The sequence below is a fragment of the Erinaceus europaeus genome, chromosome 1 (assembly GCF_950295315.1).
Source record: "Erinaceus europaeus chromosome 1, mEriEur2.1, whole genome shotgun sequence".
NCBI lineage: Eukaryota > Metazoa > Chordata > Mammalia > Eulipotyphla > Erinaceidae > Erinaceus > Erinaceus europaeus.
The window spans coordinates 177,031,004-177,103,092 of NC_080162.1; the positions used below are offsets into that span (position 1 = coordinate 177,031,004).

Sequence of the window (72,089 nt, forward strand, 5' to 3'; positions counted from 1 at the left end):
TCTTCCCTCTAAATGGTTGGGCAAAAACAAAGGTGCCTGCTCACAAAAGTTCCAGGTCCTAGTGGAACTGGAGTTCAGAATATTCTATTCATCCTTCCCTAACATTTTTCCCTCTGGAAGTATGGACCAAAATTCATTTTAGGGTGGCAAAGGAAAGAGTTACTTCTGTAATTGTTTCTCTACTGGACATGGAACTTGTCTGGTCAGTACTATGGCCCAACTGTCTCTCTTTTCCAAGTAAGGTATGACTCTCATTCCTATTCTCTCTTTAGCATGTCAATAAAACTAATTTTTTTCCTTTATTGGGGGATTAATGTTTTACATTTGACAGTAAGTACAATAGTTTGTACATGCATAACATTTCTCAGTTTTCTACATAACAATACAACCCTTACATAATAAAACAAAATTTTATACATCTTATACAATTCAGAAATGGTTTCAAATTCATCAAAAGATAGTCTCTATAATTGTTTTATTGTATAGTTTAAACTGAAATATCATTGGTCTAAATTACTAGTAAAAAAATTCAAGAATAGGGGGTAGGGCAGTAGCACAAAGGGTTAAGTGCACATGATGCAAAGCACAAGGCCAGTCGTTAAGGATCCCAGTTCAAGTCCCCAGCTCTGTATCTGTGGGGGGGGGTCACTTCACAGGTGGTGAGGCAGGTCTGCAGGTATCTATCTTTTTCTCCTTCTCTCTGTCTTCCCCAACCCTCTCCATTTCTCTCTGTCCTATCCAACAACAATGACATCAACAACAACAGTAATTTAAAAAGTAATAATAATAATAACCATAACAACGTTAAACAAGGGCAACAAAAGGGGAAAAAATAGCCTCCGGGAGCAGTGGATTCATAGTGCAGGCATCGAACCCCAGCAATAATTCTGGAGGCAATAAATAAATAAATAAAGCTTCTATAAAAATATTCATAATATTTTACAAAATTATACCCAGACTCCCAAATATCCCATAATTTTATCTTCCACTATTCCTTACAGTGCCATCAGTTCTAGACAATATATTTTTCTCATCTGTGTCTCATGCTGTTCCAATTTTTTTCTCCTCAGATCATACTCCTTTCCTTTAACAGCCACATCCCTATATCCTAATCACTTTTCAAGCCAGATCAACATGCCTTCCCAACATTATGGTTAATATTTATCTCACCAGAGAATAACTATTTGGGATCCTTCTCGGACTCTGGCTATAGACCTTACTTTTGCTTTACAACATGGGTTTTTAGGAAACACTTTTAAAAAATGTATTTATTGGGGGATTAATGATTTACACTTGATAGTAAAATACAATAGTTTGTACAAGCATAACATTTCCCAATTTTCCACATAACAGTACAACCCCCACTAGGTCCTCCTCTGAATTTCTTATACTGGTTAAGAGAGAGAATCATAGACTCTACTACCTGGGCTCAAATTCCATCAATTTGTCTTAGTAATCATACATATATAAGAAAAGGAGGGAGCATGTGTGTATGAGAGACAGAGTCATAGAGAGATATGAACCTGATACCTAGAACTACAGTACTACAATAAATGTAAGTCATCACCAATAATTCTAATTTTATTATTACCATTGTCTGCAGTAGAATATATTTTCACTGAGAAACCTGGGAAGTTGACTTATATTCCAAGTCTTTATTTTCTTAATTGTAATAAAACAGTATCTGCCTTAGAAATAGTTACCTCTTGCTGAATAAAAAGTTACCCAAAATTCAGTGTCTCTAGAAGTGTATTGTCTCTTAAGTTTTCTAGGTCAGGAATATGGATGGGTATGTCTCAGCAGACTTGTCTGGTTCAGTATCTCTCACAAGGCTGCAATCAAGATGTTCTTTGGGAGTGAAGTCATTCCAAGACTCAACTGAAATAGTGTTGGCACATCAAGTTCATGCTGTGGTTGTTGATAGGATTCAATTCCATACAAGGTGTTGGACTGAAGGCACTAGTTATATTCAGGCACTTGATCAGAGACTGCCCTCAGTTCCTGGAAAAGTTGACCTCTTTAGAGGACAGTGTAACACACTGCAGCTTGCTTCAACGAAACAAGCTGGTAGTTACCTGGGGTGTTGCACAGTGATTAGTATGTTTGAAATATATACATAAGGTCCCAAATTTGACCCCTACCCTCACATATACTAGAATGATGTTCTGGTTCTCTCTTCTGCACACTTCCTCTCTTTCTTTCACGCACGTGAATAAATAAGTAAAACTTTCCTTAAAAACAAGCTGGTAGAAGGGGAACAGTTCACAAGGAAGAAGCCACAGTTTTCTCTCCCATTTCTAATCTCAGAAATGTTGTACTATCACTACTGTCCTAGGCAGTTCATTGGAAGAATCATTAGGTTCAGCTTATACTCAGAGACAAGGATGTAAATAGCACATGGTGGGGATCAGTTAGAGTCATCAAAGTTTCTCAAGCTACTGCATGAGAAATAAAATGGGGTCAATGTGTCTGAAGTTCTCCACAGAGTGCTTAGTTCACAGCAGATAATCAACAAATATGAGTTCATTCTTTCCTCCTTGCTAGAATAAAAGTCCTTGAAAACAATGACATTGATCAGTGAGCCCCACAGTATCTTCGCTCTCTGCTAAGTATATTTGGCTCTTACCAGCCACTGGGGAATAAATGATAAATGATACCAACACAAACGTTCACAATTTAGTTAATACTGTCTCCTACTTCAGAAGATACAGTCTATGTATCTTTCAACAGTGATTCATTTACAAGAGTGTGGTAGACAGAACAATGGTTCCCTACAGATGGCCAAACCCAAACCTCAGAACCTGTGGATAAATTACAAGGCAAAATGAACTTTCACAGGTGTGATAAAGTTAAGGATTCTCAGATGGAAGATTTTCCTAGGCTATTCATGTGGATCTACTCTTATCATAGGAATCCATAAAAAACAGATTCTCCCCTGGTTTTCATGAAGAAGAAAATATGACTGCACAATGGTTAGAGAGATTTAGCACTCCTGGCTTTGAAGAAGTAAGCCACAAGCCAAAGAATGTGGACACATTCTGGAAGGAGGAGAAGACAAGAAAACAGACCCTATCCCATAGTCGCCAGATAATACAACCCTTCTGGCAACTTTATCTTAATCTGGTGAGATCAGTCTTGGATTTGTGACCTAGAACTATAAGACAGCAAAGTTATGTTGTTTAAGTCATAGTTTATGGATGTTTTATTATAGCTGAAATAGAAACCATGCAAAGAGAAAATATGCAAGCTGTTAATTAAAATAAGCAGGAATAATATACAAGCACATTAAAAGTTTAATGGATATATGTGATCACTCTAAAATTCAAGATATTACAAATCATAAAAATATTTTTAAAAAGTCGAATTAAATATCACAATTATAAACTACTACTTATTACAGAATTTTAAGGACATTAGCCAACATCATAAGCAATGAAGCAAGCTATTGTGGTCTTACTTAACAAACACATGGAATATTTACTATGTGTTATACACTGTCCAGAAACTTTGTAAACATTAACTCGTTTAGATTGAGTATATTAGGTCTGAAAGACAGTTACTGTTAACATCCCTGTTTTTACAAAGAACAGACATGGGTTCATTAGTATGCACAAGAATGCAGAGGTAGTAAGAGACCCTCTGTAATCAAACCCAGGCTCTAATTCTAGAGTGCTTAATTTTAATAGCCAGTTATAATTTTTTAAAGTCATAACCTTACATTTTTCCCAATATGGTGCTTTAAATGCTTTTCTTAGACTAGAGCAGATTTTTTTAATTGTATGTATTTTTTTTTTACTTATGCATTCAACAATTCTCTTTATATCTTGGGCACAGCAGAGAGTTAAACAATGGGTCTCCTTTTAGAGTTCAAAGTTTTGTGATTAAAAAATCATAAGTCGGAGGTGAACATGGTTTTCAAACACCTTTCCTGGGAAGATGTGAAACTGTACCCATCTGTCAACAACTATATTGAAAACCATTACCACCCCCAATAGCTATGCAAAAATGACAATATATTAATAAAGTAATTCATCTCTTACTTCTTTTCAGTAATTTCATAAACAAAAAAAGAGTAGTAGTTAAATAAACATAAATGATACTTGAAATACTGTAGTAGGAACACATTATGTAAAAAATAATTATAAGAATATTTGAAGGAACTGGCAGGGTTCGGTGGACAATGAAGGATTTGAAGAATAGTGTGGCGTTTTGAGCTTAAAAATAAAAGTCGGGAGTTGGGTGGTAGCGCAGCAGGTTAAGCACAGGTGGCGCAAAGCGCAAGGACCGGCATAAAGATCCCGGTTCGAACCCCCGACTCTGGACCTGCAGGGGGGTCGCTTCACAAGTGGTGAAGCAGGTCTGCAGGTGTCTTTCTCTCCCCCTCTGTCTCCCCACCTCTTTCCATTTCTCTCTGTCCTATCCAACAATGATAACATCAAGAACAACAACAATAACTACAACAATAAAACAACAAGGGCAACAGAAGGGAATAAACAAATATTTTTTTAAAATTAAAAAAAAAGTCATTCTAGAAAGCAGGTAGGAAACTAAGGCAGTAAGGTTGGAGGTCACAAATTTGTTAGGAGATGATAAAACTCAATGATGAACAGGAATTGAATTAAGATAATGACACAAAAATGATTAGAAGAGACAACAAGGTGAAGACTCATATTCAAAAACTTTATAAATGGCTAGGGAGTTTAGTAATACCTTTATCCTTTATGTAGATTCATGAGGCCCACTCAAGGGGTATTAGTAGCAATTAGAAATGGTGTCCACTTAAATAATGGTTGAGAAATAGCAAGGTAGAATCTTTGGACTTTGTTCACTGATACTCTTTTAAAGGGCTCTGACTGTTAGCCTGTAGTAACTAAACACTGGACCAAATGTCTGAAATGTATGACCATATGACATTAAAAGGAACACTGCTACAGCAGAGTCTAGACTAGAATCTGGAGAAGTCAGAAACATACGGGAAAAAACACTGTGAAATACTGAAAAGAAATTTTTAATTTTCAGAAATTATAGTCTCAGAAACCTAAAGAAAACATTAACTTGTATTATCACCAATAATTATAGCTAGCAATAGCTGATTAGGTGGTAGCACTGTTCTAAGTATTTCACATGTAGTGCTTTATTTAATCCTCTAGTGTTATTAATTTGGTTTATTATTGATACTTAGGAGAGCAATGAACTTGTTTATGTTCATCCAGTCACTGATAAGACAAAAATCTGAATCCACAAACTGTTGTGCCCAGCTTTGAATTTCGTTACTATATAGATAGTGCACACATTACAGTGTACATGAACCTGGGTTCAAGCCCCTGGTCCCCACCTCCCCCTTTCCTTTTAATTTTTCTGTTTCTATGCAATAATGAAATAAATATTTTTTAAAAGCATGTTTAGTGAATACAGATATTTAGATTATGTATACCATGTTGTAGTTTAGAGTTCACACAAACTCTGGAACCAAACTGCATATGTTCAAATTTTTCCAACTTCAGGACTCTGGGCTGGAGGGGAGCTTTCAAATCCTGGTGCAGAGTGGTGGAGGAGGACCTAGGATGGGGTTGAGTGTTTTGCAAGAAATTGCAAAATCCTACACATATATCAAAAAATGTATTTACTGTAAATCAGTAACCACCCCCCATTAGAAAAAAAGAAATACTTGTGAGATTCTAGGTAAGTTTCTTCCTCAGTCTATTCTTGGTTTCCAATGGAGATAACAATATTGCTTGCTTTTGAGGGCATTTGTGAGGAATAAATGGAGGGTGGGGTTGTAGTGGCACTGGGACCATATTATGCATCAAAAAAAACTGACTCCATGTTGGTATGTATGAGACCCCTTCTGTTTCATTTGGTTTAAATCCCCCCTGCTTAACACTATTCTATTTACATAACCACTTCATTCTATTTACATAACCACTGTTAACAAGTTCCACCCTCCCTCCAGGGCATTTGTGGTTCAGTGATAGGATTTTCGCCTGCTCTGCCCCCTCTTTGTCACACTCCGATTTTCACCAGTCACTTTTCTCTCCACCCTCTCTATGTCACATCCTGTTTCCACCTTACTTGGCAAGTATATATAAAGACAGCATTGTGAGTTTTACAGTACTGTACTTTGAGTTTAACTTAGCTTGTCTTAGATTGTGCTGCATCCTGCATGAATAAAGAGATACTGCCTACAGCTCAACCATGAGTCCCTGGTCGTCTGTTACCTGCCCGTGAAGCCAGCCTGGCGAAAACAACCTAACCCGTCAAAAACAACAACTCCATCTTTCCTTCCACTTCCTCCTTCATTATTATTTTTTTTACTATTATTGTTATTATTCTATCCTAAAGTACTGAGAGTACTTGTAAGAAATGCTAGATATACTCCATTGTCTCAGTTGAGATCCTGGCAGAGAGAATAAACTCTAAAAATGCCCATGCCCTAATCCCAAATCCTTGTGAATGTTACTTTACCATGGAAAATGAAACTTCTGGATGAAATTCAGGCTATGGACCTTGAGATGGAAAGATCATCATTAGATTAGACCCAATCTAATCAACTTAAGAAAAAGACTGAAATCAGAGATATAAAGCAACAAAGGAAAAGTTTTTAAAAAATAAATAAATCAGAAGAATGGCATGGCCCCAGCACACCACTGCTAGCTTCGAAGCTAGAGAAAGAGGACCAAGGCCCAAGAAGGTGAATGGCTTCCAGAAACTGAAAACATCTGTCGGCTAACAACAGGCAAGGAACCAGCAATTTTAATATAGTAATTATGGGATGAATTATCTGTCAACAAGAAAAAAAGCAAAACAATAAAACCAGATTCTTGCCATAAAGGAACACAGGTCTATGGATAATTTGCTTTTAGCCCAGTGAGTTAGGAATTGAATTTCTGAATACAAAACTGTAAAATATTACATTGATGTTACTTTGAGCTGCTACCTTTGTGGCAATTTGTTACAGCAGCAGTAGTAAACTAAAATACATGAGATCCTAAAAGACTCAACTATATTGATTTAAGAACTATGTAATATGCTAAATAAATTTAACTTCCATAAAGTCAGTAATTTTAAGCTATGTTAGGAGACATTGATCAATGTATCTTTTACATTTCTATTATTACATTCCTTGGAACCTAAAAGTCACTGAAAGACTATGAAAGCAGCATAAGTATCACTGATAGTTTACTTTTTTATGTCCCATAATTAATAGATAACTTCAGTAAAATTAACTGCTTTTATTTATTTGACACTTAAGCTATCACTGGGGCTCAGTGCCTGCTTGTACGAGAAATCCACTCCTGGTGGTTTTTTTGTTTTGTTTTGTTTTGTTTTTAACAAAGATATATATAGAAATTGAGAGGGCGTCAGGGAGAAAAGGGGAGGGGGTGAGGAAGACAGAGGGAGGAGGGGAGCAAAATGGGGAAGAGGAGGAGAGGAGAGCAAGAAGGGAGGGGGGATATGGGGGGGCAGAGGGGGGAGAGAGGGAGAGTATTAAGAGATAGATTGGGAGGAGAGAGACCTACAACCTGGTCCCCTGCAGGTGTGGACCAGGGGTTTGAACCTGGATCCTTGCACATGATGACATGTATGCTCCATCAGGTGTGCCAACAACCCAACCCCAAACTTTGATGTTTTTTTAACTAATGTTTTTAACACCCATAGTCAAATCCTAATTACATTCTTCCTTGACATGTTAGCAGTGGTAGATTTAAATTTTAGGTTTAAAACAAATAACATGTTAACTTTACAGAGGTAAGGTACTTTTTCAAGCACAAAATATACTAGTTTCTAGATAAGTTGTTTACCATTCTAATAACACTGCCGGTTCTCAGCAGGCTTTGCAGTGAGTAAACTGCAGAATTTGCAAAATTCCAGGTATAGATGATTGCTACATTGTACAGCTTTAAAATAAAAACCAGTGTGAACGTTACTACTGATTATTAGACTTCGTTAATAACAGCTGTTATTTATTATCCTAGCCATAATGTTATATATTTTGAGTGGTAACTCAGAATCTTTTCCACAGTTGTGGATAATATGTGGCATTAATCAATGCGAGAACTGCAAATTACTCCTGTATATGTGGTGCCCAAGATCCAGCTCAAGCATGCAGCTCGGGCTCTACCTATCAAGCCATTTCCAAGGTCACGTGTTGCATTCGGTTTAAGCTTTCTTGTAACTCAGCTTCTCCAGGAAAGGTTCTAGAGATCTAACAAAGCTGTTGTAAAATCGAGTGCTTCCTTGGTGAGGTCAAGAGGGGAGTGCGGGTGGTGAGGAAATGTCATGACCGACTTCACTGAAAGACTTTCCTTGAAAGCTCAGAGCAGACTGCCATCCATGCAACAGAAAGGGAAGGCAGTGAGAGGGGCTGTTCATGTCAGTTAAACATTAAAAAAAAAAAAAATGCACGTACCAAGTGGATGCTGCTTCCACTGAGTGCTAGAAAATTCTAGTTCCGTGTCCCCGGAGTGGGTCACACTAGGTTGCGCGTGCCTCTCAAGACTCCAGGGGCTGAATGTGAGCCCCTCTACCGCCCGGTGATCACCAACTCGTACCCAGCCCGCGGGCACTGCTGGAAGGAAGCTTAGATGGGGCCACGTGCCTGGCAGAGCCGCGAGAGGTGATCCACCCTGGGCACCCGAGACGCACGCAACTATCCCAACTTGGATGCTGCGGCCCCCAGATCATCCCAGGGTGGGTCCTCCACGCAGCGCAAGCGAGGCGTGCGGAGGCGCCCGCTGCCACCCGGCGGCCCGCCGCTGCGTCTGCAGGCGAGGAAAGCCCTGCCCTCCGAGGCCCCCGCACTCCCCGCGGCCCCTGGACACCAAGACCTCTCTGCAAGCTCAGCCGCCGACCTCAGCCGGCCAGTTCGCGACTCCTCCTGCCAATCAGATACGGTTTTCCTCGGCGAGGACAAGCCGACCAATCACCGCGCTCCCATGTCCCCTTCGGCTCTTCGGCTGCTCGGCTTTTCCATCCGCAGAACCTACCCCGGCCTTCGGCAGTGAGCTCAAGTGTTGTGGCTGGTTTACTCCCCGCCTTCTCCCCCACATTCCCCCTGTTCATGTTCTGCTACTTCCGGGTCCTGAGTCGCTCCGGAAGCCTGCGAGTTCCGGAAGTTTGGGTAGCCCAGCTTCGGCTAGGAAAAGTCAAGCTGTTAAGGGAATGTTTCAGAAAAAGTTATCCGGAGCGTGGGCGTTTCGCAGACTCCTAAGGTCAGTGTCTGCCCTAGAGGAGTCAAGAGTGCAAAGCTCTGTTCATACAGCTGGGTGGGCGTGCTGTTTTCACGACTTTGTCGTGGTCTCTGTAACTATTGGCTTACTGTCTTCCCGGAGACAAACCCAAGTCTTCCCGATTTGGCAAAAGAGGAGGAAGCAAACCTCAAATCCTAAAGATAGTCGAAGAGTCACAGCATTTAAAAAAGAGAAAGCTGGGAAGCTGCCCAGCTTGCGCTGCTTTTTTGCATTCCACCCAGTGACTTTCTCGAGATCAGCTTCTGATGTGTTCCCACTTCACGGTGGTGAGAACTATCTTTCATGAAGGTCTTATTACTAGAATCCTTCAAGTTTAGTATCTGATGGTTCGTGTAAAGTGTTACATTTGCTACCAAAAAAAAAAAGTGTAAGTTGCTGAACGTTTTTGTAAGTTTTGATTTTCTTGTGGAAGAGCAGCTCTTGAGAATGTTTCTATAAAATTGCGATGAGTGTGCTGTATTTTAACATACATTTCCAAAATATGGTAATGTGAGAGGGATTAATGTTTTTCTTCTGAGACCCAAAATGTACTTTTTGTCTATTGATGTAGATGCGATTTCGCAAAAGTAGAAGAGTTAGTGAGAGAACTTCTCAGAGCAGGACCAAGTTGTTCCATGTTTAAGTTCTGGTATTTTTCTGTGGTGCCTTTTGATTTTTTTTTTTTTTTTACCATGACAATTTCAAACAATTACAGTGAGCCTGAGACTCAATGCACACCAGTTTGTAGTCTATAAACAACTTTTCCTAATGCTTTCCTTTAGCTAAACCTGACTAATAAACTTGGGATAGCTGACTTGTCAGTTGTGTTTTATGTTATTTCTAATCTCGCTTATAATGTCAGTTATATCAAGAAAAATCAAAGTTGAATGATCTTGAGCTCGAAAGGATTTGAAAGAACAGAGGCAGTGGAGTTTACACAGTCAACAAGAACCCATGTAATTTTTATTTTATCTTTTATTTGGAGAGAAAAGACTGAGAGACACTGGCACAACTCCACTGACCACGAGGTTGTCCTTGGTTCTCTCATCTGGCTTGGGATGGAGTTGAATTGGTATTGATGTTTGGGGGTAGGGGCTTTCCGAACATCACACGGCCATTTCCACGTTAAAATGACTGATAACCAAGTCCTGTAGCTGTCTCATACACCACCACCTTCATGTTGTCTTTCCGTAAAATAAAAAGCAACAAAAATAGAAGTAATCGGACATAGGACATAGTTGAGATAGTGCCAGAACAAGTTAAGAGAAGTGAGTTCTAGTCCTGATTCTGGTTTTTCATCAGCTATCTAACTCTCTTAGCCTTATAATCTTCAGTTTTAGAAATACGGGGTAGCACTCAATGTATAGTTTGAAAACTTGTTAATAGAAAAGCTCATGTAGACATTTTATGGAACCATACAAGGGCTGTTAGTGTGCTCTGCTTAAAAAAATTCAATTCATATCTTAAACTAGGTGCTCTTGCTCTATTTTTCCTTCTAGCAAACATATTTGTTGTATTAATTACTCATTATTATTATTTTGCCAAAGCACTGCTTAATTCTGGCCATTGGTTGAATAGGGCATTGAAGCTGGGGTTTCTTTCATTCAAGATAAATATATATATATATATTTTTAATTTTATTTACTTTTTTTACCAGAGCACTGCTCATCTCTGGCTGAAGGTGTTGTGGGAGCTTGAACCTGAGGCCTTGGAGCCTCAGGCATGAGAGTGTTTGCATAACCATTATGCTATCTTCCCCACCTTCATTCAATTCTGCATAACCATTGAGCTATCCCCTAACTCATTTACAGCTGTTAGTAAAGATGTGTTTCTGGTAATGTGTTACTCAGAGCCTCAGTGTATTCAATTTCCTTGGTATAATACAAATTTCAATTCTAATTCTTTAGCTCAGAATTCTTTATGTCTCTTGTTCTATTTTAACCATAACGTTTTTGCTTAACATTTGAAATTCATAGTGGTATCTTCAACAGGGAAAACAACTCTTTCCAATATGTATTTACTAGCTGAATTTAAAGACATTAACTGCCTTGCCTACAATCTGTTAAAAATTCTGAGTACTTACCCCATGTTGTCCTGTCAATATAAGGATTTCTAAACTTTCTTTACTCCCCTCTGTATCCCACTTACCTCAGGTTCATTTAACACCAGAAATAGTGTACGATTACTATTTCTTAACAAAAGCACTGCTCTAAATCAGCCCCCCCTTATCTTGGTTGGGCAAACTGTAATCAGGATGTCCCCTTTCCACTTTTCCATGAAGTGAGAACAAACTCTAATCACTGTGTTTCCCTTTTCGATTCCTTTAAAATGTGAAAGAAACCATGTAGGGGAAACCCTGAGCTGCTGCTTTTGCCAGGTCTGTAACCTCATTTGCCATCACTGATTTTTATATATGGGAATAAAGTATACGAAGAAGTTCTCTAGCAACCTCTGTCCTTCTGCTGTGGGCTGTTAATTATTTTTTTCTCCACATTTTCCCATCCACACATGCTGTGTTTTATATATCCCATGGTTTTTGTTTTTTTTGTTTGTTTATCCTTTTAAATTCATTTTCTTTTTCAGAATGCTCCCTTCTTACCTGGCTGGCCTGTGAGGTAAGAGAGAATTTCATCAAAGTTGTCATTACTTTTGTCTTACTGTTAAATCATTAAAATGTACCATTTCTAGAGTCATTCTGCTTTCATTATGCATACTTATTCCTCCCCAATTAGATAGATGAATTCCCACTGTCTTGACATAGTATATTTTCATAGTAGTCCAGTTAATTTTTACACCTCCTTTCTTCATTTGCATATTCATTTTGACCTGACTTGGTGTTCATCTCTTTGTGTGGGGTATAGAAGCAGGGACATGGAATGTAGAGGAGATCCATTCTAGGCAAAAAGGGAAACTTAACCATTTTCTTTCTGCATCTGTATTTCTTGACTGGTAATCCAGTTTTTGAATGACCTTAAAAGGAAATAAAACACAACAGCTGTGACCTCCACAGGATTGAATATGATACAAATTTACCAAATAGCCATGTCAATAATTTCCTTTTATTTTCTGTTTGGTTTTGGTTTTTTGCCACCAGGATTAGCCCTGGGACTCTGTCAGCACTGTAAATGCACCACTTCTGGCAGCCATTTTTCCTTTCCTTTCCTTTTTATTTTATTTTATTTTATTAGAAAAGAAATTGAGAAAGGAGGAGAGAGAAAGAGAGACACCTGCAGTCTTGTTTGACCACTCATGATACTTCCCCCCCTGCAGGTGGTTAGCAGGGGCTTAAACCAGGGTCCTTGCACATGGTAATACAAAATTAAAATACATTTAAAGAGTACTAAAGATATGCTTGTTATGATACATGTGGCTCTTGCTTGTTCCTCTTTGAATTGGAATTTTTATTGTATTTCTGGCTTATGCCTTTACTTTGTTTTTACTTAGTCTATTAAAATAGCCTTATTTACTTGTTCAGTGGTGTAATCCTAAATTGTCTATTTATCCCTTTTTTAAAAAATTCTTCCCTAGGATTTACTGCTCTGGATTTACTGCTAACTTTTTCAGATAGAGACAGAGCGAGAGAGATGTGAATTAAAGACACCATTGCATCCAGTGTGGTGAGGGCCAGACTGGACCCTGTGTCAATCAGACATTCTCTTAAGGTGAACAGTATTGCCAGCCTGGTCCACCGTAGCTACCTCTGAGTATAGGACTCTTGTTCAGAGCATGACTATTTTACTTCTCTCTTGTAGTTTAGCTTAAGTCAGGTAAGTTTCTTATACCGTCATGTTCTTATTTTAAAACCTATAACTGGGAATAAATATTATTTTTGGATTCAAAGATTTAATATTTATTTTTGCAGAGGACATTTATGGTAGTTGCTTATTCACACTTGTCGTTGGTATGCATTTACTACAGTTGAGAACTTAACGATAAGCTTCTGTAATGGTTCTGTCTTCTTAGGAAGAATATGCTTTACTCTCACATATTCTGTTCTGATTTCTTCAGTTCCGCAAGCCTTTTCCAAACATTTTCAACCTTTTAGTCCATTATCAACATGACCACTTCCAGAGCTGAAAATAGCTATTCTTTTAGTATTTTCTCCTTCCAAGGTTTCCTTAAAGTTCTTCTAGAAGATTAATTATTGTAAGGGGACCAGGAGATAACGCTTCTGGTAAAGTGTACATTTTACCATGTACCCACCCACAAGAGATTAAAGCATCCTGAATGTCTGAGGAGCTACAGTGTCTGTCTCTGTCCCTCCTGGGAAGTACTAAAGTGTCCACCGGGAACAGTGAAGTCGTACAGACATGGAGTCTCAGCAATAACTCTGGTGGCAAAAAAAAAAAAAAAAAAAAGTAAATTAAGGATTGTAGGAATTTAGCATTTTACAGTTACTTTTTTTTTTTTTAATAAGTTGCTGAAAAGTCAAAAAGTAAAATGACTTGTTCAAAGTCACACTGGCTATTGGTAAGACCAGCATAGAATACAGAGGTACTCAGCACCAATTTAGCTTTCCATACATACACTCTGTACATATATGTATTTTCCCCCCATGCACTCTGACATCTGCTCTTTGTCTTTGAAATATGCTGTCTCTCTTAAAGACCCAAGTAGTATCAGCTTTCTGAAAGAAAAGGTTACAGTATCCTGTGTTCTCTTAAACATGTATTTCTGAGACTAGGCCAAAGTACTGGAAATTGGATTTCAATTTCAATTTCCAGTTGTGTATTTCACGGTTTAAAATAGATAGCTTGTGTTAGTTTTAAGACCTTAAATAAAATAATCCTAAGTGAAATAAGTAAGGTGCTTAATTGTGTAAAGACAGTTGTAGTCTTAAACATTAAACATTGGTTAACAATGTTTAAATTGAATCCTTTCCTTCCCTTTTTTTTTTTTTTCCTCCTTTCCTTTGAGAAATAATAGTTTGCTATCTGTCTGAAAGTTTGAGATGTACTTTAGAAATTTTGTCATAGACCCACTGCCAACAGTAAACTCCTGTTTGGATTTTGATGAGGATTGCATTGAATTTAAGAGTAACTTAGAGACACAAATTTAACATTTCTCTTGTCTTATCTGTATCTAAATGATTACTTTGGGGATCAGTAGGCTATTGAAGCTAGTTTATATGTGATGATAAAAAAAAAAAAAGGAACACTTGTATAGTGACAAGCTGCTTATTAGCAAGTCTGGCAGAGTGGGACTTGAACATATAGTAGTTTATTTCTAAACTTACACAATGTGCGAGAGGTCAAAATGTTCTAATAGGTCTCAACCATAGTTTTTTCTCTTTTTCTTGTGTTTGAAATGTGTTCTGGGAATCTGTGTCCTTTTAAATCCCTTTTTGATGCACGTTCCATTTATTAGTATTGATTTCAATACAATGGACTCTAAATCTATCTGACTTCACCAAGGAAATAAAAAGGGGTCTAGGTCAAAGTGTACGTTCTCTATAAAGAACTTTATTCACGTAACCTCATTATATGAAATGTTAATTTAAAAATGTTAAATGTAGTGGGAAGCATATGAATATATGATCTCATTCACTGGTTGCAGTATAGTCATATGAAAAATTCGTTGACTTTTGTGGAAGTAGAAAAGGATGGCCTAGCTGGGGTGCATGGATGGATCTGATGTCTTAGAGATTTGAGAATTGCATGTCTCTGCTGATGAAGTTTACAAGGCTATAAATTTAAATGTAGAGTTTTGTAAGCAGTGTGCATTGACAAAAATGCCTAATGGTATTACATCTAGTACTGAGAGTTTCAGAACAGGTCAATAGTAATGTGTATATTGATAGCAGCTATGGAAGAGATGTTACTTGGTATTATGGCTGAAAATCCATGTTATCCCCTTAATCATAATTACATTAATATTGACAGGGCCTTGACAATACCCACACTATTATTGATAGATTTCTATCAATAACATGTTTTTAAATAAAATATATTCATTCATAATTTGCACTATATTCACTAAAAGCTCTCAAGTACAGCCTGAAAAATTCCTCCTCTGGTGAGATACAATCCTTTGTTTTGGTTTTGGAATGTGATATAAGTGACAAAAGTTTTATTTGGGGGAATAAAACATGTAAAAGGAAAGCTTGAGTTACCTAAGGGATATGGTTATATATCACTGTTCCTGGTAAACGAATTTTCAGTTTTCTGTGAAAGAAAAGCAGTGTGACATGTCTAGTGATAAAATGTCAGCAGGAGACCTTTTTAAATAGTTTTAGTGCTAGATCATTTTGTCTTAAACATATTTATGTGACAAGTTAATCATACCAGCCCTAGTAGATGCCATACTTTTTATCTGGTCTTGATTTTGCCTTAAGCATCTTTTTCACATATCTTAGCATAGTAGTATCTACCATTGAACATTAATATTATTTCATGCCATTAGACTTTTTTTAAATGGCAGTTATACTTTTAATTATTTCTAAGATTAAGTCTGTTTGCATGGCTAGTAAATGGTTTCCCTTGGCTAATCTTTTAGTTTTAAATTAGAATAGTTTAGTAAGGGGAAGATTGTAAAAAATAATTAAAGTAAATAAAAGTCCATGACATTAGTAGGGGGGAAGCATTGCCTTTTCTTTCTTTCTTCCTTTCTTTCTTTTTGTGTGTGTCCTGTAAAAATTTGTCCAAATTAAATTTAATGGTGTTTTCTTCTTTGCTTCACTTCAAAACAACCCCAGTTTAGCAGAGAGAAAAACTTTTTTTTTTAACTATTTAAGTAGTCTATTTTTTTTAACTATTTAAGTAGTTTATTTTTTTTTTTTTAACTATTTGAGTCTAGTTTTGTGAAATTGAATACTGTTTTAAAAGCACCAATATTAAGGGGTTTACTAATGCTTGCTTTGCTTTAATTATATTCTTGAAAATAAAGTACAAAGAGTAGTCAAGATTTGATGTGGGCAGAGTCGGGCAGTAGCGCAGAGGGTTAGGTACAGGTGGCACAAAGTGCAAGGACCGGTGTAAGGATCCCGGTTCGATCCCCCGATCCCCATCTGCTGGGGAGTCGCTTCACAAGTGGTGAAGCAGGTCTGCAGGTGTCTATCTTTCTCTCCCTCTCTCTGTCTTCCCCTCCTCTCTCCATTTCTCTCTTTCTCTCTGTCCTATCCAACAACGAAGAAAGACAACAATAATAACTACAACAATAAAACAACAAGGGCAACAAAAAGGGAACAAATAAATAAATAGTAAAAAAAAAAAAAAAGACTTGATGTGGATCACATTCAATCAAAGCACAAAAAAATTTGGGATTTTTTTTTTTGAGGGGATTAATGGTTTATAGTAAACAGTAAATAACAGTTGTTGATACATGTGTAAAATTTCTGTTTTCTGCAAGACATTCAACCCCCCCCCATCTAGGTCCTTCTTCACCATCATGTACCACCTATCCCCTAAAATACCCACCTATCCCCTGTCCCAGAATCCTTTACTTTGGTTCAATATACCAAACCCAGTCCAAGTTTTACTTTGTGTTTCCCCTTCTGTTCTTACTTCTCAGCTTCTGTGTATGAGTGAGATCGTTCCATACTCAACCTTCTCTTTCTGGCTTACCTCACTTAACAGGGTTCCATCCAACATGAGGTGAAGAAGGTTATAGCTGAGTAATATTCTTAATAGCTGAGTAATACTCCATTGTGTATATACCACAACTTTCTCAGCCACTCATGTGTTGCTTCCAGGTTTTGTCTATTTACAAGTTGTGCTGCTATGCTCATAGGTATTCACAAATATTTTGGATGAGTGTGTTTGACTTCTTAGGATATATTCCCAGGAAGGAATTGCAGGGTCATAGGGCAGGACCATTTCTAGCCTTTGAGAGTACTCCAGACTGCTTTCCACAGGAGTTGGACCAATTTACATTTCCACCAGCATGCTGGAGTTCCTTCCATAACCTCTCCAGCATTTGTTATCATTTTTGATATATGATATTCTCACAGGTGAAGTAGTTTCTCATTGTTGTCTTTATTTGCATTCCTCTGACAATTACTTTGAGCATTTTTTCATATGTTTGTTGACTTTCTGGATCTCTTCTTTGGTGAATAGTCTGTTCATATCTTCTCCCCATTTTTGGAAGAGGTCTCTTTTTTTTTTTTTTTGGAAAACTCTTTATATATTTGGAGTATTAACCTTTTGTCTGGTAATGGCATGTAAAGATCAGCCATTCTGTAAGGAAGGAGTCTCTTTGTTTGGATGGTTTCTTTTGCTGTGCAGAAACTTTTCAATTTGCTATAGTCCCATCGGTTTATTTTTATTTTTATCTTTCTTGCAATTGGACTTGAATCATTGAAGATTCCTATAAAACTTAGAAGGAAAAGAGTTTTGCCAATATTTTCCTCTAACTATTTGATAGTTTCTGGTAAAATATCTAAATCCTTGATCCATTTTGAATTTACTTGTGTGTGTGGTGAAATGTAGTGGTTCCCTTTCATTCTTCTGCATGTTTCAACCCACTTTGCCCAACACCATTTGTAGAAGAGACGCTCCTTTCTCCACTTAATAGTTTGGGCCCTTGTCAAATATAGATGTCCATAGGTATGAGGGTGGAATTTTTTTTTTTTTAACTGTGATGACACTGTGATCTTTTTAATTTTCATTCTTCTCAAGGAAGCAAATTAAATTGCTTTGACTTTTCAAGAAAGTTGTTAGCACCGTAGCTAAGTCCCTTGAATAGCAGGAGCCCTGTAACTGGTATTTCTGAAATTTAGTTTTTCTTTCCTTTGGTCTTATTGAACTCTCTTATGCTATGTTAATCTTCACCTTGTAAATTGTATACTGCTACATCTCAGTAATTATTTATGCCTTCTAAATCAGTGCAGTTTTTATAAAGGGGGTCTTTTTAGATGGCCTTTCAGATCTTACCATCCTGTTTTGCTCTACTCACAGCAAATGACTTGTTTCTTTGCTTCCAGATAACAACTGCAAGTACATCAAAGAGGATTAAGTATCCAAGGATTCTGCTCATGTTGGAACCAATCATCATTATCTCTCCGATAGACCATGGCCAGGTTTCATGGCTTGCACATTCTGGTGTTTGCACAACCTGTTCCTTTGCCTTAAATTCAGTTTATCTCCTTTCTGCCTGGTGAGGTTTGTGACCCATTATATTATTTTGACATTTTGAGATCCATTCATTGCTTCAGAAAACAATGACTAGTCCTGATTACAGTAATATCTAATTCTTTTTAAATGCCTGAACAGAAGAAGTTAGCAGTGAGTTGAATATTTTAATTGGCTCCCTAGAATATCTAGGATTTAGTAGGTATTCAGTAAATGTTGGTTAAATTAAGTAATCACTTGCCAGAGAATTAGAATTCACTAAAAAGAAACTGTATTATATTGCAAATAAAACATTTAAAAGCATTTGTGGCATTCTTTTATATTTTATTCCTATTATGGGAAAATATTGTTTGTATAGCAGTGAAGGGTTGAGGGATATACAGCCAGTTTAACTGAGTTTCTATGCCTATCCATATGTATATTTGTGTGTATGTGTGTGTGTGTGTATGCATAATTTGCTTTTTAAATTTATTTTAGTGACTTTATTGGGGAAAATAGTATTTTAAAAAACAACTCTTCTTTTCTAATTGCTAATATTTCAGAATAATTATGTCTTTCAGAAAGGAGAAGAGTGTGGAATTCATGTAGTTATATAGGTGAATGTAGTGTGTTGGTGGTGAACCAAGGTTGAATGCTTGCCTTAGACTGTACTATACTCTACATAATTAAGCACCTTAGAATTAGACAGTACCATTGTACTTTAGAACTAAAGTATCTCTGCCTCTGGTTGATGCCTCAGGCACAACCCTGTTGATGGGAATTAAATAGCCAATAGGTCATGCTATGACTCATCGCACATCTTTCCAGAATCTCCACTCTTAACATCTCCATGTGAATCAGATGCAAGTTAAGAATGTTATGATTTCTTCTGTACCATGTCTTTGCATCGTGTTCACTGTTTTGTTACCACAATTATACTTTAATGGTGGTCAATATTTCTGGGGGTGGGGTGAGGGAGAATTCTGTTACTGCAGGTTGAGTTATTAAAATGAATAGCAATGAAGAGTTCAGTTTTTTGAAATGGCATTTGCCAAAATTAACTTGGAGTCTTCTTATGTTTATCCCTCAGCCAAGGCAGCAATAATGTAATGATAAGAGTGCTTTAAAGTTTCCAAGACACTCTTAGAACATTATCTGATTTAATCTCAACAATTTTGTGAGTTTACTGTTATTTCCAAGTTCTAAAAGAATCTGAACTAATGACTATTATAAAATCATGTAGGATGTAAGTGACAAAGTTGGAACTTGAGCCCAGATCTGATAGATTTTAAATCTGTTTTTGTTCCACTCCATTATAATGGCCTAAATGGAAGTACAGAATATTAGAGGGTATTCCACATTGACAGACTATGGTGTGTCATGAACAGGCCTGTGTTTATAACTAAGGAAGTGATAAAATAACTTAAATGTTGAAAAACATTACCTAGGACTGAGAGAGAGGGAGAGGGAGAGAGATTCTTCATTTGGAAAGGCAAAGATGGAAAAGCAGTCTATTAACAGTCTTTTGGTCTAGTAAGGAGTTTTACAGAGGAAGGAGATTAAGCCCAGCTGTTCTTAATCTACACTGAGGCCAAGTTTGGGGAGAAACAGAGGAAAGAAAAAAATGTTAAATTGTAACGGAAGGAGTGAAAAATAACTTTTTGATAATAAGAATTGTTAAATATTGGATTGCTTATAAGTTTATAAGTTTCCTTTTCTGGCAGCTGTTAAGAAATGTCTGTCTATTCTGGGTCTTACAAATGATTCCTTCAAAATCAAGGAATTTAATATAGGTGATTCTTTTCTCACTATATAAATAGGGATCCTGAAGAAGAGTTATTTTTCCTCACCCACCAACTTATCTAAGACTCTCATACAGTCGTCTGCTAGTGCATTGATAAGCTACAGAAGTGCTCATTCCAAAAGATCCAGAAACATTGTTTGAGCAGCTACCGTGAGCCTGCCTTTGAGTAAATTCCATGAAGTCAATAAAATATCAATCAGTGTGAATGTGGAAGTAATAGTAATGCTTGTATTATAATACACAAGTTTAACATAACTGATCCACAAGCTATATATTTTACCTAATATTCGACTGACAAAAAGCAGCCATTCATCTAGATTCAATATCAGGGTTATGAACTGAGAGGAAGGTACATGTATTGTTAGACTTAATGCTGATATCTGGTGTGGCTGATGCTTTCATGGAGTATTTTGACAATAAAAGAGCTGCTTTTGTCATACTGTCCTCAAAATATGAAATCTAGGAAAGATGTTACAGTATGGGATTTTCTTATACTGTATTCACACATCATGAGTCATTATGGATTTACTAGTTTTTGCCTAAGGAAAACTGAGCTAGGTATCAAAATTCCTTTTGTAGTTGGCAGCAGGTGCTTTGAGAAATAAATTTAAATAGCATTTCCCCTTAACAATTGTAAGAGACGTTACTAGTCTTTATAATTAGCTATTAAGTAGTTAGCTTAGAGTTAATTTAGGGAATGAAAATCTAACCAGATGACTAAAATCATAGCACCAATTGTTGAGGGCTCTGTTGTGGTATCATTGTTAAGAGCTCAAATTGTTGATTATGGAAGTTGGGACTAGTTATGATGGTTTTATGGAGGATGTCGAAACTGTTGGAATGTGAAGGCTAGACAGTTAAGGGCAATAGGAATAGTCGGTAGAGAAACTATTTTAGGTATTCAAGAAAAAGCAGAGAAGCATAACTAGAGGATTTTCTGGAATTAGATTTCACAGGGGGTGGGGGACTGATAGTGTGCTGTGCAAGTTACAGAGATGGAGACAGAATTGGGTTAGATTAGTTCTGAGGAGCTTTCAGTTTATCACAGGGTAGTAATGGTCAGGTAAGAAAGAGGTAATAAAGCAAGTGTGGCTAGTAGTTTTGTTGATTTTGATTTACTTAGGTTTTTCAAATAGTTTAATGTTCATTTCATCATTGTAACACAAGTTGGAGAAAATGTAAACTGCAGAAAGGAGCAAGTAGAATATTTATCTTAATGATGTTTTATGTGATTTTTTTTTAGTCCTTTTTCTATTGAAATACTTCTAATGTTATGTGATTACTTTGAAAATCTTCAATACATATTTCTCTGTTACTGCTCTTATTCATTCATTTATTTTCCTGCCTCCCTTGCGGACTTTGGTTACAATCCATAAACAAGAGTCAGGATCTATTTATTTCTGTATCCCAAACGTCTAGCAGAGCTAGGTTGTACAAATGTTCATAAAGAGGGGCTATGTGGTGGTGCACCTGGTTAAGCACACTTATTACAAATGTTCATAAAGTTTATGGAGTCCATGAATGGGTCAGATATCACAGGAACTACTTAAAAAAGAAAGTTGGGCAGAGAAGTAGCTTGGACGTTGTGCATCTTTGCCATATGGACAACCCAGGTTAGATCCTGTGCACCCACGACATTGGAGAAGACACTGAAGAAGGCTTTAGTGCTGTGATTTCCTTCACTCTCTTTCCCTGCCTCTGTCTTAAAATGAGTACATATGGGAGTTGGGCAGTAGCGTAGCGGGTGAAGCACAGGTGGCGCAAAGCGCAAGGACCAGCAGAAGGATCCTGGTTCGAGCCCCCGGCTCCCCACCTGCAAGGGGGTCGATTCACAGGCAGTGAAGCAGGTCTGCAGGTGTCTGTCTTTCTCTTCCCTTTTCTATCTCCCCCTCCTCTCTCCATTTCTCTCTGTCCTATCCAACAACAACGGCATGAATAACAACAATAATAATTACAACAACAACAAAACAAGGGTAACAAAAGAGAAAATAAATAAATAAATAAAATGAATACATACTAATAATTAGGGGGGCTAGGCAGTGAGACCCAACTGAGGACAAACATTATAATGCACAATGACCTGAGTTTGAGCCCTGCTCCTCACCTGTAGGGGGAATACTTCACTAGTGATGAAGCAAGTCTGCAGGTGTCTGTTTTTCTCTCTCCCTTCCCTATCTATCCCTCCCCTTTGAATTCTTCTCTGTCCTATCAAATAAAAATAGGAGGGGGAAAAATTAAAATGGCCACCAGGAACTGTGGATTCGTAGTGCTAGCATCAAGCCCCTGGTGCCAAAATACATACATACATGCATGGAAAGCCTGAGGTAGTGCAAGATTTGTTAACAGTGCTTATAGACATAGGAGTGAGAATTCACTAGAAATGCTTCAGAGGGCTGACATGCACTAGTAAACTGAGTGTTAAACATGAAGCAAAAAAAATAAAAAGAATTCTGCTTTCAAATAGACTAGGCTGATAATTTTTAACATCACCAGAGAACATGTCAGAAATGCAAATTTGTGGCTGCTGTTCTGGGCCTAATGAATCAGAAACTTTCTGACTGAGGAAGGCCCTTCAATATCTCTTCCATGTGACTGTGATGAACACCAAGTTCAAGAGCTACAGTGAAAACAACAGGACAGTGATGTTGAAGATCACACCATAGAAAGATTGGAAGTGAAAAGATATGTGTGATGTTGGTGAACTTACAAATGAAATGGCACAGTAGCTGGAATAGGAAAACTGTAAGAATAAAAGTATATTGTTACAAAGAAAATTCAGTGTGTTGTAAGTGAAAAGAGCCCCTTATTTATATCACTCCCCTCTTGATCTTAGCACTTAAAGGCATAAAGTTAATTGAAGATATACTAGTCAAATGAGAAGGGCCTCATACTCAAAATCTCCACCTTGATTTTTTTCTCTCATACACACATACCTGCCTACTGAAATTTTTCCACTGAGATGTCTCATAGGCTCCTCAGATCTCTGGAGCAGCATGTGTTTATTATCTTTCCCTTCAAATCTATATCTCTGCATGTGTTTTCTATTTCAGAAAGCTGTACTACCAACCACTCAATTACTTACATCAGTTATTCTTGCCTTATTCCTCACTAAATTGTGTCAATTTTACCACCTCATATCTTTCAAAGCTGTTTCTCTCCATCCCCACTGACACCTTTCTAATTTAGACCACCATTAGTTTCGCACTAGATCATTTTAACAATCATTTAACTATTTATCTTTACTACTTCAATCTTTCAGACTTTAATTCATCCTCTATGTGGCCAGAACAACATAAAATGCAGATCTGATTATTTCTTTGCTTATAACTATTCAGTGACTGCCCGCTACCTCCTTTATAAAATATGGATTCTCCATTTTGACTTTTAGGACCTGTAGGGTCAATTCCCTTGGTTTCCTTTCCAGACTTATAGTTTATCTTTGCGATCCCCAGTCTTCACTGTCTGCCATTTCTTCTGCCTGGAATAGTATTATTGTTTTCTGTTATTAAGATGGCACCATGTTCATTTGATCCTGTTAATTTGTCCTTTCAGCTAGTATTTTTATATGTCCCAGGAACAGGGCTGGCTGCTAAGATTTGACTATGACAATATTCAATTGTTGCAATAGGACTTTATTCCCATGTAGAAGAAATAGATGATTTTAAACTATTTCATTACATATATTGTACAAAAAGAGCATAGTGTTAGAGGACGACTAGCAGAGGCAGCTCAAATAATGAGGAGAATCAGTAGGAAATGATATCCAAGTCAGTCCTTAATATCTTAGCATGAGTTTTTCAGTTGAAGGGGAGCAGACTACCCAGACAAAGGGACCAGGTAGCAAATGTCTACTAGTAAACTAAAGAAGGTGTCACATTATGGATCTAAGTGAATGGGAGAGAAAGCAAGGCTTAGAGTGAAAGAAAATTTTGCATTTTGGAATAATTTCAGTGTGGGGGAAGCTAAGAAGGAAAAAAGCAAGATAAGCCAAAAGAGAACAGAACAACCAGATTTTAGGAGGAAAAAAAAAGTTTTGTAGTCTAGAGAAGTGAATGACTTGGAAAGGTATTTTGGACAAAGAACAAATCTTAGAGATTGATTAGATTTTTTTTTCCTAAGAATAATCTTAAAATTTTATTTGGAAGCAGCAAGGTTCTGAATAACCAATACTGTCATGTAAAAGCAGAACAAAATTGAAATCCTCACATTTTTTTATTTTCTAATTATATTGCAAAGCAATAATAAGCAGCATGGCATAACAATAGCAGATATCAAAAATGCAAAATAGAAAACTCACAAATGTAGAATAAATTAATTTATAACCGAGTATCCAAGAACAAATAATGCAAAAAGATAAGATCTCTTTATTGAATTTTTAAGGACAAAAAAAGATATACATAAGCCAAAGACACAGACTTCCATCTCCCATAAACAATAAACATCTACTTAATAGACATTAAAGAATTAAATAAAGATCTGAAGTTATAAAGCTTCTAGCATAAAATTTCGGAGTTAAGTTCTTGACATTAATCTTGACAGTAACTTATTTTTTTAATATGACACCAAGATCAAGGACATAATAAACCCAAGTGGAACTAAATCAAACTTAGAGAATAAAGCATACTCAAGGAAAGTCATCAACAAAATTAAAATGTAGCTTACAAAACTCAAGAATACTTGCGTTAATTATTTTTTTTTAATACCTAAAGGACTTGTCTTACTAGATACATATATGGTGCTGCTGTGTTTTAATTAGATTTTTAAAGAGAGAAAGAAGTCTCCCTCTTTCTCTGTCTCTCACCCTCTCCATCTCCCTCTCTATCCTTTCCTCCCTCCCTCCCCTTTTTCTACTATAATTCCTGGCTAGTATGAGGCAGAGATTTTGCCAGAAGAACTTGGAGCAAAAATCGTTACCTCTGTATATTTATAAAGTTTTGAGGGAGCTTCAGGGAGGAGAAAAAAAGGAAAATCACTTTAGAAGTTGGTTGGCATTTTTGAGTGAGGAGCATTCCTGACATCTCTCCTTTGAGAGGAAAACAACACTAAACAACTTAGTATTTAATAGTCATTTTTGTTACATAAGCTTGAACTTGCTAAATAGACAACACCCTGCTACTGAGTCATCCTAGATCCCTGGATAATTTTAAAGCTTCCTGCTTGAAAATCTATTTAATTATCAAAGATTTTCCAGTTTCATAAAGTATAGATATTTTTGGGTGTACTTTTCAGCTCTTTTTAAAGTCTAACAAATAACATTTAACGTTCTTTTAGTTAAAATCATCAAAATAATAGAATTTGAAAGGATATTAACAGTCATTTTATTTCCAGCACTTGATTTTTTTTAAGAGAATAAGAAAGGAATTAGAAAAATTACTTTTTCAAGACCATGTGACCAAGTGATGACCTTGAAATTTAGCTTTATCTCTGCCCCAGTACTACCTCTATAACTTCATGTTCCCTTAGTATACAGAACTTTCAAAGACCTTCAGCTCATAATCAAGTACCACATGTTAAGAACCCATTTTAGAAATTCAATTTAAGCTGATTTCTTATTATAATTTAGATTTTTTCCAGTTCATTAATAATGTATAAACAATCTAAACTTGTCTGTACACTTAATACCAGCAGCAGGATATTTTGCTATGGCTTGCTCATAATGGGCAGTCAAAAGATGTTCTGAATCTATCAATCTAGCTAACCACTAGTTAGCTTTTCTATTTCAACTGAAAGGGTTGTTCTTTTCCAGAGTGTATTTAGAAAATGATAATTTATATGTTCTACATCAGAAATTTGAAGATGCTGCTTTGTGTTAGTGTTTAGTAGTGTGATATCACACTGTAGGATTGTGATACATTAATAAACATGACTCATTTAATTTTCTAAATTCTTATGTATTTATTTATTTACCACTGCATTGTGCATTACTTAGCTCTGACTTATGCTGGTGCTAGGGGTTCAACCTGGTACCTAGCAAGCTCAGGTATGAAAGTCTGTTGTGTAAACTTCTGTGCTATCTCCCTGGCTTTTTACATTCTTTTACAGATATGTATTAGAGAAAGTATTAGAGAGATGTATTAGAGAAAGATTAAAAGATATGTTGAAAATATGTATCTTTAAAATCAATAAAGTTGATGGAATTTAAATTGAGGTCTGGACTTCATGCTATTATCTGGCATTGTCCTTACTAGTTTCCAGACTATATTATCTCCCTACGAAAATATCTGGCCAAGGCATATTACTCAGATCTATGGAAATAAGATACAGCTATCTAAAACCTGTTATACCTTTGATGGGGATTAACAATAGCAACACCAAAATGAATAGAAGACGAAGGTAGAGGAGAAATAGAAGCAGAGAAGCTCCGAATTAGAAGTGATTATTCATTGCTAAGTTTACACTAAAGAAGAATCAGGATCTATATGTCCTGTATAACTTGAGTCACCATTGTCCACGTATTAGTGACAGAAATGGTATGTTGTTGCAACCGATTGATCATCCTTCCTAATTGTACTTTTTTTTTCCTAGAGGCCTTCAGAGAAGTCATGGGTTCCAGAGATGAGAATATGAAGAGGACACAGCAGCGAGTGCTAAGAATAAGTCAGTTGGATGCACTTGAACTCAACAAAGCCCTGGAGCAGCTAGTTTGGTCCCAGTTTACTCAATGCTTGCATGGATTTAAGCCAGGTCTGTTAGCCCGCTTTGAACCAGAGGTGAAAGCATTCCTGTGGCTTTTCTTATGGAGATTCACCATCTATACTAACAATGCCACTGTGGGGCAGTCGGTTCTGAATATACAGTACAGAAATGATTTTGCCCCAAACCTGAAATATCAACCACCAACTAAAAATCAGAAGCTGTGGTATGCTGTCTGTACAATTGGTGGAAAGTGGTTAGAAGAACGATGTTACGACTTGTTTCGAAATCATCACTTAGTATCATTTGGAAAAGTCAAACAGTGTTTGAATTTTGTAGTTGGGGTTTTGAAATTAGGTGGGCTGATTAATTTCTTGATTTTCCTTCAAAAGGGCAAGTTTGCAACTTTGACAGAACGTCTTTTAGGCATTCGTTCTGTATTTTGTAAGCCCCAAAGCATACGTGAAGTTGGCTTTGAGTATATGAATAGGGAACTTCTGTGGCATGGTTTTGCTGAATTTCTCATTTTTCTCTTACCACTCATTAATATCCAGAAATTGAAAGCCAAGTTATCCTCATGGTGTATTCCCATTACTGGTACTCCTAATAGTGACAGGACATTAACTACTTGTGGTAAAGAATGTTCTTTATGTGGAGAGTGGCCCACCATGCCCCACACCATAGGTTGTGAGCACATCTTTTGTTACTATTGTGTTAAGAGTAGTTTTTTATTTGACATGTACTTTACTTGTCCCAAGTGTAGCACAGAGGTGCACAGTGTGCAGCCACTGAAATCAGGAATTGAAATGTCAGAAGTGAGTACACTATAACCAGAAAATTGTTACTCTAAAGAAAACTATGTTCTTTTTAAACCCATAAAACTAATTACCCCAAGGCTACCATTAAGGTGTCTTATGAGAAAATGTTCATCAGCTGCTATCTTCTGTTCTTTATTTGGCACAAATAAATTCTAGGGAATAGAAACTATATGATTCTAAATACATTATGAAGATAATGTTTTAACATTGCATTCGATTTTTAATTTCAAGAACAATGGTCAGTTTTTGTCAGATGGCTGCTAAGAATGTTACATCATCTTGCTACTCGAAAATTTATTAGACTTTTAAAAATAAATGATTTTGAAGACTGTGGGATGAGTGCTTTTATGTTCACATATAATCTTATACTTTCATAAGCTGCCAATGATAAGACCTTGTTAAACCATTAGTCCTCCCCAATAAAGGGGAGAGGAAAACAAAAAAAAAAAAAAGCCTTGTTGTTTTAAACCATAAGATCTGATACCTCACTTGTAATTTTACATTCTTCTCTTAAGCCAGTTTCCAAGAGGGTTAGTTGGCATCATTCTCAATAAGAATGAGTTCAAGACTTAAATTTTATCAGATGTCTGGTCCACTAGAGTGAGAGCTTGTACTCTAGTATTTCCAGCAAAGTCCAGGAATTGGCTATTATTTGTCTGGGATTTTATGCACATCTCTAAACCAAGATGGAAAAATAGTGCTCCCAAATAATCACATGTAGCCAACACCCTCACGATTACCACATGAACCCAAAGTAGGAAGAGGAGGTAATTTACCACAGAAAGCTGGTGCTATTATAAGAATGCTGTATTCTGGGGAAGTGAACAATAGATCTTTATTAAGGTGTATATCTGCCTCTTTATAGCAAACCTACATATAATCTTTAATTTTTTTCAGTGGTCTAGTTTGATAGGTGCATTAATGCCTTAATAGTTGTGTTAGATTGCATAATTGAATGAATTAAAGTTAAGTTTTTAATGCCAACAGTTATGCTATAGTGATCGAATAAATTCTAAGTCAGTGCCCATACTGTCATAAATTTAACATGAAACACAATACATGTGGAAACTTATAGAGTTGTTAATATTGTGGGGAGAGGGGCTATTTATTCCCCACAGCTATAATAGCATTTAATAGGATATCTGTTGTAACTTTATTTTTAGCATCTGCCACCCCTACTCAGTAATAACCAATTTCTTGTCTGTGTAGTTAGTGAGTCTTAAGTGTTTTACTCCTCACTCGATTACTGAACTCTACTCTTAGACTCTGTGACAGCAGAGATTTTTTTTTTGTCTTAAATGAGTAGCTAAAACTCATTTCAGAGGCTGGATTTTATCAAAGCAGATGTTGAGAGGAATGTGAAATGCAAAATAGTCATATGGATTTAACCTATGAAAGGAAATAACAAACAGAAGTATACCTATAACTTGGACCTCACAGGAGTAGCCAGTCTAAAGAGGTACTCCGGCACCTCTTTTTGTCTATCTGTATTGTCCTAGGTGGAGCTAGAGTAGTCAGGATACACTAAGAACAGGTAGGGCCCAGTTATAATCAGCAAGTTTATGACAGACAGGCTCAAGTACAGCCCTGGAAAGCTCTGTCTCTATACACACAGTTGTTCTGCCTCCCTCCTGGCCAAATTCAGTGAAACCCAAGATTCCACTTAGTTCCTGCTTCCCTGCACACTGTCAGGAGACTTGTTTTAACACTGGTGCTTCTGTTTCTACTCCCCAGTGGCCTCAGGGCTCAAGGTTCAGGATAACTGGGTCATGTTTAGTTACATGATATATTTCCACTTTAGCCTAAGAACCTAACCATTGGTTTCGAGTGTCTCACTTTGGGAAAATAAGAACTTTTGTACTAACAGTTCTCTTTCCTCTGCTATACAGTTTATTCTCAGATCAGGTTTGCTATTTGTCTATTTAATGTACCTAAATATAGTTTTCTTATCAAAAGTATGAATATCAGTTCAAGCTAACACAGCACATGCCCTGCTCTCTTTTTCTCAACTCCCCTACTTTTATTACTGATTATAAGTTTGAGCATGTGTATTTAACTTCCTTAAGATTCAGTTTGATCAGTCCATGGACATTAAAAGTATCTGCTTTTTTAGGACTGTAATAGGAATTAAATCAACTGAAATCATTCTTTCAAAAATTATTTGTCGGGAAACTGTGAGGATGTGGTAGAGCCTGTCAGGGCTTGACCTGAGGAGTGCATTTATCCTGTCAGTCTCTCTACGGAGAGGTTGAACAAGGAGGAACAGGAGTAACCCCAAAGGTTTGCCCCGTCCTATCAGACTCCCTACCTTACAAAGCACCCTGCATTCCTGATAGTATGGCCATTACTTTTTAGTCAAACTAATTGGCCATGTATGTTGATATGATGTTTCATGGTTCTCTAAAATTAGTATGTAAGATATGTTATATTTATCAGCATTAGTGAATTATCAAATATATCTCTTGTGTGGCTTTTCTTGAGTATATGAATTATGAAATAACACATAATATCCTTTTATGTTTCTCAGTAAGTATTTTGTCTCAATATCTTCAGGAAAAAGCTCTTTTTTCCCTTTTCTTTTATTGTTGTAATTATTGTTGATGTTGACATTGTTGGATAGGACAGAGAGAAATGGAGAGGGGAGGGGAATACAGAGAGGGGGAGAGATAGACACCTGCAGACCTGCTTTACCACCTATGAAGCAACTCCCCGGTAGGTGGGAAACCAGGGGCTCGAACCAGGGTCCTTACGCCTGTCTTTGCACTTTGCGCCACCTGTACTCAATCCACTGTGCTACCACCTGACTCCCAGCTTTTGGTTTTTAAATGCCATTAATTTAAAAGGTAAGAAGTATTTTATATGATGGTCTTCATGGATTCCTGCCTCGAGTTGCAATTTTTACAAATAAAATAATTCAAACAAGATTAAGTCCAGTCACTGAGACAAAGAAACCCAAGAATATGCTATTCGACAGGTTGTTCCCTTTGCGTCTAAGAAATGAATAAAGTTTTTCTCATTAATGGTGTCAACTCTGTGCTGATACCCTAGAGGCAGTGAAACAAATTTATCTGATTAAATAAAGCTGATTTTAAATAAAATGGGTGTGGACGTGTTTATATTCATTGACCTTAAGATTCTATCTCTAGGTTGGAGCAGGGCACCAAAAAACCCTGAGTTGAGAGTGAGGGTGGGTGTTCGGCTTCACGGGGCCGGGGGGGAATGGGATGGGACACAGTTCTTTGGTGGTGGGAATGGTGTTTATGTACACTACTATCAATTTTTAGTCATATAAATCACTTTAATTAATATTCAAGGGAAAAATTGAATGTCTCAAACTTTTTAAAGCACAGACTGAGTCTTTTTAATACATAGGCTGAGTTTTTGATATGCTAGTGGTGATGCTATATGCCCTGACATCACAGTGGTGACGTCAGCTTTGGCAACAGAAGGCTGATAGAGTGTGCAGTGATCTACGCAGGCGCATGGAGGACTATAGGTGAATCCAGACTGCTGGTGTGCAAAGCATTGTGGGTAGGCTGAATAGACTTAAAAGGACAGCAGCCAGAACTCTCAGTCTCTTTGGCTACGGCTTCTTTTGGTCAGATGCCTCTCAGCGGAGGTGCCCCAGGCATCCATCCGCCATGTCTACTTCTCCTGGGAACTGAGCACATGTGACTCTGCTAGCCAGTAAACTTTTAGACCCCTCTACAGCCATGAGCAACCTTTACCAAAGATTATAATTGTTTATCTTATGGGACTAAACTTTGATAACCATATTCAGACTTTATAAACCGAGCGTACACTTAACCCTTGATGATAATTGCTTATTTTGCCTTTTACCTGTTTCACCCTAATAAACTATTGATTAAACCAGCTCCCAGCTCCTGCTGTGAATTCTTTAATATGCGCCACAAGCAGCCCCAACCCCCATACCTCTTTTTAAGTTATTTTACAACATATGCTGACTCTCTTAAAAGCTTAGACCAGGGAGAATAGAAGCAACTGGTGGCATAGCTGTATACAAATAATGTCAAAGGACATAAATTATGGTGATATTATGTATGATACAGCAAATCCTAACAAAGGGATTTTTCAAAGTTAACCCAATGGCCAAGTAATGTGATTATAGCAATAACTATTGTCTTCTTAAACCCTAAGACAGTAGGAACCTCCAGCTTCCTCTGTAGAGCCTATATTTCTCCCCAGTCCTGGCACCTCTAGGTTGGGACTCACTTTCCTGCATGCTTCTCTCAGTTCATACCAAATGATATTGTATCCACCGATCCCAGCCTAACCAATGCTGTTGTTAAAATTTAGAAGGCTCTTGCCGGCCGGGCTGGCTTCACGGGCGGGTAACAGAGACGCGGAGACAACGGCTGGGCAGGGAAGCTGTATTTCTTTATTCAGGAACCACGATTCATAAACTAAGACAATCTAATCACCAAACAGAACTCTGCTGTCTATTTGCGGCGGCGCAAGCACTCTCTCTCTGCAACTCAGAAACTAACTCTGAAACTCTTCCACTATGGAACTCTCTCTTACTCTGTAACCCTGAAACTCTCCAACTCTGGAACTCTGGAACTCTCGTACTGGGGAACCCTCTGAAACTCTGGCACTCTCGAACTCAGGAACCCAGGAACTCTGTCACTCTGGAACTCTGGTGGGTTTCCTCCGGGGTGGGGCCAAGTGGGCCCGCGAAATTTAACTGGACTGATCTAATTCTCTCGGTGGGGGAGAACTAGAACCCAATGTAAAGCATACAACACAATGCAATGAGTTCCACCACAGCATACTTCACTTCAGACTGTGTCCAGAGACTTAAGGCATGGAATTTCAACCCTTCAGCCCCATTACTCAGGTGAGACTTTTCATTTCATAGCATTCTCTAATTCCATTCCAGGTGATTATTCCTAACAAAGTCCCAAAACCTAGATGTAGACCAGGCCCCGTGACAGAGCATATATTCACATGTATCCATAAACTGGGGGGGAAAAAAGTACACAATAGTCTGCAGTGAGTTTTTCATGAAATAGTGTCTACTTAGACTTAGATACCCTCTTCATCTACTTGCTATTACACTTGTCTCACTCACTTCAAAGCTAACCTTATCAAAGCAAGGACTGAAAAAGTTGAATAAGGGGAAAAGATTGGCATACTTTAATGATGACTCTTTAGTCACTGTCAGGCCACCCCATCAGCTGGAACCCTATTTGGGGAGTCCTGAGATTCCCAAACAGACATGATGGGCCTACATCTCAAATAAATCCCTCTCCCATTGGTATCGGTCATTCCTATCAGGAACAACATAATAGACCCCTTTGTGGGCCCCCTATAGGACCTTGCCCTCAACTTGGATCAACAGTGGTAGAGAATGTTCTATGCCCCAAAGGGAGGATCGACAACATATTGTATGCTACACCGGAGGAAGATGGGTCGATTTGGAGGCAACTTGGAATGTTCCTACTCATGACCACACAATGTGAGCTCAGATCTAGAGGGATGCAAAGGTCACATAGGCTCATAAGCTGAATGTGGGCCCCAAATCACATCAAATCGATGGGGTTTATAGTCAACAATATTTATACCCCTTTCCCAAATTAGGATCCAGATTTCTGGTCCTTTTTCTAGCCATGACATCATCTCCCCAGACAATAACTTGGATCCATCTGCATATCAGATTTCATGCTCAGGGGAAAAAAGAAAAAAAAAAAAAAAGAACTATATCCCTGCCAGTCTAGCTTGGCAGAGACGACCCGGGACTCATGGCTGAGTGGGACGCAGTTCAATCTTTATTGATGAGGAATGCAGTGCAAGCTATCTAATCTCTAATCACAATCCTGTCCTATATATCTCCTGAGGCAGAAATGTCAGGCTGGAAGAGGATGTACATAGGATAGGGGGTGGGGAGAAGGAAAAAGCGCTCAAACCACTGGGGATTAAACAGAAAACAGGATGTGACTAGGAGATGGGGCAGAGTGGAAAAAGAGCTTGAATCAGTGGGGATTAAACCAGTGCGGGAAAAACAGTGATTATGTAAACAGCATCAAGCAATGCAACAGAAGGGACCTTAGAAGCAGAATTTAGAAGCAGACCAACATTTCCCCCTTTCTTTTTAACTTATGGCCATAGTATCAGGAGTCTGGGGTGAACAGAAACCTATATCATGCAGGCATTTTCAGAAGAACTGACATAAGACATGGAGGAACAAATAGGAGAGCAGCAAGAACCACTGTGATGCCAAGAGGAGGCCTGAAGGGGCATTTCCTACCTCTGGGGCCAAGACCTAGTAAGGAGGGAGGGGGTTTCCTGCCTCTGTGAGCAGGACCTAGTAAGAAGGGGGGGGTTCCTGCCTCTGGGGGTGGGGACTGCAGGTGAGGGGGTGTGTCCTATAGAGTCCCAAGGCAGCTGGCTGCAAAGTCCATGGACTGCTGCGGTCAGTCTTTGAGAAACCCAGCAGTGTAAAGGGAAACTGTTGTAAAGTTGTGTAAGTGTCCAAGAGGTGTACCAGTAGGTCCAATAAAAGTGTCAGTCCAAAACAGATGACCACAGAAGAAATGCCAGGGGATGAAACACGGCACGTCTGCCTCTATGGGGAAGGTCAACCATTGTAATTCCGCTTTTCTGTAGAGAGTGAGCTTTGGAGTCTGTGAATCAGTTTCTTCAGGTCCTTCTAGGTCACATCATTGGTTTCAGGGAGGGGGTGCTGCTGTAGTCATGCCATCTTGTGGGTGATGTCAGAGAATAGGGTTCCAAATGAATTTCCAGGGATTTATTTTGAGCAGATGCTTTTTCATGTGAGACTTGACAACTGTAGTTCACTTACTTGTGAAACAAAACTTGTAGCACATTGGAAGTTTACTATAACTGATAACTCCATTATAATTGGAAGTCCTTTCTAGTATGATTTTAAGGTTGTTTAAACAGTTTAAACTCAATAAAATGTGGAAAGGTAAATAGAGGAGCCATGGTTAGAAGCCTCAAGCATGAGAATCATTAGCATAACCATTGTGCTTTCTACCCTGCCCATACTCATACAGTTTTCAGGATTAAACGTTTCACATTTATACCAAGACATAAAAAAATATCAAAAGAGAAAAAAACAATATTTGGACTGTTTCTGGATATCTCTAGAAATCATGGCTGAGTCCAGCATTTTTTTAAGTCAATTAAATTTCAGAATACTCACAACAAAATGGGTCATACAAACTTCAGTAATTCAAATCACTTTCTTATGAAACACAACTTGAACCAGATTATTAGATTCCACTATGTTGTATCATGAGTCCCCCAAAGGGCATCCAAGTCCAAAAAGCTCCTCAAAATTCCATTTAGGGTGCTTCTGACAGTTCCTGCGGAATTGCTGCAGGCACCCACTTTTAAAAGCGTCTTCCCATCGAAGAAAGAATTGAATCAGGAGGGTAGAACTAACCACGTGTCTCTATTCCTGGGGACTGGCAGTGTATTGGAGAATGCTCTTCAAGTTAGAGTAGTCCTTCTCCGTGGGAAACATGCAAGAGGGAGTCCAGATAGTCCCAGGGGAAATTTCCACACATCTCCCAAGATCTATGATCACGGTCATAAGGATCCAAAGTTCCCGGTCAGGGAACCAAAGTGTGGCCCAGAGCAAAATGTTCCAGAGATAGAGAAACTGTCTCATGAAGAAATAGTAGAGGCTTTGGGAAACCTCTTCATAAGTAGAAAGGCAGCCCATAGTGGATAGGTAGCCAAATGGCTTTACTTATGGGGGATGGGTGGGTTAGGCCCCACATTGGGCGCCATAAGCCAGTCTAGCTTTGAGGGCGGGAGAGAGATGACCAGGGACTCGTGGCTGAGTGGGACACAGTTCAGTCTTTATTGATGAGGAATGCAGTATAAGGTGTCTAATCTCTAATCATAATCCTGTCCTATATATCTCCTGAGACGGAAGTGTCAGGTTGGAAGAGGATGTCCGTAGGATAGGGGGTGGGGAGAAGGAAAAAGCCTTCAAACCAGTGGGGATTAAACAGAAAACAGGATGTGAATAGGAGAGGGGATGGAGTGGAAAAAGAGCTCGAACCAGAGGGGATTAAACCAGTGCAGGCAAAACAGTGATTATGTAAATAGACCACAGCGTCAAGCAATGCAACAGAAGGGGTCTTAGAAGCAGAATTTAGAAGCAGACCAACATATCCCTTTGGAATATAACTAAAATATGCCTACTAGCTATCTACAAAATGGAGGAACTTCTAACTCTTCATTTGCACTACTCTAGCCTTTAGACTCATGATTGTTCAACAATTTGTTTGGGTTTGTATGTTTACTCTTTTTTCAACCACCAGGTTCCAGATGCTAGCATGCTGCCGACCAGACTTCCCTGGATATTCATCCCCACCAATCTGTCCTGGAGCTCCGCTTCCCAAAGCCCTTCCCCACTAGGGAAAGAGAAAGACAGGCTGGGAGTATGAATCGACCTGTCAACACCCATGTTCAGCGGAGAAGCAATTACAGAAGCAGACTTTCCACCTTCTGTATCTTACAATGACCTTGGGTCCATATTCCCAGAGGGGTAAAGAATAGGAAATCTGGGAGTTGGACGGTAGCACAGTGGGTTAAGCACAGGTGGCAGGTGGTGCAAAGCACAAGGACTGGCATAAAGATCCGGGTTTGAGCCCCTGGCTCCCCACCTGCAGGGGAGTTGCTTCACAAGCAGTGAAGCAGGTCTGCAGGTGTCTATCTTTCTCTCCCCCTCTCTGTCTTCCCCTCCTCTCTCCATTTCTCTCTGTCCAACAATGACATCAATAACAACAACAATAATTACAACAAAGGCAACAAACGTGAATAAATAAATATTTTTTAAAAATCAGGAGAGGGGATAGGATACAGAATTCTGGTGGTGGAAATTGTGTGAAGTTGTACCCCTCTTATCCCATGGTTTAGTCAATGTTTACTTTTTATAAATAAAAAAAAAAACAAAAGATTCTATCTCTAGAAAATTATAAAAATCCAAGTCTAGATTTACTGAAATAATTTCCAGTGTGGCATTCTTCATAATTAAGATGTAAAACATTACAAATGCAGAGTAACATCACTCCATAATAAATAATACATATTATAGATATATATTGGATATGTTATATAGTACTTATTGATGTAACAGCATATTTTTAACACTTATAATTTTCAGTACAACTAATTGACTACCTATGTAAAAGTACTATGGGAAATTGTTGATGTAAAATATTTATGAACATTCTAATTGCAGCAGAGAATGCTCACAATATATTAAAATTAAAGGTTATTAAGTATAATATCTGAACTATGGGGTAAAGAAGAATATACACACTATAATGCCTACATTATTAAATTCAGATTTTTATGTATTTTGAGGATTTTTACAAGAGCATGTAATACTCAGTTTTTGAAATTCACTAATTTCTTTTTTAATATTTTTATATTAAAGAATTACATTTCGACGGGGATTTAATCCACACTATTCCCACCACCAAAGTTCTGAATTCTCACTCTCCCCACTGCAGTCTACCACTGTTACCCTAAAGTTGTAGACATGGGCCAGCCATCTTCTCTACAACTATCTGTCCACATTTATACATAGTTGCCCCTTCTTTTCCTGATTCACTCCTCTTTCCCTCTAAGCCACTCATGACATAACTACCTCCATATGTCCCTCTCCTTTTCCTTCTCTTGTCTCAGCTTAGGTCATGCCAACTTCCAGACACTAGGCACCAGATGCTACCATGACTCCACCCCAACTTCTCTGGGCAGATGACCTCACCAATGTGTCCTGGGCCCTCACCTCTCCAGAGCTCTGGTCCACTAGGGAAAGATAGAAACAAGCTGGGGGTGTGAATCGACCTGTCATGCTGAGCCCATGCTCAGCGGAGAAGCAGCTACAGAAGCCAGAATGCCTACCTTTTGCTCCCCCTAAACAACCTAAAGTATGTTAACATTCAAGATATGTACTAACAGCTATAGTTAGTAATGGGGATGTGCAGGATCCAACCTGGAGCCTCAGCTTCTCAAAGTCTGTGCTCTGACACTGAAATGTCTTCCTGGCCCCAGCACTGATTTATTCCAAATCTCTTGGACAATGTTGTTTCAGCTCAATTCAAAGGATTAACAGGACTAGCAAGATAGCTCATCTAGGATGTCATGCATATGTCCCACCTAAGTTTGTGTGTGGCCCCTACCACACTAGTGAAGCTTTAGTGCTGTGATGTCTTTCACTCTCTGTTTATCTGAAGATATCATACTGTCATACCTAGCTACACACACATACACAGGAGACACTAAGGAATAACATCTGCATAACAAGTTTTTCAAAGGATCCTAAATACCTAAAAGACACATTTTTTTGCAGTTTATAATAAATCCTGTTAATGGCAAAGTTTAGAAAATTTTTGAATTAGTTCATACATTTTAACTTACACACTAAATCTTTGACTTCATGTGGCATATGCATTTTTAAACTAGAAGTATAAACAAAAAGGTTTAAGTTTCTGCTTTTTGAAAAATGCATATTTGGCATTTGTGGAAATACAGTATAAATAAATGTATTTTAATTATTTAAAATACCTATAACTAGTATACCGATCAAAACAACTGACACAGATCTGAATTCACCAAAGCCTATAAAGTGACCATATTTTCTTCTCTAAGAATCCAGACAGTGTCTGATCCAGGAATTTTTTATTACTTCTAGGCATGCATACACACATAAACACGCATGCACAAAATGCTGACATTTCCAGGGTAGTTTTATGGTTTGGTTGTCCATAAGACATAATGTAAGCTTGAACTTCAGCTGAGACTTTATCTAAATAGTCACACTTTGAATTAGTGGAGCCTGAGGATTTGCTGCTCTGTGAGGTGTCCAGGATAGCTCACTGTTAAATAGATCACTAAGCACTTAGAAAATAGCAGCCTCTTTTTAAAGCCTCTGTTTTCTTAAATCCCCACCAATTTGTACCAGTTCAGTCAACAATTATAAAATGCTACAGTTGTTTTCTAATAATGAACATTATAGTTAAATGCTTTAAAAATGCTTGGTTGTAGACCAGGTAAAAAGAGCAAATAGGTTCTATGAGAGCAGTAACCTCCAACTAGTACTGTAGGAGCTTTTACTTAGTGTGCCATCTCAAACATACAGAGTCAACTGGATGATTCTTTCTCAAATAAGAAAGCAGATTGTGAGCTCTGTGAGGACAGATGTTGTATCTCTCGGTTATCTGTAACACTACACCCAAAAACAGTGATAGGAACAATACAGATCTTAAGTAAATATATGCAGAAGTTCAGAGAGTTTGAGGTTTGATTATGAAGCTCCACTCATAAATATTAAGAGCAGTTGATATTATGGGAAGATTTCTACATGTATTTTTCTAATAGTATAGAGACCAGTGGCCACAGTTTTTCTTAGTAGTGTATATTAGCAGTAGCATTTTAAAGCTATTCTCTGGCTTTGCTTTGAGAGAAAACCCAGTTGGAATTCAGGAGCACAATAAGGGAATTAATAACTTTTCTTTGAAAATACATGCAATATTTTGAGCTGTCAATGTCAGATATGTCTTTTTAAATACTTTTCCTTCTAAAATCCAACTGGGTAGATGAGTTTTTTTTTAATTCCATTATAGAAGTAATAGCCCTGTTTTGGTGTTTTGTAAGCAGATAATATCCTGCTAGTGAGTCTTTTCAGTAGTGCATTGCTTTGAATTCTGAATTCTATTATTTTACATCTAATGCGGCTTAAAGTATATTTTTTTATAAACAGCAAACTTCACCTCATAAAAATTCATTACATAAGGGCATACATAAACAAGTACTTTCCTTCTAGTCATTGGCAGTAAGTGATTCATCAGTTTACCACAGAAAACCAATTTCATTGCAGATGTTCTGTAATTTCATATCTCCCTGAAATGTGGAACCATATCATACAATCCCAATGCAAGAATTTTAAGGATATTTTTTTTAAAGGTCTGTGCTTAGTCTCTTTAATGGGATCATCTGCTGTCTCATCCGTTTTATTTTTTAAAAAAATTAAATGATCACGCTTTTATTCTTTCCTCTTTATGTTAATTCCACACATGGGTAATAGAAAATTCAAATCCACAGATTACTTGATATCTGAAAACAATACTTCCACTTCTTTTCCTAAAATCATACTAAAAATAGTAAGAAAAATACAAGTTTTCCCATCTGAATTCTTTTTCCTCAGCAATATTTCTTTTCAATTTTTTTCTATACCACATGGGAAGGATAAACAAGACTAGAAAACTCATTAAATGTCCACTTTTCAGTCAACAATGGAACTCCTAAAGGTACCTTCAGGCAAGTTACATTGACCAATACTTGACTTTAATTTTAGTTTCAATGTTAAAGGGAAAAAAGCAGCTAATGGACAGTTACATACAAAGTATGGAGTTTAAAGGGAAGAAATTCCAGGGGCCAGCCAGTGGTACACTGGTTAAGAGAACATAGTACTAAGCTCAAGGACCCACACAAGAATCCAGGTTTGAGCCCCTAGCTCCCCACCTGCTGGGGGGGCACTTCACAAGCAGTGAAGCAGGTCTGCAGGTGCCTATCTTTCTGTTTCTACCTCCCCTTTCTCTCTCAATTTCTCTGTCCTATCCAATAAAATGGAGGGGGGGTGGTCTCTAGTAGCAGTGCATTCCCAGTGTCACCACCCAGCCCCAGCAATAACCCTGGAGGCCAAAAAAGGAAAAGAAATGCCTGCAAAATGATAGTATAAGGTCATACACAAAAAGTAAAACATTTCTCAAAGATGTTGACAAGAAGAGGTTAGCTTCTCTAAAAGACTTAGTGAAGGTCAGTCTTTAAAAAACACCTCAGTTTTGAGACTGAGCAGTTGAATCAAAAGCATACTAATTAAGTTTACTAACAACATAAAGTTCTAAGGTACAGCCAGGGTGAAGTGACTGGTTTTCAAGAAAACCAGTTGGATTCTGAGAGTGGTCCCAATTTATCCCTATGCCTTCCACTGTCATTCTGGTTATTCACATATATCTCTTAATGAATTATATAAGAAAGGCCCATGACTGTATTTTACTGTCAACTGTAAGCCATTAATCCCCCCCAATAATGGGTGAAAATAAAAAAATGAAAAGGATGCCTGAGGGGGCCAGGTGGTGGCACACCCAGTGAAGCACACTCATTCCCATGTGTGATGGTCCAGGTTCAAACTATTGCTCCTGGTGAAGCAGGTACTAAAGTGTCTCTCTCAGTGTCTATCTCAATTTCTATCTGTTCTATCAAAATAAAACTGAAAAAGGAAAGATAGATTAAAAAAAGAAAACACGAAAGGCCTATGGACTTTTCTCAACAGAATCATTGCATGCAAAGACCTCTAATTGTGTTTCTGGAGGGATAAATATCTTCCCATGAGTGAATTATGGTGCCTAAAATTCCATCATCAGTGGAAGATGATGTATCTATAAGGGCAGAACACTATCTAGAATCTGATAAATATCCTAGTGTACTGTATACTAGGAATGGGAATAAATTTCGTAGTATACCACACTGTAGTGAGTTTCCTATTGGTACCAGGCAGAGATAGTCAGAGAAAAGAGAAAAGTAGACCCAATATACATCTGTAAGCACTGAAACCACCAGTTAAGATGCATTCTCTCTTCTCTCCTGCACTTCCCCAGTTACTGCACACTGACTTTTTTTTTTTTGCCTTTCTGCCATTTAAGTTCATTTAAAACCGGCTTCTTTATAATAGTTAAAATTTAAAGTCACTAAAATGATAACCTCAGTTCCCCCCATCCACTGAGTTTAGACAGTTATTGAACATTTACTCACAGTATGTTGAATACCAGGAATCCAAAGACAAATAGATCAGAATCTACGAAAAAATTAATGATTCTTTGATGGACCTGTAGAAGACTTCCCAGAGAAAGTCTTTTGAGTTTAGTATTGGTAATGATGGGGGATATCTCCAAGTGAAATTTAAAAAAAATAGTGAAATGAAAAAAATACTCAAGAGTATCACATGAGAGAGAGAGAGAGAGAGAGAGAGAGAGAGAGAGTCTATGTAATTGAGAGGGGGGAAGACATAGGGAGAAAGAGAAACTGCAGCACTGTTTCACCACTTGTGCTAGACCTCAAAATGCAAAAGTAAAGCTTTCTCCCCAAATGCTGCTTACAAATTTCCTGAAAACTAGTTAACATCATGGAAATCAATTCAATTACATGAGGGCTTTTGTGCATGAGTATGGTGAAGAAAGGTTCCTAATTGGGAATTATTTAGAAAATAAACAGGTTGGCAGTTTCAAGTTGGACATCCACCATTGTCCAAGGCCAGCAGGAAAGATTAAGCATGCTTCAGAAGACATATGGACAACAAAAATAGAGCTAGTATTGTTGAAAGGAGACAGATGTAAAAAGAGAAAAAGTTTGGCTGAAGCAAACAGAAGTACTTAACTCTACTCAGTAACTGATACTTTTGTAGATTTTTTTTAAAATTCCATGGGCTAAATATTAAAAACCATATTTCACAAAGGAGGGAGCCAAGTAATTTTCCCAAAACTAAGATCTATGACTCAAAATTCATCCTATTTCTATAATTTCAAATACCCCATTCAGTTTTATTTTACATTTTCTTCTGAAGGTTCATGGTTCAAACTGGCTTGTTCATATATTCTGTAATTTTTGTTTTTAGATTTTATTAGGGGGTTAATTGTTTATAATACCATCTTCAACATATAAGCACAACCTTTCATCTCCCCTTGATTTATGTCTAGGAAACAACAGGATCCTAATGTCCCTTCATCCTATTCCTTTCCCTCCTCTCCCAGAGTCCTTTGCATTGGTCCATAGTCAGCCCAAGTATCACATTATGCTTTCCTTTACTGTTCTATATTCTTATGCTTCACTTATAAGTGAGGTCACTTGGTATTGATTTTTTTCTCCTTCTGGCTTGTCTCACTAAACATATCAGGCTTCAAGTTCTGACCATGATATCTCAAAGGAGCTGACCTCATCATTTTTAACAGCAGCATAGTGCTCCACTGTGTTTATGTACCACTATTTCTGTACCCATTGATCTTGTCCTTAGATATTAGGTTTGCTTCCAAATTTGGACTATTAAAAACATGTGCTTCTACTTGGGGAAAAGCACAAGGACCATTGTAAGGATACAGGTTGGAGCCCCAGGCTCCCCACCCAGAAGGGTCGCTTCAAAGGCAGTGAAGCAGGTCTGCAGGTGTCTATCTTTCTCTCTCCCTCTCTGTCTTCCCCTCCTCTCTCCATTTCTCTCTGTCCTATCTAACAACGACAACATCAATAACAACAACAATAACAGCTACATCAACAATAGTAAAAAACAAGGGCAACAAAAGGGAAAATAAATAAATATAAAATTAAAAAAAAAACCTGTGCTTCTATGACTATTGGTGTGCATAAGTCTTTTCAAATAGGTGTTTTTATTTATTCTGAGTAAATCTATAGCAGAGAGATTGTTGGGTCACGCGTTAGGTCCGTTTCTAGAGTTTTGATGAATCTCTAGACTGTTTTCCATAGGGGATGGAACAATTTATATGGGAATGGAAAAGAGTCCCTTTCCTCCATACCCTCTCTAATAATCAGTATTTCTGAGTTTTCTAATGTTTAACATTCTCATAGGTATAAAGTGGAATTTCATTATTGTTTTATTTGCTTTTCCTGACCACAAGTGACTTAAAGCATTTTTTTCATTTACCTGTTGGCATTTTGGATATCGTTGGAGAAGATCCTGCCCACATCTTCCCACCATATTTCAGTGGAGTTGTTTGTCTTTTTATTGTTGAGTTTCTTGAGTGTTCTTTGTATATTTTGGTTATCAGTCCTCCACAAGATGTATGACACATAATGATTTTCTTCCACTCAGCAAGGGTTCTCTTTGTTATGATGGTGATTACCTTTGCCAGAGAAGCTTTTCAATATGATATAGTCCCGTTAGTCTATTTTTGCTTTTGTCTCCCTTGCAGTTAGATTTGAATCAGTGAAATGTTAACTTCATTCAACTGTACTTGAATCAGTGAAAAACTTATATGGAAGAGAATTCCACGTTTTCTTCTAAGTATTTGATGGTTTCTAGCCTGACTTCTAAATCTTTGATACATCTGGAGTTAACTTTTGCTTATACTCTGTACTATGTAGATCACTTAAAAAGTTAGAAATGTATCCAGAGGAAAAAGCTACTCATAGAACTACTTCTTTAGAGGATTGTAAATAATAGAGCAAACACTAGAACATGCTATTGAGTAACAAAAGTAGGAGACCAAACAAAACAAAACAAAACAAAACAAAAAAAGATTCTGAGGATAGCACTATTCTTCAAAGGGTTAAGAATAAAAGAGCAGACACTAAAGTGTACTATTTTAGTAACTATATTATAGATGAGAAATAAGAAAGATAAACTGTACTGGTGAGATTTTTTTTTTGATTGTTAAAAGAAAAAGTATGCCAAGAAAAATTTTGGACCAAGAAAACAGATAATGAAAGACTCAGGAAAAGAAGGAAAATTATTTTCTCAGAACTAAACATTATCTCTGATCTGTGATGATAGTCAAAATTATTAGTTAAATGAATAGAAGGGTGAATCTAGAGGGGGGATCAAAACATCTCAGATGTTCTTTTTCACTCACATAGACAAAGTTATTTTCTTTTTTAAAATTTTTTTTATATTTATTTGTTCCCTTTTGTTGCCCTTGTTGTTTTATTGTTATAGTTGTTATTATTGTTGTCATCATTGTTGGATAGGACAGAGAGAAATGGAGAGAGGAGGGGAAGACAGAGGGGGAGAGAAAGACAGACACTTGCAGACCTGCTTCACCACCTGTGATGTGACACCCCTGCAGGTGGGGAGCCAGGGCTCGAACTCGGATCCTTACGCTTAACCTGTTGTGCTACAGCCTAACTCCCAACAAAGTTATTTTCTAGTGTTGGTATTTTTAATAAGTATGCCCTGTATTCATCGACACAGACAAATGAGCTATTTATTTTACTGAAGCAAATGAGGTTTGTTTGTTTTTTTGCATAGAAAATTTAAATTATTTTTTTTCACAAGAAAGTATAATTCTATAAGGCTACTGATATGAAGACAGATTTAATTACTAGGATGTTCATCCCAACTCACTGTGGTAAAAATTGACAGCCAACTAAAAATATCCAACAGGACACATATTAAATAAATCAGGTCATAAGATAATATTTGACAACATAAGATTTTTATTATATATTCTAAAATAATCATTTAAAAAGCATCAACATGTAATTCAGTATTATTATCTTTCCTATCAAGTAAGATATTTATGTAAATAGTTGTATGTATGACCACAAGGGACTAGAGCAGTTTGTACCAACATTTTAGTAATTGCTGTGAATAATTTAAATAATTTGATTTCCTTTTACATGATATTTTATATTTTCATATTTTTCTATAATAAATAGATATTTCTTTGATAAAATGAAAAAAAGCACAACTAAAAAAAAAAACATCAGCAATGAAGTTGTTTTAATCAATGAGAAGCCTGGGGTTAGGTAAGAAGCTACTGAAGACAGTGGATGGGGCCCTGGCTGTGGCCCACCCTGTTAGGCACAAGGATCACCAAGACAATAGGATGACTAATAATGATTATTCTAAACCATACCTGTAAAGTCTTTAAGAATCTGCTCAAATCCATCTGTTTGAATGACAAATATCCCACTGTATATAAATTGGAACTTTAGTATTATTTAAAGGGCTGTTTATTATTATTATTATTATTATTATTATTATTATTATTATTATTATTATAGATTAGGACCTATACAAAGCCAGTAAAGCAATTTAGCCATCTGGTACCAACATTTTTTTAAAAATGTAAAATAGAATGCAATAGAAGTGGTCTGGGAGGTGGTACAATGACAAAGCTTTGGACTCTCAAGCATGAGGTCCCAAGTTCTATCCCCAGCAGCACACGTGCCAGAGTGATGTCTGGTTCTTTCTCTCTCCTCCTATTTTTCTCATAAATAAATAAAATCTTTAAAAAAATGCAATAGAAAATTAATCTCCTTACACAGGGGGGAAAAAAACTCATCTTTCCTTAATATATAAGTGAAAATTGCAAGAAGATTTTTCTCATTCATGCAAAAATGCTTCAGGTGAAGTGAGTCTTCTTTCTCTGACAACTTCAAAATATGTAACATGTAGTCTCCAAACCAAGGTATCATCTGCAGAAGTGCAGGTATCACATGAGATCTAGTAGTTAGTGGGCAGGCCTAGAAGTGGCTTGTGTAACAACTGCCCAAATCCCATGGACATAGTTCTGGTCCTGTGACCCCAATCTAACCTTAAGGGAGGTTGCTGCACTGCAGCCTATGGAAGAGGAAGTGAAAACAAAGTTTACTTCACAGCGCCTTTTATACTCTCCTTTTTCACCCTGACTGCCTGCCGCACAGTGCCATAGAAACCAATTTTTCTATTTGCATAAAGAAAAAAAACTGCATTATCTGATTAGACATCTGTCCCCTAGTCAAAATGGTTCCTTTCCTTAGAAAGTCTAAGTTGGAAGAGGAGTTTCTGGAAGCTGTCTTTTGTTCTCAGACTCACATATCAATCATTTAGTTTGGGGTTAAAAATCCGATTACTCAATTTCTGGTTACACCTTTCCCCATGGACAGTCTATAACAAATTCTTCTGGGAGTCCTTTTCAAGGTCAACATTTATGAGGCTCCATAAAATAATTAATTTAGATATTTTAGCAAATACCTCCTCTTTCCTGAAACATTAAGCAGAATTTTTCTTCTGAATAACACGCATTTTCTGTCTCCATCACACTGAAAACACAAGTTTGTGTTTTCATGCTTCTATTTTTCTATTAAGTTAATTAAACTGACATGCATTGAACAACTGGTGTGCCTAGTCATGTGGAAGAACACAAGATGAGTCAGACAGCAGTTCTTTCATTTCTCTGTCATCTGCTTCTATGTCATCATTTCTCTAGTCATGTGCTTGACAGAATTATATCACATAGCCCCAGAGAGCTATACTCAGAGACTTTATTGTGCTCTCAACAACTGGATTATTAAAAATAATCTAGTTTTAGAGTTTTTCTTCTACTTTATTGTGAAGACTTAATTCTGGTAAAAAAAAAATGCTATTGGGCTAAATTATCTGTACCTCTAATTCCTTTTGATCATCTCTGTGTGGATTTCTCATTCATTGCCCCTTAGTCACTATAGCTTTAGTACCTCTGCTATACTATCTATAGGGTTTTATAACTCTAATTAGATTATTATATAGGCTTAATCATCTTCTACCCTAACCATACATACACAAGTACCTCCCCTTTCAAATTTTGAAGGCCCAAATTCCTAACATGACTGTATTTGGAGAGAGAGACCTTAGGGTGTAATTAAGATTGCATATGATCATAAGACTGTGGTCCCAATCCAACAGAAAAGCTGATCTTATAAAAAGAGGAAGGGTGGGGGGGTAGGTGGTGTACACCTGATGGAGTACACCTTTTACCATGTCCTGCAACCCAGGTTCAAGCCCTTAGTCCCTGTCTGCAAGTGGGAAAGCTTTACAAGTGGTGGAGCTGTGCTGCAGGTGTCTTTCCTTCTCTCTATATCTCTGCCACTCATTCCTTCTCTATTTCTTTTTTAAAAAAATTATTAGTGATTTAATATTGATTTGCAAAGTTATGAGATAAAAGGTATAATTCCACATCATCGTTCTCACTACCAGAGTTCTGTGTCTCCCTTTTCTCAACTGGAAACTGCAGTATTATTCCCAAGATCAAAGATATGGGTTGACTATCATATCTATAACTATATACATATATATATGTCTCGGGCTGAGCTTCACGGGCGGGAGTCAGATGACCAGGGACTCATGGCTGGGTTGTACGCATTATCTCTTTATTCATGCAGAACTTAGCACGATCTAAACCAAGCTAAGCTAAAACTAACAATAAAACAATCTTGTCCTTATATATATACTAGCCAAGTAGGGTGGGGACAGGATGTGATGTACAGAGGGTGGAGAGAAAAGTGACTGGTGAATATCAGGGTGTGACAAGGAGAGGGGCCGGAGCAGGCAAGAATTCTACCACTGAACCACCAATGCCCTGGAGGGAGGGTGGTGCTTGTTAACAGTGGTTATATAAATAGAATACAGTGGTTATGTAAATAGAATGCAGTGTTAAGCAGCGGGGATTAAACCAAATGAAACAGAAGGGGTTTTTAGAAGCAGAATTAGAAGCATACCAACATATATGTCCATTTTTCTATGGTTCTGTCTTAACTTTCTTTCTTTCTTTCTTTCTTTCTTTCTTTCTTTCTTTCTTTCTTTCTTTCTATGGTTCTGCCTTGCCTTCCTTCCTTCCTTCCTTCCTGTCTTTCTTTCTTTCTTTCTTCCTATGTTTCTGCCTCACCTTTCTTTCTCTCTCTCTTTCTTTCTTTCTTTCTTTCTTTCTTTCTTTCTTTCTATGGTACTGCCTTACCTTTCTTTCTTTCTATGTTTCTGCCTCACCTTTCTTTCTTTCTTTCTTTCTTTCTTTCTTTCTTTCTTTCTTTCTTTCTTTCTTTCTATGGTACTGCCTTACCTTTCTTTCTTTCTATGTTTCTGCCTCACCTTTCTTTCTTTCTTTCTTTCTTTCTTTCTTTCTTTCTTTCTTTCTTTATATGTTTCTGCCTCACCTTTCTTTCTTTCTTTCTTTCTTTCTTTCTTTCTTTCTTTCTTTCTTTCTTTCTATGGCTCTGCCTTACCTTTCTTTCTTTTCTTTCTTTCTTTCTTTCTTTCTTTCTTTCTTTCTTTCTTTCTTTCTTTCTTGTCTCCAGGGTTATTGCTGGGGCTCAGTGCCTGCACCACGAATCCACTGTTCCTGGAGGCTATTTTTTCCCTTTTGTTGCCCTTGTTGTTTTATTGTTGTTGTGGTTATTACTACTGTTGTTATTGCTGTCATTGTTGTTGGATAGGACAGAGAGAAATAGAGAGAGGAGGAGAAGACAGAGAGGGGGAGAGAAAGACACCTGCAGACCCGCTTCACCGCTTATGAAGTCACCCCCCTGCAGGTGGGGAACAGGGGGGGCTCAACAGGGATTCTTACACCAGTCCTTGCACTGTGTCATGTGTGCTTAACCCGCTGTGCTACCGCCCCAGCCCCCCTGACCTAACTTTCTAAGTCACATCTACATTTATTATTACTTCCAAATGTCCTTCCTTTTCTCCCTTTTCTCCTTTTCTCTCTGGGTCCTGATGAAATGAGAGTTCAGACCTTTTGGACATCTTCCCCAAACATTTCTCCCCTTCTGAAGTTATGGATCAAAATTCTTTTGGGGATGCAGAAGGTGGAAATTCTGGCTTCTGTAATTGTTTTTCCACTGGACATGGGTTTTGGCGGATTGATCCATACCCCCCAGCCTATTTACATCTTTCCGTAGTGGAGTAGGTCTCTGGAGAAGTGAGGTTCAGGGAGAAGTAGGTGAGGTCCTCTGCCCAGCGAGTTCAGGATGGAAAGGAAGTAGCATTTGCAACCTGGTGGCTGAAAGGCAATAAGACATAAAGCATGACAAAATAATTAATAAAAAGGTATAAGAAAGCAGGAATAGAGAAGATAAGAATAGGGATCTTAGGATGGAAGAAGCTAGGAAATTATTTTAGGTATGTTCCCAGGGACCCATAGACTTAATAATATTTGCTTGAACTTGATAGCTAACATGGAGGTGGCCAAAAAATATTGTCTGGGAAAATGGTATCAAAGTTGTGAATAGGGCTAGACAGCTGGAATAGGGAAGAGAGTAGCTCCTAAACTTGAGCAAATATAAAAATACAATTAGCCGTTTACCCTATCCACCTGACCCAGGCCCCATATATATTTATCACAGGAGCCTTGTATAACTTCCTAGAGTGTAAAGATCAGTCTAAAGATAATGCCTAGCCCCTGGGCAGTACAAACCAATGAGAAAGCAGTGATATCCTGTGTATGGTGGCCAGAGACAAGGATATAGCCAATGACATGGGTTTTGTGAAAGAATCACGTTGAAGGGTTCCTAGGGAAAGCAGAAAACCCCCCACCCTTTCCACCCCCCACCCCCAACCCCATGACTTGTACTTTCTGCTCCTTTTTTTGTTTTTCCATTCTCCTAATAAATACTCATCTTCCTGAAAAAATAAATAAAAAAAACAATGCTTAATGGTGGATTTACATGATATATATAGTACTGTATGTAGACAGTGGAAAAAATGTCATTTGTTAAGAATTTAATTGGGTTTTGTTTACATGTTACATATCTTTTTTTAAGGATTTCTTTATTAGGGGATTAATGGCTTAAAGACGTCAATAAAATGCAATAGTTTGTACATGCATAACATTACCTAGTTTTCCATATAACAATACACCCCTACTAGGTCTTCTGCCATCATGTTCCAGCTCCTCATGGGGCTCGAGCGCTTCCACACTACCATCATCATCTCTGGCATTATGCTATTCCACTGCAGAATACTGTGCCCCAGTATGGTTCTGTAGCCCCCATGTCAACTTGGTTGATTCCAAATTATATTCCTCCATGAGGATAATTTCTGGAACCATCCGTTCCACCCCGGTTCCATGGCTGCCAGTTCTTAGCAACATCGCCCCGCCAGATATTCGTCGGGATGCAGCATCATCTAAGTTCATTTCCCACGTCTACGTTCGACTGGACCTGCCAATATACGTGGATATCTTTGCCCACCCTGTCCAACGCTTGACGTCTCGTCATCCAATCTGGTCTCCTACGCCTACACTGAACTTCTCTGTTCCAGACTCTTGGAAACAGAGTTGGCAGTCAGCTGAGGTAAAGAACAAACACCTCATCACAGACCCCTGCAAGCGTCAACCCGGCTTTGACCTAGCATGTTATGATTGGGCCCTCCTCAATCGCTATCGAACAGGCCATGGCCGGTGCGCCGCTATGTTCCATCACTGGGGAGCCAGAGATGACCCGAACTGCCCCTGCGGCTACAGACAGACTATGACCCACATAGTCAATGACTGCCACCTCTCCAGATTCAAAGGAGGTCTTGAAACTTTACATCAGGCTCAACCTGACGCTGTTGACTGGCTACGGAAGAAGGGCAAATGCTAGAAGAAGAATGTTCCAGGATCTGAATCCTCTTCCTACCCCCACCCCAGTCTTTTTTACTTTGATGCAATACACTAATACATGTTACATATCTTAATAGTCACAGTAACCTTAAGATGCAAGTGTTGTCTCCATTTTGCCAATGAGACAGCAGTAACTGATGTGTATGACTTTGGGATCACGCTGTGAGAATGTCCAGAACTGATTCTTTAAATATTTGAACCATTCAGTGGAACTACAAGGAGTATATTTGTTTGTTTTTATTTTTTATTATTAAATTTTTTATTTATAAAAAGGAAACATTCTGGGGCCCTATTTGGGGAATCCTGAAATTCCCAAAAAGACATGATGGGCCTAGACCTCAAATAAATCCCTCTCTCCATTGTTACCTGTAATCTCTATCAGGAACAACACAATAGACCCCTCTGTGGGCCGCCATAGGACCTTGTCCTAAACTTGGATCAACAATGGTAGAGAATGTTCATCCTCTGAAGGGAGGCTGAACAATATAATCAATGCTACACCTGAGGAAAATGGGTCCATATTAGGGCAGCTTGGAACATTCATACGTATGACCACAGACTCGGAGCTCAGATCTACAGGGACACAGAGGTTACATAGGATCCTAAGCTGAATATGGGCCCCAAATCACATCACATCGATGGGGCTTATAGTCAACAATATTTATACCACTCTCCCATATTTAGGAGCTACTCTCTTCCCTGATCCAGCATTCTGGTCCTTTTTACAGCCGTGACATCACCTCCCCAGACAATAATTAGGATTCACCCGCATATCAGATTTCAGGCTCAGGCAAGAAACAAAAACAAAACAAAACAAAACAAAAACCACTAGTATAGCCACAGGCCCTTTGGAATATAACTAAAATATGGCTCCTAGCTATCTACTCTTCATCTCCACTATTCTAGCTTTTATGCTCATGATTGGTCAACAATTTGTTTGGCTTTGTATGTTTACTTTCTTTTCAACCACCAGGTTCCAGAATCTAGCATGGTGCAGACCAGACTTCCCTGGATAGACAACCCCACCAATGTGTCCTGAAGCCCTGCTTCCCCAATGCCCTGACCCACTAGGTAAAGAGAGAGGCAGGCTGGGAGTATGAATCAACCTGTCAATGCCCATGGAATGTCTGGCTTCTGCAACTGGGGAAGCAATTGCAGAAGACAGACCTTCCACCTTCTGCATCCTACAATGACCTTGGGTCCATATTCCCAGAGGGGTAAAGAATAGGAAAACTGGAAGTTGGGCAGTAGTGCAGTAGGCTAAGTGCAGGTGGCAGGTGGCACAAAGCACTAGGACCATTGTAAGGATCCTGGTTCAAGCCCCTGGTTCTCCACCAGCAGGGGAGTCACTTCACATAAGCAGTGAAGCAGGTCTGCAGGTGTCTATCTTTCTCTCCCCCTCTCTGTCTTCCCCTTCTCTCTCCATTTCTCTCTGTCCTATCCAACAACTATGACATCAATAACAACAACAATAATTACAATGATAAAAAAACAACAAAAGCAACAAAAGGGAATAAATAAATAAATATTTTTAAATTTTTTTAAAAAAAGAATAGCAAAGCTATCAGGGGAGGGGATAGGATATGGAATTCTGGTCATGGGAATTGTGCAGAGCTGTACACCTCTTATCCCATGGTTTAGTCAATGTTTCCTTTTTATAAATAAAAAATTAAATTAATAAAAAATGTTGACAAAACCATAAGATGAGAGGTACAACTTCGCACAATTCCCACCACCAGAACTCTGTATCCCATCCCCTCCCCTGATAGCTTTCCTATTATTTAACCCTCTGGGAGTATGGACCCAAGGTCATTGTGGGATGCCGAAGGTGGAAGGTTTGGCTTCTGTAATTGCTTCCCCAATGAACATGGTTGTTGACAGATCAATCCATACTCCCAGCTTGTCTCTCTCTTTCCCTAGTGGGGAAGGGATCTGGGGAAGCAGAGCTCCAGGACACATTGGTGGGGTTGTCTGTCCAGGGAAGTCTGGTCTTCATCATGCTGGCATCTGAAACCTGGTGGTTGACAAGGGAGTTAACATACAAAGACAAACAAATTGTTGACCAATCATGGACCTAAGGGCTGGAATAGTGCAGATGAAGAGATGAGGGGGGTCCTCCATTTTGTAGATAGCTAGTAGGAATATTTTAGTTAAATTCCAAAGGGCCTGTGGCTATACTAATTTTTTCTTTTTCTTTTTCTTTTTGCCCCTGAGCCTGAAATCTGATATGCCACTGGATCCAAGCTATTGTCTGGGAAGATTATGTCATGGCTAGAAAAAGGACTAGAAAGCTGGATCAGGGAAAAGAGTAGCTCCCTAATTTGGGAAAGGGGTTTAAATATTGTTAACTGTAAACCCCATCGATTTGATGTGATCTGGGGCCCATAGTTAGCTTAGAAGCCTTTGTGACCTCTGCATCCCTCTAGATCTAAGTTCACATTCTGTGGTCATGAGTAGGAACATTCCAGGCTGCCCCAATGGACCCATCTTCCTCAGGTGGAGCATAGAGAGTATGTTGTCCATCCTCCCTTCGGAGGATGGAACATTCTCTACCATTGTTGATCCGAGTTGAGGGCAAGGTCCTATGGGGGACCCACAAAGGGGTCTATTGTGTTGTGCCTGTTTGTTTGTTTTTAATACTCACTTAGAGACTGTTTCTCTTTCCTTTGCTCCTGTCTTGTCAATGTTTGGAACCTGAATCAAGTATAGTAGCTGAGATTCAAGGCTGGCCTTTAATTATTGAAGAGCATTTAGGTGCTGTGGTTTCTTCCACTTTCTCTCTACCTTGCTGCTTTCTCTGTCTCTATAAAATAATCCACTGAAAAATAATACTAATAATACTCCAAAACAATGTTTTCAAGATAAGTCTTTTTCTGACTACTGATAATGATTTTCTTACTCTCAGAGTATAACCATGTTTACTTATTAAAAGATCTCCATGTTGTGGATCAAAGATTTTCTCGCTACAGGGTTCCAAATGAAAATCTATTTTAAAGCCCATGGGAAATTGTATAAATTGAAGCCACCTTTCTAATTAATATTTGTTCACATATGCTTTTTTATTTTTTCAGACTAAGGGACCAGAGAAAGAAATTATTATGGAGAAAGAAATTAAAAAAACCCAAATCATCTGGTTACCCTCTCAAATAAACTCACTGCCTTTGAATATAGCTTTGCTTATTGACAAAAACCTTGGTAATGTTAGACTAGTTAACCCTAAATTGCCAAAAAAAAAAGGTCTTAAGTGACTTTCTGCTTTATGACTTTCTATGGATTACAATTTAATTGCAAATGTTGATTGTCAATGATTCCTATAGTAGACTTTTTTATTTCTTTTGTTTTGTTTGCCTCCAGGGTTATCGCTGGGGTTCATAGGTGTCAGCACTATGAATCCACTGCTCCTGGCATCCATTTTTTCCTTTTTTTTAAAAAAAAAAGAATTATTATTACTGGATAGGACAGAGAGAAATTAAAAGAGGAGGGGAGAGACAGAGAGGGAGAGAGAAAGACACCTACATGACCTGTTGACCATTTGTAAAGTGTCCTACCGGCAGGTGGGGACCTGGGAACTTGAATCTGGATCGTTATGAAGGTAACAGTGCTTAGTACTATGTGTTCTTAAGCAGGTGCAACACTCTAACCCTCATGATTCCTATAAACCACATTCCACTGAAAGTCACAAATAAGTTTTCCCTTTAGGAATACATTCATTCTGGGTGCAAGATGTTGGGACATCCATTAAAATTTACACATTACCATGCTAAGGGAACTGGGTTCAATCCATCAGAACCCAGCTTCTGGGAAGAAGCTTCATAAGTGGTGCAGCATTGCAGCACTCTTCCTCTTTCTGAGTTTTGCCTTCTATTCAAAAAATAGAGTAATAAATAAATAAATAAATATTATTATAAATAAATAATAAATAAATTCATTGTATTTATTTACAATTTCACATTATTCACATTGCTCTCTTCATTCAGTCACTGGATGTATGTCATTTTTTAAATTTCTTTATTGGCAATTAAAGTTTATATTCGACAGTAAATACAATAGTTTATACATGCATAACATTTCCCAGTTTTCCATAAATCAATACAACCCCCACTAGGTCCTCTGTCATCTTTCTCGGATCTGTATTCTCCCCACCCACCCACCCACCCCAGAGTCTTTTACTTTGGGGCTATATGGCAATACCAGTTCATATTCTACTTGTGTTTTCTCTTCTGATCTTGTTTTTTAACTTCTGCCTGAGAGTGAGATCATCCCATATTCATCCTTCTGTTTCTGACTTATTTCACTTAACATGATTTTTTTCAAGGTCCATCCAAGATCGGCTGAAAACGGTGACGTCACCATTTTTTATAGCTGAGTAGTATTCCATTGTGTATATATACCATAAATTGCTCAGCCACTCATCTGTTGTTGGACACCTGGGTTGGTTCCAGGTATTGGCTACTACAAATTGTGCTGCCAAGAACATATGTGTATATGTGTACACAGACCTTTTTGGATGGGTGTGTTGGGTTCCTTAGGTTATATCCCCAGGAGAGGAATTGCAGGATCATAGGGTAGGTCCATTTCTAGCCTTCACAGAATTGTCCAGACTGTTATCCACAGAGGTTGGACCAATTGACATTCCCATCAGCGGTGCAAGAGAGTTCCTTTGACCCCACAACCTCTCCAGCATTTGCTGCTGTTACCTTTTCTGATGTACGACATTCTCACAGGACTGAAGTGGTATCTCACTGTTGTCTTTATATGCATTTCTCGGACAATCAGAGAATTGGAGCATTTTTTTCATGTGTTTCTCATCCTTTTCGATGTCTTCTGTGATAAATATTCTGTCCATGTCCTCTCCCTATTTTTGGATGGGGTTATTTGTTGTCTTGTTGTTGAGATTTGCAAATTCTTTATATAATCTGGTTATTAGCCTCTTGTCTGATGTATGGCATGTAAAGACATTCTCCCATTCTGTGAGGGGTCTCTTGGTTCGGGTAGCAATTTCTTTAACTGTGCAGAAGCTTTAATTTGATATAGTCCCATAGGTTTATGCTTGCCTTAGTCTTCTTTTTAATTGGATTTGATTCATTGAAGATGTCTTTAAAATTTATGCGGAAAAGAGTTCTGCCAATATTTTTCTCTAAGTATCTGGTAGTTTCTGGTCTAACATTCAAGTCCCTGATCCACTTGGAATTTACTTTTGTATTTGGTGAAATATACTGGTTCAGTTTCATTCTTCTGCATGTTTCAACTCATCTTTTCCAACACCACTTGTAGAAGAGATTCTGCTATCTCCATTTAGTGGTCAGGGCACATTTGTCAAATATTAGATGAATTCTGTTCCACTGGTCAGAGTGTTTATTCATGTTCCAGTACCAATCATTTTTTATGACAGTGGCCCTACAGTACAATTTGAGATCTGGGAGTGTGATGCCTCCGATTCTGTTCTATCTTATCAAGGTTGTTTTGACAATTCTAGGTCTTTTCTGGTTCCAGATAAACATTTGTAGCATTCGTTCTATTCTCCTAAAAAATGTGGTTTGATCTTGATGTGGATAGCATTAAATTTGTACATGGCTCTGAGTAGTATATTCCTTTTGATGATGTTAATTCTTCCAACCCATGAACATGGAATATCTTCCCACTTCTTTGTGTCTTTTTCAATTTCCTTGAGTAGTGACTCAAATTTTCTGTATATAAGTCTTTCACTTCTTTGGCTAGGTTTATTACTAGATATTTTATTATTTTTGTTGCTATAATAAAAGGAATTGATTCCTGGATTTCACCTCCTTTTAGCTTAGTGTTTGCATAGAGGAATGCCACTGACTTTTTAATGTTAATTTTGTAGCTTGACACCTTACTACATTTTTGCCTACTGATATCCAAAAGATAATTGCTGGGTTCCTTAGGTTTTTCTTTTTTTTTTTAAATATTTATTTTATTTATTTATTCCCTTTTGTTGCCCTTGTTGTTTTATTGTTGTAGTTATTATTGTTGTTGTCGTTGTTGGATAGGACAGAGAGAAATGGAGAGAGGAGGGGAAGACAGAGAGGAGGAGAGAAAGATAGACACCTGCAGACCTGCTTCACCGCCTGTGAAGCGACTCCCCTGCAGGTGGGGAGCCGGGGTTCGAACCGGGATCCTTATTCCGGTCCTTGTGCTTTGCGCCATCTGCGCTTAACCCGCTGTGCTACAGCCCGACTCCCCATTCCTTAGGTTTTTCTATGTATATTATCATGTCATCTGCAAATAGGGAGAGTTTGACTTCTTCTCTTCCAATATGAATGCATTTAATTCCTTGCTCCTACCTGATTGCTATAGCAAGAACTTCTAACACTATGTTGAATAGTAATGGTGATAGAGGGCATCCCTGTCTAGTACCTGATCTGAGGGGAAATGCTTCCAGTTTTTCACCATTTAGTATGATGTTGGCTGTAGGTTTGCTATATAGAGATTCCACTATCTTTAGGAATTTTCCGTCTATTCCTATTTTTTGTAGTGTTTTGATCATAAAGGCATGTTGTATTTTGTCAAAGGCTGTCTCTGCATCTATTGATATGAACCTGTGGTTTTGGTCTTGCTTTTATTGATGTGGTGGATCACGTTGATTGATTTATGTATATTAAACCAACCTTGCATCCCTGGGATAAAACCCACTTGGTCCTGATGAACAATCTTTTGAATATACTGCTGTATCTGGCTGGCTAGAATTGTGTTCAATATTTTAGCATCTATGTTCATCACAGATATTGGTCTGTAGTTTTCTTTTTTGGTTGTGTTCTTGTCTGTTTTTGGTATCAAAGTGATGTTGGCTTCATAGATGCTGGAAGGGAGTATTTCAGTGTCTTCAGTCTTCTGGAAGACTTTTAAAAGTAGAGGTATTAGTTCTTCTTTGAAGGTTTTGTAGAATTCATTTGTAAAACCATTTGTTTCAGGAGTTTTATTTTGGGGAAGGTTTTTGATAACTGTTTCAATTTCATTAGCTGTGTTGGGCCTGATCATGTTATCTACTTCCTCTTTACTTAGTTTTGAAAGTTTATAGGTATCTAGGAAATCTTCCCTTTCTTCCAGGTTCTCTAGCTTGGTGGCATAAAGTTGTTCATAGAAGCCTCACATGATATGTTGAATTTCTGTCGTCTCTGTCGTGATATCTCTTCTTTCATTTACTATCCAATTTATTTGGGTCTTCTCCCTTTTTTGTTTTGTGAGGCTGGATAAATATTTGTCGATTTTGTTCACTCTAAGAACCTATATTTACTTTCATTGATCTTTTGTATGTTTTTTTTTTTATTTTAATGTTATTGATTTCTGCCCTAACTTTAGTGATTTCTGTCCTTCTGATTGCTTTAGGGTTCCTTTGTTCTTCTTCTTCTAGGTCTTTAATATGTGCAATCAGGCTGTTTATTTGTGCTTTTTCTTGTGTCCTACTGTGTGCTTGTATGGCTATGAACTTCCCTCTCAGTACTGCCTTAGCTGTGTCCCAAATATTTTGATAGCTTGTATGTTCATTTTCATTGAACTCTGAAAACACTTTGAGTTCTTTCTTTATTTCCTCTTTGACCCAGTAGTTGTTAAGGAGTGTACTGTTGAGCTTCCACATTTTGGGACTATTACTAATCTTTTGTTGATTGTTAAGTGTTAGTTTAATTCCACTGTAGTATAAGAAGATTCTTGGGATGATTTTAGTGCTCTTGAATTTGCTGATGCTATCTCTGTGGCCTAACATATGGTCTATCCTTGAGAATAACCCATATGTACTTTAGTAAAATATGTATTCCAGTTTTTTGAGGTGAATGACTCTGAAAATGTCCAATAGTTCTAGTTGATCTATTTCTTCATTTAGCTCTCTCATGTCTTTATTTATTTTCTGCCTGGATGATGTGTCAAGTTGAGAGAGTCGGTTGTTGAGGTCCCCTACTATGACTGTGTTGCTGCTAATATTGCTGTAGCTCTTTAAGTAGATGTTTGATGTATTTATATGGCTTCTCATTGGGTGCATAGATGTTAATAATTGTTAAGTCCTCTTGATGCTCAGATCCTCTGAGCATTAAGTAGTCTCCATTCCTATCTTATTTAATTTTATCTATTTTTGTCGGGCTGTGATGCAGAGAGAGAGGAGATCCCGAGCGGAGAGGGAACACAATTCTTTATTCGTGCACACACCTCAGAGTTGGGTGAGAGTACAGCAGTTAGGGCCTCATGGAGCTAGCCAAAATGGCGCAGCACCCTTTACTACATCTAATCACTGACGTGAAAAGTGGGCAAGAGAGCTAGGGGCGGAAGAAGAAGGGCTTTTATGGGAGGTTAAGAAACAAGGCACTTGGAGATAGGATAATGGGAAGGTGGAGCAGTAATCAAAGAACTCCAGGGTAGGTTAATAGCTCTCACGGGGATGGGAAGGGGGAGGAGTAAACAAAGCGCTCCAACTATTGTGGAAAATTGACAATGCACTGAGGGCACAGCATGGCAGAACAGGTGCTCCAAGAATGTCTGTCGTATGCTTTACATTGGCTTGTTCTAGCCCTCCCCCTCCAAGAGAATTGGATGAGTCCTGTTAATTTCACGGGCCTGCTTGGCCCCGCCCCAAGGGACCCTGGGAGAGGGTTCCGGAGTCCGAGAGTTCCTGAGTTCCCGCGTGACAGAGTTCCTGAGTTCCGGAGTTCGAGAGTGCGAGAGTGCGAGAGTTTCTGAGTTCGAGAGTAAGGGAGAGGGTTCCTGAGTTCCAGAGTAAAAGAGAGAGTGCTTGCGCCGCCGCAAAGAGACAGCAGAGTTCTGTTTGGTGATTAGTTTGTCTTAGTTTGTGAATCGTTGTTCCTGAATAAAGAAATACAGCTGCCCTGCCCAGCCGTTGTCTCCGCGTCTCTGTTACCCGCCCGCGAAGCCAACCCGGCCGGCAAGAGCCTCCAAACTTTAACAACAAATGTCCCAACTCTCACAGGAACTAGCAATAGCCTGAGGGGACAACATGGCAGATGTGACTGTATCTGCACAATTTACCAGCATATTTTAAAGTCTATCATGTCAGATATGAGAATAGCTGTTCCTGAACTTTTTTGTGGGCCATTGGCCTATATGACAGTTTTCCATCCTTTCACTTTGAGGCTGTGTTTGTCTTGTAGAGTTAGGTGGGTTTCCTGTAGACAACATATTGTTGGGTTGTGTTTTCTAATCCATTTTCCTACTCTGTGTCTTTTAATAGGTGAATACAGGCCATTGACATTTACTGATATCAAAGAATGAAGATATTTTAACACCATTCTCTAGAGTTTTAGAGTGTTCTGATATATGACCTATTTATGGTGGTCTGTTTATAAGAGACCTTTCAGAACTTCTTTCAGGACAGGCTTGGTGATAGTTGATTCCTTCAACTCTTGCTTATCTGAGAAGGTTTTTATGTCTCCATCTAGTCTGAATGACAGTCTAGCAGGTTACAGTATTCTTGGTTAAAAGCCTTTCTCATTGAGCACTTGATAGATATCTTGCCATTGTCTTCTGGCCTGTAGTGTTTGTGTGGAGAAGTCTGCTGCTAATCTTATGGGCTTTTCTCTGTAGGTGACTCTTTGTTTTTCTCTTGCAGCCTTCAGGATTCTTTCTTTATCCTTATTCCTTCCCATTCTAAATATGATGTGTCTTGGTGTCTTTAAGTCTGGGTTAATTCTCTTTGGGACCCTTGGGCTTCTTGAACCTTTATGTCTTTGATGTTGTCTAGACTAGAGAAGTTTTCAGCTATTATGGCCTGAAGAATGCTTTCTTCCTCTCCCTCTCTTTCTTCCTCTGGTAAGCCAATAATGCATATATTGTTTCTTTTGAAGTCATTCCATAGGTTTCAGTTGTTGTTTTCAGTATCTCTTAATCTCTTTTTGAGATATTTTACTTCTTTTGTAGTTGTCTCTAATTCATCCTCGATCTTGCTAATTCTGTCTTCAGCCTCACTGATTCTATTCTCTCTCTTCTCTACTGTTTTCTGGAGTTCATCTCCTTTTTACCCTGTTCTGATACTGTTTTATCTTGTTCAGCTAGTTTTGTTCTTAGCTCAGCTATTTCAGCTTTCAGTTCTCTAATAACCTTGAGATAATTAGTGTTTTCTTCTAGAGTCTCATTTGTAGTTTCTGCATTTCTGGTGACAATTCTTTCAAGCTCTTTACTCACTCCTGTGATTTTTTTCCTTAACTAGTGTTTGGATGTTGACCTCATTATTTTGTGCTTCACCCTTTGGGGGGGGCTTTTAACTGGACTTTTGTCCTGATTTATTTCTCTAATATTTCTTATGTTATGAGGTCCCTCTCTCAGTACTTTTCAAATTACTTATCACTCTTGCCTGGACTGAAGTGTCTAAGTAAGGTAATTAATGGGTTCACAGTTATGAAAGTTAACAGTTGTTTCAATAGTATTTTAATCCCTGTTTTTGAGCTCATTGGCTTAAAAGCCTTTTTTGCACTTTTTCATTCCTGTAGGCTATGGGAGCCTGAGGGCTTTTAAACTATAGGTAGGCTTCTTAGCTTAATCACTGACTCCTGACCAAAAAATAAAGCAGGGTGTGGCAGAGATAATCCAGTGGTTGTGTAAAGAGACTTTCACAGCTCCACTGCTATACCAAGAGGTATAGGTCTTCTCCTGAGTTTCCTGGTTAGTTCTATGTCCCCTGGTGTCAGCATAGGGCCTCCCTGCTGCTGCTCCAGATACTGAGGGCATTAGCAATGGAGATTCACAGTTGCACTTGGTGAGTCCCCGGGAGTTCTCTCCTCCCCTCAGCCGTCCCCTTGTTGGTGAAACAGACTGGAGGTGGTGTCTCAACTGATAAACCTATGGACTGTTACCAATCACCCAATCTCTTCCAGGGCTCCTCTCTGTCCACCAACCACATGTGTTTGCACTCACCAATGATCTGGTGGGTTCCTGAAATTGTTTTAATCCTGTCCTGTTTTGGTGCCAAGTGGTCTCCTTTGGTATTTCTAGTTGATCCGGGTGAGGAGAGGAGAGGTGAGAAACACTTCTCTGCTGCTTGTAACCCGCACTGGATGTATATCTTTGCATGTCTTCTAGGTGGCTGCCATAGGGGAAACAAGCAAAGGAAAACATCCTAAGAAGGTATAGATGCAATTTTCAACAAACAAACAGAATGAGAAACCATTCTTCAATGTTTCAGAAATTGTTATTTAAATACCTTTCAAAGCTGACACTGCTGAATCATCTTAATTACTTACTTCTTTCCCACTATCTCTGTCCCTCACCATCAATACACAGATGAATACAAGAGCAAAAATAGGCCTGCGATTCAGAAAGGATAAGTCAAAACTCTCAGAGCTAATATGTTGCAGAGCCAGCAGAGTTCTGTCTAGTTCCTAGACCTCTGGGATTTTTCGTTATTGTTTTTTACTTTTCCTCATCAATTTAAATGTATAAAAGTTTACTGCATTTATTTTGATTGTAAGGCTTCATCAAGCCATTCTTACTCATTAAAAAAATAAGAAACCTGATACTTGCTATCTAATATGCTGAAAAATTAATATATTTAATTTCTTTAACAGAAATAGTACTATAATAAAATCTGTTAAGCACTAAAATGCCATACAAGGTTTTGTGCTATAAATATTTTTTTACTTCCCCCACATGCAGAGAGAATAACTCTACAGGGATCATCCCAGAATGAGTCCCATTTTTCAGCCCAGTCATCTTGGTGGAACAGCTGGGATTAGAAAAAAAGAATATGGTCATGAAGAAGCATGGCCTGCATAAGAGCCAAAAAAGACTCTTAGTCATGCTCAAGTTTGAGGAGTGATTTTTAACACTCCAGGAAGGAGTGAGTCAACTAGGAAGCATGTAAATCAAAAGAGTAGGAGTAAAAGGGAAAACACAGTCACTTTTATGTAAATGGAAATATCTACTTTTGCCAAAAAGAACTTCTGGGAAAGATCTCTCCTGCATATCAGCAAAATGCAGACACATTCCCATTTGATTTCATCTCTCTGTCAGGAATAATTTTCCCCAATGAGTGGGACATGTAGGACAAGAATGAAAACAAGATGAACTGAGTCTTTGCTGTGAAATAACAAAAGGTGCAGAGAGACAGCATTGTTTCCTTCAGCATTTTTTCAAAACTTTTTAATGAGCTAGACAGTAGTCCAGAACTAAAACTAGACCTTTTCTAGTTTTTTTAAATTTAAATAGTAGACTGCAAGCCAAGAGATTAAACCTGTTATGCTGCATCCATTTCTTATGACAGTGGAAATTAACCCTGTTTTATTTTCAAAATTGATTAACTTAAAAGATAGGAATATCTTTGGAATATGAAATTGTATTTTTGTTCATTAAAACTTTTTAGCATGAGTTGTCAAATTAACAGTTCATTTTTTATATGTCTACACAATTTATATTTATGGTACACAGTTTGAGGTCTTTTTTTTGCCTCCGGTATTATCACTGGAGTTCAGAGCTTGCGTTTGCACTACGAATCCATTGCTCTTGGAGTGTTGTTTTCACCGGGCTGGCTTCACGGGCGGGTAACAGATGACCGGGGACTCATGGCTGGGTTGTATGCAGGATCTCTTTATTCATGCAGGACGCAGTGCAATCTACACCAAGCTAAGCTAAAACTCTAAAAACTACAATCTTGTCCTTATAAATATTCTAGCCCAGTAGGGTGGGAACAGGATGCGACGCAGAGAGGGTGGAGAGAAAAGTGACTGGTGAAAATCAGGGTATGACAAGGAGAGGGGGAGGAGCAGGTAAGAATTCTACCACTGAACCACCAATGCCCTGGAGGGAGGGTGGTGCTTGTTAATAATGGTTATGTAAATAGAATGAAGTGGTTATGTAAATAGAATAGTGTTAAGCAGCGGGGATTAAACTAATGAAACAGAAGGGGTTTTTAGAAGCATACCAACATTGGAGGTTATTTTTTTCCCCTTTTTTTGCCCTTGTTGTTTATCATTGTTGTTATTATTGTTGAATAGGACAGAGAGAAATCAAGAGAGGAGGGCAAGAAAGAGAGGGGGAGAGAAAGACACCTACAGACCTGCCTCACCACTTGTGAAGCAGCATCCACGCAGTTGGGAGCTGGGTGCTCGAACTGGGTTCTAAATTCTTCCTTACTAACTTTTGCTATTGAGCCTTCCATTGTCAACCCCACATGCAATGTAACCCTTACTTCATTCAGATTTTTTAGGTTCAGGCTTAATGATTCATTTATATCAGACTCATTTACTTTATTTGGTCAAGTATTTATTTAAAGATCTTTCTCTACAAGATAAATTTGTCAAGCAATGAAGATTTTACTTTTTATATCTTATTTATTATATTTTAAGGAGAGAGATACAGGGAGAAAGACTCAGAGGGAGATAGACCAGAGCACTGCTTAGCTCCAGCTTAAGCTGTTGCTAAGAAAGGACTGAACCCAGATGGACCCAGACGGACTCTCTGAACCCCAGTCTTGAAAGTCCTTTTTAATAACCATTATACTATCTCCTAAATGCAGCCAATGAAGATTTTAGACGAAAACATTCCCATTATTTTTGATGTCACCAAGCTTGCAATCTGGTTTCACTTTCCTTCATACTGAATCAAAACTCATGAAAAGCCTCAGCTACACATGTAACCCTATTCAAAAATTTCTTGACTACTTGACTTGCTACTGATAGCAGTACCTCTCCAAATACAAGCTCTGTGTTCATCTAAGTCACTTAATTAAGCAAAATAAATAAATAAATAAGTTATCATTATGTAACTGAACAACTAGTGTAGGCAAGGCCCTACCTAATATTAACTTTCCCGTTTCTCATTCCCTGACTTTCTAAATTGTGGGACTATGTGAAAGCTTGGTAGAGCTTAGGGGTGCTTTCCCATCCATTTTACTCCTTTCCTTTCACTACCAAATTTTTCAGAAAGAAAGCTTTACTTATGAACTTCCCTTTCTCATAACTCATTTCCTTCTAAATGCCTTAAATCATTTTCCATAAAATACCATTGCAACAATTACCTAATAGGCCATTTAGAATCTCTTTAGTGTCTTTGCAGAGAATTGAACCTGGGACTTTGGAGCCTTAGGCAAGAGAGAGTATCTTTGCATAACCATTATGCTATCTAACCTCCACTCTTGCCATTAAGAATATTGATCGCTTCTTCTCAATTCTCATTCTCTATAAAATGATGCTGTTGTTAACCCTCCTATTTTCGAAACTCTCACATGGTTTTTATAAAAGTGTTCCACATTTCTGATTGCTGATTTGAGCATCAATCTATATTTATATCTGCTCTAAGTCATAGATGCTGACTCCTTTTAATGTGCCAGTCCCACATCTATTTCTGCACAATTTCATCTGGGGCTGTGTTTGGTCTATAAGATATTTCCTTTATAGTTTATAGTAACAGTGAAGACCTCTGTGCTGATTCCTGCAAGTCTTTATCTCTTATACTAATATTTTATTTTAATGAGAGAGATACATAGACAGACAGAGAGAGAAGAAAGGAGGAGAGAGGAAAGGAGAGAAGTGAGGGAAGGGGTAAAGTAAGGGAGGAGAACACTAGCTTATGGTGCTGCTGGGGATTGAACCTAGGACCTCAGAGTCTCGGGCATAAAAGCCTTAAAAGTTCTTATTTCTTTTTTTTTTTTTTTTTTAATATTTATTTTATTTATTTATTCCCTTTTGTTGACCTTGTTGTTTTATTGTTGTAGTTATTATTGTTGTTGTCATTGTTGGATAGGACAGAGAGAAATGGAGAGAGGAGGGGAAGACAGAGAGGAGGAGAGAAAGATAGACACCTGCAGACCTGCTTCACCGCCTGTGAAGCGACTCCCCTGCAGGTGGGGAGCCGGGGTTTGAACCGGGATCCGAACTGGGATCCTTATGCCGGTCCTTGTGCTTTGCGCCACCTACGCTTAACCCGCTGCGCTACAGCCCGACTCCCCGTTCTTATTTCTTTATATACAAAAAGTGTCTTTAAGATACTTTACTGGTTACTTAAAAAGCAAACATTTTATAATTGTTCTAGTGAGTAACAGAAGATCTCAGCACAGATATCTTTATTTATGTATTTATTACTGGATAGAGAAAGAGAGAGAACTTTAGAGGGAAAGGGGAGATAGTGAGCGAGAGAGACACTGGCAGCCCTGCTCCACTTCTCAGAAAGCTTCCCCCTGCAAGTGGGGACCAGAGACTCGAACCTGTGTCCTTACACACTGTAATGTTTGCACCACCGCCTGGCCTCAGCACTGATATCTTAATAGGTACTCCAGGCTTTATATATTTGTGTGTGTGTGTGGAGAGAGGGGGGGAGGTTTCTTTATTTTAATATGTATATTATTGGATAGAGACAGAGAGAAATTGCAAAGGGGAGGAGAAGAGAAAGAGAGAGAAGCAGCCCTGCTTCACCACTCATGAAGCTGTCCCCTGCATGTGGGGACCAGGGGCTTGAATATAATGTGTGCACTTAATCTGCTGTGCCACCGCCTGGCCCCCATGCTTAATCTTTAAATATTCTTTCAATTTCTGCCAAGTTTGGATCAAGAGTACAAATGGAAGCTGATATTCCACCTCCTTAAATACATTCAAATTATAAATCAAGCTAATAGATATTTCAGATGAGATCGGGCATTTAGGGTGGTATGGCTATAGAAGATAAGTATAGTAAAAAATATAATCAGTTCCTTAACCCCACAAGTTTGCCTCCATAGTTACATGGAAAAGCAGTTTTGAATTTTTATTTCTTATGCTTTTAGAAATTCCACCCCAAAGCATAAATGGACAACACTTTGAAACTTGTCCCCTGTCCTTTTCTCTCTAACCTGCTGGTTCTTGCTAGGACTAGGTGGGAGCCTCTTCCCTAGGCTAGGAAATGCCTCCCACTACCTCAAGGTGCAGGTTGCCTCTATAATGGGTTGGGAGCTCAGTGTTGGTATTAAATGAAGAAAGTGAGGCTTATGATTTGCTGAATGAGGAAGCATGAATCACCCACACAGTGTCAGTAGGTAGCTTTCTCAGCATCTGAGATTCCATTTTGAGGAAATATAAACCCTAAACTAAGTAGAGGTAATTGCACTATACTCATACAACTGAAATCAGCTGTATTACTTACAGAGCCAGGGCTAAATGAAAAGAGCTAATGACAATGAAATCGGGAAAGTGCAGTCCTCCAGACTAGGCATATGCAAGCAGGAGAGGGAGCAGAGTAGCAAGCACTTCTTACTTCAAAGCAGGCTGGAGCAGCCACCACCAATTTACCAGGGGTTGAACTCTGGTTATTTTCAAAAGTGCCTGGTAAAAACAAAGTAGCAATTGTGTTTCAAATCCTAATTCAAAGCCCATATCTAAATGCCACCAATCTAGGTGTGAGCAGGTCTTTCATTCTACGAAGTGCTTAAGCAATAGTTTAAAATTGCTGTTTTCTGCTCACATGTACCCTTATAAACCATTGCCCCTTGAGCAACTCTGGAGCCTAAAGAAGGCACGTAAGTATACGTACCCAATTCAGATTCATTGATCAGTCATAATTGTACTTGGATCCATTAGTCAAATTGTACTTTTAGTCCATAGTATCTGTGGTCCCAATAACACTCCACTGACCTACAAGGGGCTAATGGATTTCATATCACACCTCTCTTGGACTTGTATGTTTCTGACTACAAGGGAAACCACATTAAAACAATATTTAGAGAGACCACCTGGAACTCCAATTTTCATCCTATTTATAAGAGAATGTAAAGTTTTAAGAATATCTTTTTCTTTACTATGTTCATAAGCCAAAAGGCCAACTTCCAATAGTATACTGTTTTTTAATATGGCTGTCAAGAAAATTTGCAACTATCATAAATTAGGATCAAAGAAAGTCTAACTAGATTTTCCAGAAATCATAAGCATCATTCTAGATTATCTACATTCCAAAGTAACACTGAAAGATTATCATTGTACCATTTTAAATAACGTGATAAATTTTAGCATAGGAAGGCTAGCTTGAGTGCCTTTTGATGCCCTTTTCCCAGATTAATAGAAATTTCTTTCTTTTTTTGTTTTTGAAGAATTTATTTATTTATTTATTAATGAGAAAGATAGGAGGAGATAGAGAAAGAACCAGACGTCATTCTGGTACATGTGCTGCCAGGGATTGAACTCAGGACCTCATGCTTGAGAATCCAGTGCTTTAGCCACTGTGCCACTTCCCAGACCACTAAATAGAAATCTCTAATATGAGGTTACTTTATGCATTTCAAACTGAAACTGAATCTTAGAAAACATGCTTTCAAATTAGTAGTTTGATTAAAAATTCCCTTGTCGCATGAATCTATTTGAAGTTTTCTTTTCTTTCCTTTTTTTTTTTTTTTTTTTTAATTGCAGCCAGCATTATCTCTGAGGCTTGGTGCCCACACTACAAATCCATGGCTCCCAACATCTTTTTCCCTTTTCTTTTCTATTTGATATGATGGAGAGGGAGGAAGAAAGTAAAGAGGGAAAGAGAAATACACTTGCTGTACTTATCCTGTGCTCATGAACATCTTCACCTGCATGTGGGAACAGGAGGTTTGACCCTTGTTCCTTACACAAAGTGATATGTACACTCTACAGGGTGTGCCAGCACCCACCCCCCTTATAATCTTAATATGCTGATACTACTATATATTTTCTCTTCTATTTATAATTTAAACTTTTTTTTCTGACTTCATCCTACAATAGAAAAATTGCATGCAAATGGAAAGGCCTATTTGAAATCTCTAAAGTAGGATGCCCTGAATAATGCCTTGCAAAGTATTCTGATTAAGTCAGAGTCTGGGGTAACATTGTATTTGAGTTGGCCTGAAACTTCTTCTAATTCATGATCAGATTTATGGAAGAATGTGTTTGGTTTATTTATTTTCAAGGCTAATAGTTTTCTTTCCTCAATACAGATCATTGATAAATGAAGTGAGCATTTATTACTACACCCCTGGCAGAAATTGATAATCATCTATGTCTAGTGAGTAAGTATTTACTGGTGAAAATAATAGAATTTTTAAAACCTAATCTATAAGAATCTGTTCTCTTTCTTCTTTATTCCATGTACGTCTTTTTCAAATATTTTCAGGATGCTAAATGTGGGTCAAGAAATACATGGCACATACATTTTAATGTTTTGCTTACACACTCACTGTATAGTGTGATGAAATAATTTAATTACAAGAAGTTTTTTTAAAAAGGAAATAAAATCAGGAAGCTGTATTAGTTTCATTATCTTTGGCCACATATACTGACATAAAAAGACAGAGATTGGGAGTCGGGCTGTAGCGCAGCGGGTTAAGTGCAGGTGGCGCAAAGCACAGGGACCGGCATAAGGATCCCAGTTCGAACCCCGGCTCCCCACCTGCAGGGGAGTCGCTTCACAGGCAGTGAAGCAGGTCTGCAGGTGTCTATCTTTCTCTCCTCCTCTCTGTCTTCCCCTCCTCTCTCCATTTCTCTCTGTCATACCCAACAATGACAACAACAATAATAACTACAACAATAAAACAACAAGGGCAACAAAAGGGAATAAATAAATAAAATAAATATTTAAAAAATTTTTTAAAAAAGACAGAGATTTTAATAGTTAGTAACTATTGACCTTAAGTCATTGACTCACAAATTAGACAGTAATTAAGCAGAATTCTGCTCATATCTTGCTTATATTTCACTTTATAAGACTTGAATGGTTCATTAGCTTTTTTTCTACATGAAGTAGTAAACATCTTGACAACAATGTTATTATTCCAAGCTGTTAGGACATGCAGCTGGTCATTGTTGTTGTTTTAGAGGATCTCTGGATATCTCCACTAGTCCATATTCTCCATAGACTAGTGAAATAAATCCCTAGAGAGATTCAAGGGAAATGTGAGCAAAGCAAAGCAAAGAAGAAGAAAATCAATGGCCAGAATGTTATAAATATAACTATAGCTATTTTAATTATTTACTTATGTTTTTATTCATTGTTGGTCTCCTCTGGCTAGTTCTGCTTCTGTTTCTATCCATGTCATGCCAGGTTCCCCTGCATTGCTTAAGGCTGTGGTCTACTTACATAATCATTGTTTTATTTGAGACCTGCCCTGGCTTAATCCCCATTGGTTTAATCCTCACTGGTTTAATCCCCACTGGTTTGCACTCTTTTTCCACTCCACCCCCTTATCCTACATGCTTCTAACTTCTGCTTCTAAGACCCCTTCTGTTTCATTGGTTTAATCCCCCTTGCTTAACACTGTATTCTATTTACATAACCACTGTTAACTAAGCACTACCCTGCCTCCAGGGCATTGGTTTAATCCTCACTGTTTGGCATGCTTTTTCCTTCTCCCCACCCCCTATCCTACGTACATCCTCTTTGGACCTGACACTTCCGCCTCAGGATATATAAGGACAGGATTGTGATTAGAGATAGCTTAGATTGCGCTGCATTCCACATGAATAAAGACTTAACTGCATACCACTCAGCCATGAGTCCCTGGTCGTCTCTCTCTACCTCCCATGAAGCTAGCCCAGCCTGGCAAATGGCACCCTGAACAGGGACTGGCTTATGGCGCCCAACCAACGTGGGACCTAACCTGCCCATCCCCCAGATAACTAAACTTGGATACCCATCCACCATGAGCTGGCTTTCTACTTATGAAGAGGTTTCCCAAAGCCTCTACTCTTTCGTCATGAGATAGTTTCTTTGTCTCTGGAACATTTTGCTCCTGGCCACACTTTGGTTTCTTATGACTGTGATCATAGAGCTTGGAAGATGCATGGAGATTTTTCCTTGGGCTTTCTGGATTCCCTCTCCATGTTTCCCGAGGAGAAGGACTACATTTTGCTCCAGGCCACACTTTGGTTTCTTATGACTGTGATCGTAGAGCTTGGGAGATGAGTGAAAATTTCTCCTTGGACTTTCTGGACTTCCTCTCACATGTTTCCCACAGAGAAGGACTACTCTAACTTGAAGAGCATTCTCCAGTACCCTGGCAGTCCCCAAGAATGGAGGCATGTGGTTAGTTCTACACTCCTGATTTGATTCTTTCTTCAATGGGAAGATGTTTTTAAAAATGGGTGCCTGCAGCAATCCAGCAGGAACTATCAGAAAAACCCTAAATGGAATTGCGAGGAGCTGTTTGGACTAGGACACCCTCCGGGTACTATTGATGCTACATGGTGAGATCTGGATAATCTGGTTCAAGGTGAAAGAAGAAAAAACTGCCTACTGCTTTTCTCTCAATTCCCTCCTTGTTGTTCTCTCTGAATATCTTAAGTTTGCTGTCTGCTTTCAGTTGTGTTTCATAAGAGAGTGATTTGAATGACTGAATTTTTGTATGATATTGACTAAAAAAAAATGCTGGATGCAGCCATGATTTCTAGAGACATCCAGAAACAGTCCAAAAAATTGTTGTTTTTTGATTTTTTTACATCTTGGAAACGTTTAATCCTGAAAACTGTATAAGTATGGGCGGGGTAGATAAAGCAATGGTTATGTTAATGATTCCCATGCCTGAGGCTTCTAACCATGGTTCTTCTGTTTACCTTTCCACATTTTATTGAGTTTAACTGTTTAAACAACCTTAAAATCATACTAGAAATGACTTCCAATTATAATGGAGTTATCAATTATAGTAAACTTCTAATCTGTTACAAGTTTTGCTTCACAAGTAAGTGAATTACAGTTGCCAAGTCTTCACATGAAAAAGCATCTGCTCAAATGAAATCCCCGGAAACCCACTTGGACCCCTGTTCTCTGACATCGCCCACAAAATGGCATGATTACAACGCACCTCCCAAAACCAATGATGTGACCTGGAAGGACCTGAAGAAACTGATTCACAGACCCCAAAGCTCACTCTTTACAGAAAAACAGAATTACAGTGGTTGACTTACCTCATCAAGGCAGACGTGCAGCGTTTCATCCCCTGGCATTTCATCCGTTGTTATCTGCTTCGGACTGACACTTCTATTGGACTTACTGGTACACCTCTTGTATACTTTACACAACTTTACAGCAGTTTCTCTTTACACTGCTGGGTTTCTCAAAGACTGACTGCATCAGTCCATGGACTTTGCAGCCAGAGCCTTGGGACTCTATAGGCCATGCCACCTCACCTTCAGGCCCTGCCCCCAGAGTTAGGAAACCCGCCCCCTCCTTACTAGGTCCTGCCCACAGAGGCAGGAAACGTCCTTTGAGGCATGAAACGCCCCCAGAGGCAAGTGATGCCCACAGAGGCAGAAAATGCCCTTTGAGGCAATAGATGTCCCCAGAGGCAAGAAATGCCCTTTTGCCTGCGAGACACTGCCCTTTGATGCAGGAAACGCCCATTCAGTCCTCCCCTTGGCATCACACTGGTTCTTGCTGCTCTCCTATTTGTTCCTCCATGTCTTATGCCAGTTATTTTGAAAATGCCTGTACAATATAGGTTTCTATTCACCCCACACTACTGATACTATGGCCACTAGTTAAAAAGAAAGGAGGAAATG

At 38.3% G+C, this 72,089-nt stretch overlaps 1 protein-coding gene across 4 annotated transcripts; it reads left to right on the forward strand.

Annotated features, from left to right (window-relative positions):
• The first annotated feature begins 9,019 nt into the window (after positions 1-9,019).
• On the forward strand, positions 9,020-27,863 carry PEX2 (peroxisomal biogenesis factor 2). Of its 4 annotated transcripts, XM_060199873.1 has the most exons (5): positions 9,020-9,212; positions 11,814-11,845; positions 17,000-17,178; positions 18,151-18,323; positions 26,609-27,863. In XM_060199873.1, exons 4-5 carry the CDS (start codon positions 18,252-18,254, stop codon positions 27,542-27,544), a joined length of 1,008 nt encoding a protein of 335 aa, XP_060055856.1. In that variant the 5' UTR covers positions 9,020-9,212; positions 11,814-11,845; positions 17,000-17,178; positions 18,151-18,251; the 3' UTR covers positions 27,545-27,863. The 4 variants fall into 4 exon arrangements, with proteins under 4 accessions (XP_060055856.1, XP_016044921.1, XP_016044923.1 ...); XM_016189435.2 differs by lacking the exon at positions 17,000-17,178; XM_060199878.1 differs by lacking the exon at positions 17,000-17,178 and having other exon boundaries at positions 9,025-9,212; positions 18,151-18,328.
• Positions 27,864-72,089: the final 44,226 nt, after the last annotated feature.

Coding starts and splice junctions, on each gene's coding strand:
- PEX2 (XM_060199873.1), top strand. CDS start 18,252: ATGGCTTGCACATTCTGGTGTTTGCACAACCTGTTCCTTTGCCTTAAA. Junction 18,324..26,608: donor GTTTATCTCCTTTCTGCCTG/GTGAGGTTTGTG, acceptor TTTTTCCTAGAG/GCCTTCAGAGAAGTCATGGG.